The sequence below is a fragment of the Panthera uncia genome, chromosome F2 (assembly GCF_023721935.1).
Source record: "Panthera uncia isolate 11264 chromosome F2, Puncia_PCG_1.0, whole genome shotgun sequence".
Lineage (NCBI taxonomy): Eukaryota > Metazoa > Chordata > Mammalia > Carnivora > Felidae > Panthera > Panthera uncia.
The window spans coordinates 52,237,802-52,309,890 of record NC_064812.1 but is presented as its reverse complement, the minus strand read 5'-3'; positions in this window follow the sequence as shown (position 1 = coordinate 52,309,890).

The following is a 72,089-nucleotide window of genomic DNA, read 5'->3' as shown; positions in this document are numbered from 1 at the left end:
CTGCTAAGGGCCATCACATTTCACTAAACTCAATAAATCTTGGGCAAGGTACATTGATCTGCGTAATCTTGGTAATAAAAAAATCTGGGGCTATAGAGCTGTAGAGAGGAGAATCTTCCTTTTCTTCTTGTTTTTTTTTTTTTTAATTTTATTTTTTAATGTTTGCTTATTTTTGAGAGAGAGGGAGACAGAGTGTGAGCCAGGGAGCAGCAGAGAGAGAGGGAGACACAGAATCTGAAGCAGGCTCCAGGCTCCAAGCTGTCAGCACAGAGCCCGACGTGGGGCTCGAACTCACAAACCATGAGATCACGACCTGAGCCAAAGTCAGACACTTAACCGACTTAACCAACTGAGCCACCTAGGTGCCCTCCTCCTCCTCCTCCTCCTCCTCCTCCTTCTTCTTCTTCTTCTTCTTCTTTTTGGACTTCAAATTTATTTCAGTTGCTCTTACCTGCTAAGATACATGTTTGGGACAGTCAATGCTTTCCTAGGGTAGATCAATTGTAGACTCAATCTCCAACTCTATCCCAGACTATGGTATCGCGGGTTGGTATTGTAGAAAGGTTGGGCTGATCTTGATGACCTCATTATTGAAAGAATAGAAAACTATTATTGAATGCTTATTATGTGCCAGACACTGAGGGCTAGTTACAATCATCCTTTCAATGAATATTTATTTCAAGCTTATGAGAATGTTTTTTAATATTCCCATTTTATAGCAAAAAACCCCCTGAGTATCAGAGAGGTTCCCTAACTATCAGTGATGGAGCCTCAATTTGATATCAACTATTTTTAACTCTGTTCATGATTTTTCATGTTACCATTTTGCTAGTAATGCATTTCCTATTTAATTAGATGTTTATCATCAGTTTATTAATAGACCATTTTATGTTTTTTTTATTATTTGCATTTCTTTCCCTACTATAGTTAAAATTAAGAAAAAATAATATTTTCTTACCTTATATTGTCTCATAACTACTTTTTAAATAATATCACTTGTAATTTACCCACACTTCATTAAATTTGGTCTCCAAAATTGACTTTTAATTATCTTCAACATCTGCTGATTATTTGTAAACTTTAAAAATAATGGCTAACAGGTATATATGGTTTTAACTACATGCCAGAAACAGTTTTCAAGACTTTATATATATCGTTTCATTTAATTACCTGCCAGGCACTATGATGCAGGTATGATTATTATCCCTATTTTACAAATAAGGAAACTGAGGCAATGGAGGTTAATGATTACTAAGTAGAAGAGCCAGAATCAAGCCCAGGTAACCTACTTCCAGAGTGTACATGCTAAACTTCTATGCTATCTTGCTCTTTCCTAATTAGCAGGCTACCTAATCTTACATTTTTTTCTTCAGGAATATTTCAACTTAATGCCAGTTTCCATTTCCCACAAAAAATAATAAGACCAATCAGAGGAACATTGTCAGAGAGGAACTGAATTTAAGTATTTAAATTTTGAAACAAAAACAAATATTTAAATTATCTTTGGTGTTTTGCTTCTTTTGCATATATATTTTGTGAATTATATATATATTCTACTATAGGTATTCAGTAAGCATTCAAATTCAGTTCACATTTACCTAATGTTGACTGAAAGTAATGATAAAACTATTGAGGGATTCTTGGGCTTTGCCAGTGTTTGGTATTTGCATCTTTCTCTGGGTCTCTGATCTTTTCAGATCAAAAGGCGAAACAGAATTTAAGTACTAGAAAGACAGAATCATCAGGCCCAGTCTCTGCCAAGCCTAAACACACCAGTGACCATGATGTGCCAAGAGTCTCATCTAAACTGCTAAGATGTCTTAGGGTTGAAAAGACCAAAAGGGAAGGAATATGGCAGGATATTCTGAGTGGGCAGAGGGTACAGAGGGATTCTTCTCAAGGAGAATCAGGTTGAATTTCCAGTTCTTTTTAAAGACACGTGGACCATATTTGCAGGGATATCTCATGCAGTACGCATTCAGTTGACTAGTTTTGCTTACTTTGAGCCTAGTTCTTCTCTCTGTTCTAATTCTTGTGATATAGTGGACACTCAAAATGTGCATCAGATCAGCTGTATCTTTGAGTAGAGATTTGCCTTGAGCTCCATTGCCTTTAGCATCATAAAATGTAGCTCAAAGTTTATTAAGGCTTTCAGAGGTTGGGCTCCTGGGTGGCTCAGTTGGGTAAGCATACTACTTTGGCTCAGGTCATGATTTCGCTGTGGTTCGCTGGTTTGAGTCCCGCATCTGGCTCTGTGTTGACAGCTCGGAGCCTGGAACCTGCTTTGGATTCTACGTCCCTCTCTGCCCCTGCCCCACTCACGCTGTCTCTCTCTCTCTCAAAAATAAATAAAACATTAAAAACCATTAAAAAAAATAGGCTTTCAGGGGCCTAAGAACTTTGTTTCCAAAGTGTACAGTAAATTACACAGAAAGTGGTCCTTAATTTTTCTGATCTGATTCTGGAAATAATTTCCTGTGTGTTTTCTCCCATTGTTCTGAAAGTATGTGGAAAATGGTGCAGAATTTAACAGATGAAAGGATTTAGTGTATAGTCTATCTCCTCAATGTTTTTGTGCTTTGAAATGTCTTAACATTACATCTACTCCAGATTCTGAAGTGTGATATATAAAATTTTAATTTAAATGTAACAGCCCTCTCATTTGACTTTCTTTCTATTGTGAGTATGTGTTTGAAGAAGGCAAAGGCAAGACAGATTAAAGTATATCTTGTTCTGAAATTTGATTGTCATGTTGATAATGAAAATCAGCCTGGGGTCTTCTGTATTTGTTGGAGAATGGAAGGTCTAATTGCCAATTTGATTTCCCTGATGATTCAAAAGATACTTCAGGTTTAAAACATTTATGCTGATTTGCCCCTGTTTCTGGGGTTCAAGTTGTTCTTTTAGGTTATTTTTTCTATTCATTGAAGTCTCCACTAAACATTTGGAAGTGTATGTACTAGGTAGCTATAATCTCTTCACTTTTATGCATCTTCAGAACAAGATTATACATCAAGCTTAATTAACTGAAAACAGTCAGAAAGCATTCAGTCTGTAGAATGGCTGTAGTACACCAACATTCCACTGAATTCTGAAACTTCAGAATGTCTGTGCAAACAGGCAAACTCATTCCAAAATATAGAATAAATTACTGCATTCTTTCTCTTTTCTTTCCTCCTGAAGACTTCCATATCAATTCTTTGTTTGTTTTGAATCTTAAAATATTTGCCCACTGCACCTTGAAATGATCTAATCCTTTACAGTGACCTGCAAGGCTCTCTGATCTGGCCCATGTCTGCCTCTTAGAACTTACCTCTGTGATTTCCCCAATCACTCACTCTGTTCAACACACCGGCCCACTTTCTGTTCCCTAAATGTGCCGAGCTATTTCCTGACTCAGTGTCTTGGCATTGGTTATTTTTTCTACACAAAATGTTTTTCCTTAGATTTTTTTTAAAAAGTTTATTTATTTAGTTTGAGAGAGACAGAAAGAGCGTGAGCACGGGAGGGACGGAGAGAGAGAGAGAGTGAGAGAGAATCCCAAGCAGGCTCTGTGCTGTCAGCACAGAGCCCAACTCGGGGCTCCATCTTAGGAACTGCGAGATCCTGACCTGAGTCAAAATCAAGGGCACTTAACTGACTGAGCCACCCAGGTGCCCCTTCCCTTAGATCTTTTAATGCCTGAGTCCTTCTTACCAATCATGTTTCAGCTCAAATATTACTTTCTCAGGGGATTATATCTCTACACCCACTTTAAAGTAACTGCCCTCCCTACTACAGATCACTTTGTTATTGAAAATGATCTTGCTTATTTATTCTTCTCCCCTTGCTGTCTTCTCCTCATTATATTAGGTTCCATGAGGTCAAGGTGCTTATAATTTATGTTAATCTTTATGTTTCTAGCTTCTAGAATACTTCCATAGAATAAGTGCTCAGTAAATACTTGAGGGAATGAATGGGTAGAGTAGTCACAACACAATTTACACTTTACAGAGTGACTATGTGGATCAGCTTTGTGTTTGGGCAGGATTTGTGCAAAGGTCATAAAATAGCTTTCATCAACGGAGACAAAAGGAAAAAAATGGCTTTTGAAAGGACTGCATTCGTTATGTGAATGAGGAGCTGACAAGAGTGTTCTTGAAGAAGTAATAATTCACAAAACAGTGAATTTTCAAAGAGCAAAAGGAGACTTAGCATTAGTTATGTGGTAGTGCCTCTGAAAATTAAAGATGAAATGAAATTAGACTAATTGCATGAGGGAGTTTCTTTGTGTGACTGTAATCATTATTTGGAATCACCTATACCCCAAATCTATCTTCCTAGATTTCAGGAAGAGAAAGACAATTACTCGGGCACAAATGCATTTTATTCCTTTCTTACTGCAGAGCTTCAGTGCTTCTAGTTTGATAAATTGCCTAAACTACCTGGCTGGCTTGAAGGGAAAGTTATGTTTTTACATTTATATTAAACAAAAAACTCGTGCTTTAAAAATAAATCATCACATCTGATGGTATTGCCTCTCTTTCATTTGTTTGCTATCAAGTGTGAGTTAAAGGTTACGTGCAGAACAATCCCAAGGGTGCAATTTACACTTCCAGGTAGCAGTAAAGCCCTGTAACCAATAACCATCACAAACAGAGGAGCTGTCAGAGACCAAATTCATTGCTCCTATTCCCAGAGTCCTTTTGTTTTTGGAAGACACTGAAATATGTCCTCTTTTCTTAGCCTACGAGAATTTCAAAGATGTCCTTTGACCTATCTTTTGACACTGTACAATAAATATAGGAAAAACTCCAACACCTCCTTAAGATTACAGTTTGGAGGAAGGGGAGTGGGCATACAGAAATTATACTGCATGACAATAACTTTATTGTCTAAGAGCTTAAAAATTTTGGTGCAGGGCATAGAATAAGGTCATGGGCGACTGGGCATGCTTTTTGGTGACCAACTTCCTCTTGTTACAAGTTTTCCCTGGGAAAATAATATAAACATGATATACATTAGGTTGACATTATCCTGCCTAACACATACTGCTGTTACTGGCTTGGTGCTGGTGGCTCCCAGGGCCCATTATTGCCACATACATTGAAGTTCATGATGAACCTTTCAGCCTTTTCTTCAAACTTTTACTTTTCTAGTCTTTCTAAGTGACTGCAGTAATAAATATTCAACTTTGTAGCTGTGTGACTTTCAAAATTCCTTTAATTTTTCTGTGCCTAAGTATTCTCATTTGTAGAACATTGCCACTGAGGGCATTATCAAGATCTTTCCCAGCTCTAAAATATAAAGACTTTTCCTCATGAACCAGTGCTTTCTGGCAAGATATTGGTAATATAAATATATGTGACCTATATTTTGTCATTTTTATTCAGAAAGAAGTGGATTAACTTTTTTGAAACTTTATATTTCCAGCTTCTAGAATACTTCCATAGAATAAGTGCTCAGTAAATACTTTTAAATTCATAACTTTTATGAATAGTCTTTACTAATTTAAAGAAGGCATTCAGGATAAATGCATTATATTGTAGCAAGGATTCTATCTTGAGCATAAGCTGGCATTTCAATGTGGCAAACAGAAGTGGGGCAAGGGCCAATGTGGGAGACGTCTGATTATATTAATTGAGGAAGTGAAATGAACCTTTGGAAAGAACTGGCCCTGTGGACATGCATCAGGGAAGTAACTTCTCCCAGAAACAAACTATGGCATCAGAGGAAAGAGCTTATTCTGAAGGCAGTTTGCAAATTCTCTTTGATCCCATTCCTGATCCATGGACATATATGTACATGTCTGTGTTAAGAATAAAAAGCACTATAATGATGGGTGGCTCAGTTGGTTAAGCATCCGACTTCGGCTCAGGTCATGATCTCATGGTTCATGGGTTTGATCCCTGTGTCGTGCTCTGTGCTGACAGCTCCGAGCCTGGAGCCTGCTTCAGATTCTGTGTCTCCCTCTCTCTGCTTCTCCCCTGCTTGCTCTCTCTCTCTCTCTATCAAAAATAAACATTTTTTTAAAAGCATTATAATGAAAAATAGACTTGTTTCATGAAAATATGTAGACTATTGTGGCATAGGTCCCCCAAACTGCCCCCACCAAGTATGACAAAGAGGGTGGCTTACTTCCTCCCCTCTATTACCATGGCAGTAAACTTTGAGGGCTTTATAATTTGATCATGTTTTCTACCAAGAGATGGGAGAGAAGAACTAACACCAAGTGAGAATGGATTTCCTCATGAGAATATGGAAAACATCTGGGAATTCTTCAACTACCTCAGGTTGGCTCTGGGAAACTTTTCAATGGGTGGAAGTTCAGCCTTGGCAAATAGTCCTAGAGCCAGTGAAATTTCAGTTATTACAATTAATCTGGCCTCAACAGAACATTGTAGAAGCTCAGAATTCTAATACATACATGAAGCCTGCTTGCCAAAAATGTGGAGCTAGGAATTTAATGTGATCTGGTGTTTGTTCCAAGCTGAGATATACAGATGTTTGAAGAAAATCTTTAGATTCTCATCATTTAAATATTAAGTTTTCAGCCAACAGAAATTGTTGTTCAGTCCTTTTAGCAATAATTGCATAAATGATTGGCCAGAGTAGTATAGCATCTAAAATATATGAAAATTACTTATGAAATATACATTAGAGCAGATGGCTATGAGGAGAGCCAATTGGACAGAATAAAAAAAATACAAATTAAGAAATTCACAGTTAATTAAAGAAGATTAAGGGTACTTACAGGGACCATAAAGACCTAGGGACCTTCTCAAACAAAGGATTAGTATGTTGGTGCTATGCCATGCTCCCCTCTCCAATGTGTTGCTAATGAAAGGACAGTGATGTGTAGAACAGATGAAAAGACTTCATTAGAATGCTATCTTCAATAACCCAAATCCCTTGATTCAACATACAAGGATAGAGTGTCATAAATTCTTGTGTAATTTGGTCTGGGTATTTCCTCTCTTTTATTCTGCTATATGCATTCGGATCCCATTAACTTTTAAAAGGACTTTCATGCACAGACGATAATAGGCACATTTAGTGGGCACAATGACTTAGTGGACTTTATAGTCTTCGACTCTGTGAAGCACTGCTTTGCAGAATGTTAATTCTCAAGGGCTTTGCCCTTAGCAGGCACTCTTCAATCAATATTTATAGAATGAATGAAGGGGGTTGTTCAGGGAGAAAAACAAACTGTTTCTTCCTAGATTTAAAAGTACTTAACACATATTTCAAGGGTCATCTGCTAAATCCTATCCGTTTTTCAAGATTCACCACAGATTAACGTTTATAGTCATCATCTACTCAGTCGTTCAATTATTCATTCATCCATTTATTTATTCATTCAACTAGTCAACATTTATCGAATACCTGTGGGGTGCTAGCTGTTTTGTTTGATGCTGATTAATAAAACATGCTCTTTATCCTTGATGGACTCACTGTTTAGAGAAGCAACTGAACATGTAAATTATTTACATAGTATAATGAGAAAATGGCTATAATAAAAATATGTACAAATTTTAGGTGAGCATAAGAGAAGAAATTCTCTCTACTTGATTGGGGTGAAAGGGAGGGAAGTTTCATGAAAGGTACAGAGATGATAACTTCTAATCTGAATCTGAAATAGGACTTTGCAAGCTATGACCTGCAGACCAAATCTGTTCATGTCTGCTTCTGTAAATAAAGTTTTGTAAGAACACAGCTGTACCCATTCAGTTAACACAGTGTCTTTGCCTACTTTCATGCTACATAACAGCAGAGTTGGGTAGTTGTTATGATAGTTACAGTATGACTGGCAAAGCCAAAAATACTTACTCTCTGGTCCTTTATGGAAAATGTTTGTTGACACCTGGTGTAATAAAGTTTGGCTTTCCAGGGACCAAGGTTAGAAAAGGTGGCATGTCTAGAGGCTTAGGGATATGATAAGAGAACATGGATAATTAGAATAAAGACTAAGTGTTCAGGAGAGAACAAGCAGGTCTCTTTGGTAAGTGTAACAGAGGAATAAAGGTAGAAAGGTAGTTTGAACCAAAAGTATAGAAGATTTTAAATGTTGGTGACACTTCTTTTTTTTTTTTAACTTTTTTTTTTTAACTTTTTAAAATTTATTTTTGAGACAGAGAGAGACAGAGCATGAATGGGGAGGGGCAGAGAGAGAGGGAGACACAGAATTGGAAGCAGGCTCCAGGCTCCGAGCCATCAGCCCAGAGCCTGATGCGGGGCTCGAACTCACAGACCGTGAGATCGTGACCTGAGCCGAAGTCGGACGCCCAACCAACTGAGCCACCCAGGCGCCCCGTGGTGACACTTCTTAAACCATAAGGTGAACACAACACTGACTTCTGGGGAGTGTTTATAGTTCTCCAACTCAGCTTTTATTTTTTTATTTTATTTTATTTTTTTTATTTTTCAATATATGAAGTTTATTGTCAAATTGGTTTCCATATAACACCCAGTGCTCATCCCAAAAGGTGCCCTCCTCAATACCCATCACCCACCCTCCCCTCCCTCCCACCCCCCATCAACCCTCAGTTTGTTCTCAGTTTTTAAGAGTCTCTTATGCTTTGGCTCTCTTCCACTCTAACCTCTTTTTTTTTTTTTTTCCTTCCCCTCCCCCATGGGTTTCTGTTAAGTTTCTCAGGATCCACATAAGAGTGAAACCATATGGTATCTGTCTTTCTCTGTATGGCTTATTTCACTTAGCATCACACTCTCCAGTTCCATCCATGTTGCTACAAAGGGCCATATTTCATTTTTTCTCATTGCCACATAGTACCCCATTGTGTATATAAACCACAATTTCTTTATCCATTCATCATCCAACTCAGCTTTTAAGGGGGAAATGCCCTACTTGAGAGCAGTTTCCAAAAAAAAAAAAAAAAAAAAAAGCTTTCTCTTCAGGAAAAGAGAATATGATAGAGTCATATTCTGTATTCTTTAGCTCACCTTTGGGATTATGCATATTTGGAATGCCTTGCAATAGGTATGGAAAGATAGGCCTAGGATTGTCTGCCAGCATGGGAGGGGTTTCTTGCCAAGGGAAATCCATTTCAGAACCAAAATCTAGCCCAGGTTTAAGGAGGCATCATCTAGGCCACTTAAATTGGTCTAGCCTGGATGAAGTCCTTGCAATTTATTTATTTATTTATTTTTAATTTTTTTAACATTTATTTATTTTTGAGACAGAGAGAGACAGAGCATGAACGGGGGAGGGTCAGAGAGAGGGAGACACAGAATCTGAAACAGGCTCCAGGCTCTGAGCTGTCAGCACAGAGCCCGACGCGGGGCTCGAACTCACAGACCGCGAGATCACGACCTGAGCCGAAGTCGGCCGCTTAACCGACTGAGCCACCCAGGCGCCCCAGTCCTTGCAATTTAAAAGAAAGCCAGCTCAGTTCATCATATGAGGGTTTGGGGCCAAACCTTGAGTAGAAACAAGTTTGAGGATATAGGATTTGGGAGTCCTAGCTTTTACCTATCTGTTACCACTTTTCACTTTAGAGGCATAAATGTAATAGTGACAAGTGACCTGAGGATATGTGCTCGCAGTACCCTCCAAACAAATGGTAGCTGAATCTAGGAGAGTAGATTCAAAACCAGTTAGTATATCAGAATCAACTGGGGGCTTCTTAAAAGTAGGGGCTGTACCCCAGACCTGATTCAGAATTTCTGGGCAGAGACCCCTGAAATCTTTAACTTTTAAAAAAGCCATCATCATCATCATCATCCTCATCATCATCATCATCATCATCATCCAACCATTTTGATACAACATTTGGGAACCACTCATCTCCAAGGCAGTGTCTTTTCAGCATCACTCAGTCAACACTTTTGTCTTGTCACACAACACTAGACTTTTCCTATGTGTATGCTTAACGGCATGACTAATGGATAGTCTAAGGAAATGTGTTTATTTGATAACCACTAACTCTAAGAGTCCCTGGAAGTTTTAATTAGGGAGTGATATGAACTAGGAAGTGATATGTTTTAAGATGGTTATTAATATGGTGAAGTTGCATTGGTGGATTGGTGAGAACAAATGGTTATGCATAAATACAAGCCATAGAGTTGGACTTAATTTGGACATCATTTTAATTTAAAGCTTGTATCCATACAATATTTCTTCCACAGATTTCCTAACTGATGAGTGTTAGAGAAAATCTGAAGTCTTTTAGGAAACCTCACTGCTGCTCGTGGAAGACTCCTAGAAAATGGTGATAGAAATCTTTCTTACACCAAGCCAAAGCATGCCCCTGTATTTTCCACTCAGTGATTGCAATTAAATTAAGTTAAAACAATACTGAAGGAAATCAATGTCTTCTATTTTAATTCACTAATTATACTTGCCAGTCTTTTCTTTTCGAAACTAAAATGGCCTTGTTTTTGCAAATAAACCTCAAAGAACATGGTTTTCAAATTTCTTACTTGATACATGACCTTTTGAAGATACTTTAGATCAGCGTTTCCCAAAGCTCACCCTTCGTGATACTACTTCTGAGAGGTACGTTTTTAAAAGGTATCCCATGGTCATATTCGTCTGTGAAAGGCTGAAAACCATCCCTTCTTAGAGCTTCACTGTACACACTAGCATAGGCATTTCCCAAGGGAACTTGGGTTAAAGAAAACTGTCTTTGAAATGGCAGATGTTGGTATTTTTCAAACTTAATTGATCACAGTAGCCTTATTTTCTGTGACATATTAATATTCCATTGAATGCATTTTGGGAAGTACTGTTGTGCGTTACCAGCATCCCTCTTTAAATGTCAGGTATAGGGAAGAAAATGCAACATTCCAAATGCCAACTTATATGTGCTGGATTCAGACTTTTTTTCTTTCAAAGATGTGAACACTGTGTTCTTCTTTTGAAATAGTCTTTGTAGTATAGCCCATAACCACATCAGCCTTTTTTGGTATTTGCACTGTCCTGCTGATTCATTGAAATTTTGGTCAACTAATGTCATTAAGGCTTCTTACATTGAATGCTGTCAAATTAGTTTGTTCTTAGCCTCCCTACTGCGTGGTTAAAATAATAGTAATAATAATAGGGGCGCCTGGGTGGCTCAGTGGGTTGAGCATCTGACTTCATTCAGCTCAGGTCAGGATCTCGTGGTTCGTGAGTTTGAACCCACATCAGGCTCACTGCTGTCAGTGCAGAGCCCACTTAGGATCCTCTGCCCTCCTCTCTCTCTGCCCCTCCCTCACTCACACTCTCTTAAAAATAAATAAAACAGGGGCGCCTGGGTGGCGTAGTCGGTTAAGCATCCGACTTCAGCCAGGTCACGATCTCGCGGTCCGTGAGTTCGAGCCCCACGTCAGGCTCTGGGCTGATGGCTTGGAGCCTGGAGCCTGTTTCCGATTCTGTGTCTCCCTCTCTCTGCCCCTCCCCCGTTCATGCTCTGTCTCTCTCTGTCCCAAAAATAAAAATAAAAAACGTTGAAAAAAAAAATTAAAAAAATAAATAAAACATAAATTTTTTAAAAAAATAATAAAAATGAGAAAGTGTACACATTCCTATTAAAATTTGATTCACTTTTACCCCAAAATTTCATTTCTGAGAAGTTATTTTAAGTCTTGACATGTTGAGCTGCTCCTTTCAGGTATATTTCATCTGAAAAATTGTTAAGTATGTCTCTTGTATGCTTTAATCCCAATGGAAGTCTAAAGTTGAAGTCATGGTTTATGTTTGGACGTTTGTTTCTCTTAGACACTGATGTGGTTTTCAGCACTCTTTGGATACAGTTGCTCAACTTGTTGCATGTCCACTTAACCACAGATACTTCGTGCTCATTTTTCTAGAGGATTCCCAGTTGATTGCACAAGATGTCAATGTCTGGCTGCAGTTGGTGCATTACATCATATCACTCTTAACTCTAGCCTCTCATGGGAGTGGCTTTTTCTATACTCTAGTTCACGTCACCCCAGCCCTTTGGCCTTCATCCCTTTTTGGTATTCCTGACAGAGATTCCAGAGATTATGTCTGGGCCAATAAAAGGAATTAACATTTGTCTTGCTTTATTACTACTCTATGTTTAGTGTCTGTAATGATGTAAGATGATTATGTGGAGAGAATTTTTCATTTATACTTTTTACATTCAAGTAAGGATGTATGTCGATTTAAAAATTTTTTTAATGTTTATTTTTGAGAGGCGGGGGGGGAGGGGCAGAGAGAGAGGGAGACACAGAATTGAAGCAGGCTCCAGGCTCCAAGCTGTCAGCACAGAGCCCGACATGGGGCTCAAACCCATGAACCATTAGATCATGACCTGAGCTGAAGGTGGACGCTTAACCAACTGAGCCACCTGGACACCCCAATATGTATGTTGATTTAGAAAGAGGCAGCAGGCACAGTGATTGTTGAAACTCTAAGTTGAGTATCTGCTAGTTTTAAATCCATCTTGTGTGAGATATGTGTGCTAAACCACTTTGCAAATGAAAGTCACTATACAATTGTAGACATTACTATATCTTAATTTTAAGTAATTACAGAAGTAATAATTGTTGGGATGAGTACTGGGTGTTATGGGATGAATCACTGGGTTCTACTCCTGAAACCAATGCTACTCTGTATGTTAAGTAACTTAAATTTAAACAAATAAATTTTAAAAAAAGTAATTCAAATTCTCTCTCCTTCTGTCATCAGTAGACACAGGCATAGGAAGGGTAGGGGCTGCAATTTACTTGTGATGAAACCTTTCTCCTGAAGGCATGGTACAAAACAAGAAGCATTATTGGAGTTCTTTCTGATCCCGAGTTTCATACGTGACTCGGAGTGGATATGGAGCTAAGGTGTTAGTTTTCTTTGTATTTACGGGAACTCTTTGATCTCTGGGCCTTAAAGTTGCATGTAGTTGTAGGTGAATGTAACCCCAGACTATTTTACTTAGGGCAAAAATTGCCTTTTAGGGTCACTGCTGACCATTCACTATACCTTGTAAAGATGCCAATGACCCACTCTAAAAAGGTGGAATGTCCGCTGCATTGTCAGATGCAGAAGTTATCTTTCCAGTCTCAGCCATCTTGCATTATTGATGTGTGAATATTATGAGAAGAAAATGCTGATGAAAAAGGTTGTTTAAGTTAAAGAAAAATCTATTTAAACTTCTCTACACAGAAGTAAATTACAGGCTTTCAGGCTGAGGCAGAACCTGTCTATTTATCGGCTTAAACTGTAGTCCATAGGGAAGATGGAAAGACCCTTGAGGACTTCAAGTGAAAGTCATCCTCTCACAAGATGATTTCTTAGAATCTTTTTATTAACTCTGTCCCTTAACATTACTAAGGATTTTTCTTTCAGAAGGAGTAGAATTTTTAAAAAGCTGAATATTACTCTGAGAATCCATATGTATGTATCAGCTGCATTTAAATATTGTTCCTTGAATACAGAACGGGATAGAAGTCTCCATTGTTGGAATAAATGAATGCCGTGTTATTAAATATGGCAGATTTTTAGAGATGGAATTCTGCTAATGTTTTCAGCAGTGTTTTGTGAGATAATTCCCTGATGTGGGTAATTTGTAGCTAGAAGGAAAAGGAACATAAGAGTTGAAAGCCTAGAGAGTAACTGATGCATTGGACTCCCCAGCCTACATGGGAAACTGTGACTCTCAGATGTTAGTGGCACTGGACTCAGTGCTTTCTTTCTTATGCTCCAGACGTATTCATGCTGAGGAATGCATCCATACATCTTTGCCTTTGTGCAACTGGAGTCTAGCCTTGCAGAGCTAAGTATACAAATTAAGAATAATTTATCAGAATATGATTCAGCATTACTGCAACTATAAAGTTGGTCAAAATCATGGATTTTGATGAAAACAGGTAAAGTAATTATAATTATTTCAAGTGATTTTGTCTCAGAGGAGCATGTTTATGGTAGATGAGATGTTGCAGCAAGCAGAGACATTGGCTTGATTTTGAAGATTACATAAGTGACTAATCTGATACTGATTCCTAAAGGAACAGTATCCCATAGTGAGGATGACTTCATTAGGTTGAAATGTTAAATGGATCAATATAAAATATAATCATGGAAACTGTCTTGTTAATTACCAACAAGGAGAATCAGGAAGTAATATCCAGGACAATCTCAAACTGAATGACTTAACTTTTAAAGGTTGAAAACAGATTGTATTACTGGTTATCCATAAATAAACTAAGATAGTAAAGAGCAGAATTTTATTTATTTTATTTTATTTTTTTTAATATATGAAATTTATTGTCAAATTGGTTTCCATACAACACCCAGTGCTCATCCCAAAAGATGCCCTCTTCAATACCCATCACCTACCCTCCTCTCCCTCCCACCTTCCATCAACCCTCAGTTTGTTCTCAGTTTAAAGAGCAGAATTTTAAAAAGGTAGTTTGGGGGAGGCAAGGGAGAAAGGGCAAGGGTGATAGTGTTACAAAAAGGAGCAGTTGGGATCTGTTGTTCTGTTACCATTATACTAGTACCTTCCTTAAACTGGAGATGGTTCTTGAGTCAGAGATGGATGGAATGTTAAGGTGGCTGTCCCATAAATGCTTATCATCCAATGGAAAAAGGGAACTTAAAAGGTCATAGAGACTAGTTTGTGAAGAACAGAAACTTTAAAGTATGTCTAGGAAAAAGAGCCTATCTTTGTTTACATGTTTTCTCGACTTTTTTGTTCTTCACATGGGTATATCCAAATTTAAGTCAATTTTATTTGTAAGTACCTTTCACAAAGAGGAATTTTATTATATACAATAGTAATACAGAGAAAGATTTGGGAGTAAAATGTGTGAATTTTAGAAAGTAAGTTGTTTTCAATTAATTTTGTTTCATGTACTTTAATAAAAATAAAAGAGTATGTTAATGCAAATATGTTAACTTTCATCAACATACACTTTTTTGATTCAGTGGTAATCTCCAGTAACTTCTGGTCTATCTAGCTAATCATGTTGAGGACAGTGATTGTTTTTTTTAAATGATTTTATGTTTTTCAAGATCTGTAGCACAGATTCTAGAGACTACTTACTATTCCTCCAAGACTAGGCATACAGGTGATATCCAATAGATAGTTGAGAGACTGATTCATTAAAAAGGGACCAGTAGAGGGGCACCTGGGTGGGTGAGTCAGGTAAGTGTCTGACTTTGGATTTTGGCTCAGGTAATAATCTCACAGTTCGTGAGTTCAGCCCTGCATCGGGCTCTGTGCTGGAAGTGTGGAGCCTGCTTGGGATTCTCTCTCTTCCTGTATCTGTGCCCCTCCCCTGCTTGTGCTCTCTCTCCCTCTCTTAAGTAAATAAATGAACTTAAAAAAAAAAAAAAAAAAAAAAAACAAGGCTAGTAGTAGAATGCCTCCCTAACATTGCTAGTATTCTATGAATTTGTGTTTATTGTATTAGGCAGTAATAAAATGACTTTTTTTTTTTTACTTTTTAAAAATTGATTTTTTTCAATAATTCATGTTGACTTTCTCCATATTGTATTAGAGTCAATTTGATATTCTCTATCCTTGGGAGAGAAGCAATATGAACACAATTTAGAAAACCATAAAATTTAGAATAGCTCTAATATGAGTTTTAGCTTTCATTTTTGCTTGAGAAGAGGCTACATGCAAACTATTTTCTTTCAATTATTCCTTCATTATTTATTCATTCCATCAGTTATCAGCTATTTATTAGGCACATCTATGTGTCTATGCAGTGAACATGAGGTTCTTCAAGTAATGGGTGAATCAGAACTGCTACAAAAGAATGTGTGCTTTTGTACAGGTGTCTTACTAGACCTAAAATCATAGAGAAGTCTAACACTGGATTGCAGGAGCACGAGGTGAAGACATCGTGTTGAGGTAGGTATCTCATGGTCACGAATGTCACCAAGCTTATGAAGGGAAGCTTGGTCCCTTTCCACATTTTGGACATCACGTTTTCCAGCTTGCAGACCACCATACACAGTTTATTTTGCCTGAAATGCTCATCTTCCCTCTTCTCCTAAATAACTCCGTGTCATACTTGAAGTCTCAATTTAAGTTTCACATCTTCAGGGAGACTTTCCTTGACTCCCTAGCCTGGAGTAAATTAAGTCTTCCTGATATATGGGTATGTCATTATTTGTTTCCCTTTTCTTTTCACTTTTACTATAGATACCCTATTTCTAAATATTTGTGTGATACCTGTTTTTCTTTCTCCACTCTCCTTTTTAAAAAGACTGTTAACCACAATAGTCCAGATAATGTTCTAGTAACAATTTTGAAATCTCGGGTAATTAATACAGCAAAGGTTCATTTCTTGCTTATGCTTTATTTTTAGTGCAGGTCAGCAGTGGGTTCAGGTTTACACAATATTTCAGAGACTCAGAACAATGGAGACGGGCTCTATCATACATTAGAGTGAACCTGCTAGAACACATTTTTTTGGGGGGGAAGTGGGGGGTTAATTTGTTTCTTTTATTTGTTCATTTGTTTGTCTTGGGCTACTTGGTTGGTCCAGGGAAGAGAAATAGGAGAATGACACCAGGTCCTCTCCCTATCCGTTGGCTATACAGTCACATAGTCTTACCCAACTTGAACAGGATTGAGAAATGCAGTTTTCCTTGTGCCCTGACAGGAGAAGAACCTGATATTGGTGGGTGAAGGTAACTGTCTTTGAACTGGAATCCTTAGAAGAAATAATGGTTAGAAGGAAATGATGTCCCAGATTAGGGCCAAAGTTGAGAAAGAGCCTTTAGCTACTCTCATTAGTTTTGGTTCTGTTATGTCACACATTGCTGAAAGGATTTGGCCCTAGGATTGCTAATTCACTTTTACTGGTTATTGATTGATTGTGGGGGTAGAAGAAGGTTAAGGAAAATTGAGAGGGGCGAGCATAATTCTTTTTCTAATAATTTATGGGAAAGGCAGTGTGTAAGTTATAAACCAGTAGAGTGTTGCAGCAGCTGTTTATCGAAAGTTAGGTAAAGCGTGGCCCCCACACAGGCGCTCATCTGCAGACCGTTACTGCTCCGCATGATATGAACAGAAATAGAGTAAGCCTTTAGAAACTTTTGTAGACATTTGCCTGGGAATGTTACATGTAATAATTTTTAAATATTTAAAATTATTAAAATGCAGTTGCATGTTGTATCTTGCTTTTTATGTTATTTCATTTTTCTAGAATGTCATTTTTGTTGTATTTTGTGAAATAGATATTTTGTGAAATGTATTCAGTCCAAGATAGATTATTGGAAATTTAAGAAACAACAGACTGGTCCATTGCCACAGATCATTTGTACAGTACTGGTTTGAGCACTTACTAAAGAAAATGAAGGAAAGTGATCACTGGAAATTAGCATGTGTTGACTTATTGAGATAGCAACTGATATCAGACAGCATATATTTTTTCTTTTTAACAGCTGACTAATCTAGTAGTGTGGGAAAAACACAGTATATTTAGTGTGTATGGATTTTGGCACTGTATAATTTTCTCATGATATGCTTTTTGGAAAAAGGTTTTGAAATCTGGGTTAGGCACTGACTTTAAGTAGGTTGTTGGTAAAACGATTACATACAAGAGCTCCGGTTTATGAGTCTGTCTACCTCTTCAGTTACCCCTCCACTGTTTCTGAGAACTCTACTTCACCTTTGGTAGCTATGACCCAATTTCTCGCTATGTTTGTAATCCCTGGTTTTTCAGTGATACCTTTGCACCACTTCTGAGATGTGGAAAATGGGAAAAATAAAATAATTTTTAACATTTTAAAGGAAAAGGTGGGGGAGGCCTAGGTAAAGCGTATACAATAAAGCATGTATATTTCAGTCGACAGAGTTAACTGTAATTTGGCTATCAAGATAATGAAAGTAATCTTAGATTGCATTACTAGATTTATTGACCTATATATGAATTTATCTTTTTTAATGTTAACTTATTTATTTTGAGAACAAACAAGAGAGAGATTGCAAATGGGAGATGGGCAGAGAGAGAGAGAGAGAGAGAGAGAGAGGGAGAGAGAATCCCAAGTAGTCTCCACGCTGTCAGCAGAGAGCCTGGTTCAGGCTGAATCTCACAAAATGTGAGATCATGACTGGTGCTGAAATGACACTTAAGCGACTGAGCTACCCAGGCACCCTGACCTATCTATGAATTTATATTCCACTTTTCTGTGAAACTGGATTTGAGTCAGTTTACTGTCTATATATCTGTAAAAATAACAATAAACTTGTAGCTGGCTAAGTGCATTTTATTACGTATTACAGTATTGTAAGAGCTAGGTCTAAAATTTGTTTCTGAGCTGTTTAGTGACCAGAGCAAAGCAAGAAGTAAGAATCATGAATAAGATAAAAGTAAAGCTTTTTCCGGGAAAAATCAAACCTTTTCCTGAAAGTGGGGTGCCTGGGCAGTTCCGTTGGTTGAACGTCTGACTTGGCTCAGGTCATCATCTCATGGTTCGTGGGTTCAAGCACCGTGTCAGGCTCTGCACTCACAGTGGGGAGCCTGCTTGGGGTTCTCTCTCTCTCCTTCTCTGTCTGCCCCTCCTCTCTCTCTCTCTTTCAAAATAAATAAATAAACTTCAAAAAAAAAAAAAAACACCTTTTCCTGAAAGTTAGACTTTGTGTGTTCTCACAGAAAGGAAATTGTGTGATATAATGGTCAATGTCCAACTAAAAAGTTTGTAAAATAAATACAACATTGAGCTCATATGTCTTTTTCTTGCTCTAGCTCTTTGGTTGTCTAGCTTGATCAAAATATAATAAGGCATAGGGGTGCCTGGGTGGCTCAGTCGGTTAGGCGATGGACTCTTGGTCTCGGCTCAGGTCATGATCTCATGGTTTCATGGGTTCAAGCCCTGCATCGGACAGCCTGCTTGGGATTCTCTCTCTTCTCCCTCTCTCTGCCCCTCCCCCACTCACGCTGTCTCTGTCTCACTCAAAAATAAACTTCAAAAAATATATAATAAGGCACATTTAATGTGGGTTTTCAAGTTTTAGGTTGCTTAAAGGATTACCTGGGAAGATTCTGACTTAGCAGATTAAGGATGAGGTTCAGGAACCTGTGTTATTGAAAAGCACTGCAGTTGATTCCTGGTGCCCATGGTCCAAAGATCGTAATTTGAGAAACATTGATCTAGAGGAGTAGTTGGCAGTTTTCCATACAGGTGGTTTATCACAGCTGAGCCTTACATAAGAAAGGCTGGTATGTGTGTTTCTGCTATTTGGCAAGAATTTGGATTACATAAATTAAATCTTACTAATTCAGGAGGCAGTCTGTAAAATTTGACCTTAAATGCTTCCTGTTAAATATACTTAAAAAAATTAGTTCTGCCATCCAATGTATTTCTCTTGGCTCTCTGCAATCAATAAATACTGTAAACGTAGGATTCTCAGGAAAGTGAGACAGCCTACACAGAAAAATCCCCATGGAAAACACTGGTATGAAGGATTGCCTGAGGAGTTTCACAGAGAATGGAAGAATTATTTAAAATATTACTTTACAGGTCAAATGAACAAATACCTACTACTTAATCATTTAAAAATTAGCACACTAATTAATGTTTTCTTTTGGATGATTTCTAATATTTAGTTTTCTTTTATTTACTCTGTGTCATGGTTATGTTGTGCAAGAAGTAAATGGGCTAGTGTCTTTTTTAAACTATAGGTCAAAGCAATGTGTTTGATAATAGAAAAATAAGTCATGTGTTTTGAAAGTTTTGGCTCCTTTAGCTGACCTAGCAGCACATGGCAGGGCGTGGGTACTAAATGGCTTAGAATTTGTGTTATTAATCCCCTGAGAGGATGTTTGAATTAATCTCAAAAGCAAATATCAGTCACCTTCTTATAGCTCGGGTAGTATTAAGAATCATTGAATAAGATGAAAAGAATATGCTTTCTGCAAGAGAAAATCTTTTGAAAGAAATTCTGAAAAGCTATATAAAAATGAATAGATTTCCTAGATAGCATAACTTCTCTCAATTTTATATATAAATGTGAAATAAAACAATCCTAAATCCGAGTTAATTTAGATTTATAAGGCTCTTGGACACGAAAGTATTAACTATGCCTTTTCTAAAAGTTGCTTTATTTTAGGAAACACGTTAGGCACAGCACACCAGAATCAATCTCTTAAATATCGGACACATTTTCCCTTACATAAATATGCTGCCTAAATTACGGCGATTCTTGAAGCATTACACATTTTTGACATGCAACCAAAATGAAAATCTTATTTTATAAAGGTAGAGAGTGATAGTTTTTGTACATGAAATCAAAGAATCTTAGAGACAGAGTAAATCGCTTTGTCCTACTTCTCCTTTCCTTGTTAAATACATTTAAACACGCCAACACCACCACCATCAGCCATGCCTTGAGGCACAAATCCTTATGATATTTTTTCAACTTTCATTTACCTTTGATCAGAAATTTTCTAAGATAAAGTTTTACCACTTTATATGAAGTCTACTCTCTTGCTACACATTTCTAATTGTTGAAAAGTTCTGAGGCCAAATTTTGCCTTTCTGTAATTTTCCTCCTTGCCCTTTGGTATGACACATGAATATAGACGTGTCCCTTAAGCCATATTTTCAAGTGTTTGAAGACCTCTCTCATTTTCCCCTAACTCCATCCTCCAGGCAGAGCAGTCCAATTATTTCAGATTTCTCTTGCATTACAGTCTTCACAGATGCACACTGCATATTTGCTTTCCTCCCTATTGGGTCATATGCTCATGTGGACAAGGAGAAGATGATTTTTAATCTTATTATGTCCAGTCCCAGCATAATGTCTAGAACAGATTAGACAATTAAAAGCTTATATCCAGAAGTCTTACTAGAAGAATGAGTGATCAGTCACCACTGAGCTTTCTATATTTTTTTCCCCCAGTTGTCCCTTTAAAAGTAGTGCCCAGGGGCGCCTGGGTGGCTCAGTCGGTTAAGCGTCCGACTTCAGCTCAGGTCACGATCTCACGGTCCGGGAGTTCGAGCCCCGCGTTGGGCTCTGGGCTGATGGCTCAGAGCCTGGAGCCTGCTTCCGATTCTGTGTCTCCCTCTCTCTCTGCCCCTCCCCTGTTCATGCTCTGTCTCTCTCTGTCTCAGAAATAAATAAACGTTAAAAAATAAAATAAAATAAAATAAAATAAAATAAAATAATATACAATAAAAGTAGTGCCCAAATCTAAACATATCCATAAGGTTATCTGGTCAGTGCAGAATACAGTGACTTTTACCTTTCAGAAGTTGGATAATCCTCATTTTATTTTAAAAAAAAAATTTTTTTAACGTTTGTTTATTTTTGAGACAGAGAGAGACAGAGCATGAACAGGGGAGGGCCAGAGAGAGAGGGAGACACAGAATCTGAAACAGGCTCAAGCTCTGAGCGGTCAGCACAGAGCCCGACGCGGGGCTCAAACTCACAGACCGTGAGATCATGACCTGAGCCGAAGTCGGATGCTTAACTGACCCAGCCACCCAGGCGCCCCAGATAATCCTCATTTTAAACAATATTGGATATAGGTTTCTTCAGTATATCACTCTGTGTACTAATATTGAGATTTTAGTCAAATACAGTAAGAATGCTTTTCAGTTGACTAATTAACCGTTGTCTCCCAATCTGTATGTATACAGTTCATTTACTCTAAATCCAGGACCTTAAATGTGTCCTGTTATTTACTTTTTTAATAAAAAAAATTCGTTCTGTCATCAAATTTATTTTTCCTAACTATGCTATGAATAGTATGGTAAATCTGTCTTTAATATATCCTCCAAAATTAATGGGCCACTTTTAATAGATCACTAGAACCTTACTAAAATTTAATCAAATAATCAACATATTTTAGTACTAACGATCATTCCACTTAACTGTGTTATCAACCAGATAGTTCTTTTGTTTTCCATAGGTATTTCAGGGGAGACTTTATCAAAAGATATGTTAAATAAGGATATATCCTTTTAAAAAGTGATATTCTAGATCATTTATCTTATAATACTATCAAAAAAATGGAGATCAGGATATTATAACTAAGGAAATTTTCTTGGTGACTCTGGGCTATTTCTGGAAATAACTGCTTTCTTTTTTTTTTTTTTTTTTTTTAATTTTTTTTTCAACGTTTTTTATTTATTTTTGGGACAGAGAGAGACAGAGCATGAACGGGGGAGGGGCAGAGAGAGAGGGAGACACAGAATCGGAAACAGGCTCCAGGCTCCGAGCCATCAGCCCAGAGCCTGACGCGGGGCTCGAACTCACGGACCGCGAGATCGTGACCTGGCTGAAGTCGGACGCTTAACCGACTGCGCCACCCAGGCGCCCCTGGAAATAACTGCTTTCTAAGAATCTTCTCAAATTCTTCTAGGGATCTACATCATTAGTATATTCATTGGATAATTTTCCCCTCCTTTTTGAAAAATCACTGAATAATATTGGTCCTTAATGTTTGGAATTTCTTATATAAACCAGATTCCTTCCTCATTAATCTCTACCCCTATCCCTCCACACCCTCCCCCTCCCCTGCCACCCAAGACTCCAGTATGGAAGGATTTCTAAATCTTGTTAGTATTTTGGGTATTGTGAAATGTGAAACATGAAATTGTCAACAAGGAAAGTCTAGAATTTACCAGATATTTTGCATTTAGGAAAAAATAACCTTTCCAGATACCATTATACTTGAAGTTCTTTATACGTTCTCTATTTTGTCATCTCTGCAGTTTTGAAATCCCCAACTTTGATATGGCTAAGTACTCTGTAGGCCACATGCCTACTGATGTTGTTTCTTTGACTCTTCCTAATCTTACCTGTTTGTTCCCAATTATGCTTCTGGTCTTAGGTCTGTGGATTTCTCTCCAGGCATTTTTTTCTTTGTCTTTCCTCTTCAGTGACATCTATGTTTTAGATCGATTCCTTTTCTGGGCAGACGTTCTTTCTCCCACCAGATATCTCTCATGAATATTTCACTGATATCCGTGAGATCAACTTACTTCTTTAGGTTACATTTTAAATGTTAATTTGTAGGACATCCTTATTTTTAACTGTTCTAGAGATAGACCATAACCAAACCCATGAGAGACCTTGGTTTTATTGCCAAACTCTTTCCCTGTGAATTATTTAATATCACTTTCATCATTATTCTTTTTATGTCAAATTTATTTTTACTGTTTATACTGTCAGTTCAATCTTTTGATCTGGGCATTTTCTTCCCTCTCTCAGGTCTTAAAAACTTTCTTTATCATAGCAAAAAATATTCATCACAACCTTTTTTAGATTTCCAGCCTTTCCCAATAGTCCATAATGTAGGAGTCTTAAACCTTAGCCTAGAAAACCAAATCATGATCATCATCTTTTATGTCATTAGATGTTTACTTTTTGTGCTGTCTTAAAATTTTACTTCTATAATTATACTTTCACTGATAGAAAACGTAAAACCCCTAGATATGCCTGCGTATCTGTAGTAGTTATCAATTTCTGTATAACAAATTATCCCCAAGCTTAACAGCTTAAAACAACAAGCTTTTATTATCTGACAATTTCTGGGAGATATTAAATTATCCTGTGATAATATATAAATAATTATTCCTGTGATATTCATGAGAATCAGAGAGCAGCTTAGCTGGTGGGTCTGAATCAAGAGATTGCAGCCGAACTGTGGGCTCAAGACTCTCCCAGGGCTGCAGAGTCGCTTTGAAATTGGCTCATGTGGTTGTTGGGAAGCCATGCTCCTTGCTAGTTTTTAATTGGAGACTTCAAGGAGATCTCTCTCTCTCTCTCTCTCTCTCTCTCTCTATCCATCTGTATATCTCAGAGAGAGAGAGAGAGAGAGAGAGAGAGAGAGAGAGAAAAGGAGAGAGAGAGAAAGGGAGAGCACAGGGAGAGCGTGCCCAAGGGGAAAACAGCAGTTATCTGTAACTAATCTCAGAAGTGACAGCCATTATTTCTGCCATATGCTTTTGGTCACACAGCACATCCCTGGCTCAAGGTGGGAGGGGACTCCGTAGGGTGTGCGAAGCAGGAGATGCAGATCACTGGGACCACTTTCAAGAGTAACTACTGGTACAGCGTCTTACAGTTTCTCATCCAAACCTTCACATGGAAGCACTCTAGGTTTCTTCTGAAGGAATTAGTAATTTCTGTGGAAATTAATTAAATAGTGATAGTAAACTGAGAATAGGAGCCTTTTTGGGTCCTCTGGTTAATTTTAGGTAAATTATCACTAAATTAGCATATTGTCATTAGCTTTATCATCTGTTTGGGATGATCTAAACTTTTGAACTATTCATTTGAGATGATTTCATTTTATAGTTTTCAGAGAATCAGGAGAATGAATGCTCTTGTTAAATATAGACAATAACCACCTGGAAGATGAACCCTTTTATATATATATATATATATATATATATATATATATATATATATATGGTCCTTACCACATTTAATTCTAATTCAGAAATTTAACTATTTGCAAATACGTAATGGTGATTTCTGTTACAGTGGAATTAGATAGCACTGTGTGAAGATAATGGAAATGTGAAGGCACAAAGGCCATGATTCATTTTAGTTTTTCAAATTGTACAAAGCAGCCTCCTCAGCAGGGGATATGAGATAATGAGATATTATGCTTACCCTCAAGGAGCTTATAGTAGTTAGTTTTAGAACAGACTTGGGACTTTGGCCATCATTTCATTTTCCCTTACCTGCTGGGTTCAGAATGGATATTCTGTCTGTCAGTTAGGGATGATGTAAAAACTAGTGACATGATTCTTGTAGTGTTGTAATATATCTATTCAAAAAACAGTGTGTTATATAAATGCCTTATTAAAATGTAAAGAGCCTGTCATAGGCACCATAAGGATCAGATGCTATTACACAAAATGGGTACTTTCTCCCCTGTAACGTAGGCATACGAGTTTCTATGTTTTCTTTAACACTCACAACTATTATGAGGCTTTTCTTACAATTGTGAAAGTCAGTGGTAAAATGGAAGTAAAATTGAGCAAAACACTTTCCACGCGTTATTTGGCAAATGAAATCATCCTAGGTTTCTTCTGTGGGAATTAGTATCTCAGGCAAAAGTGATTTTTGGCTTGCAGAGCCTTACATACAACATTTAAAGATATTTAAAACTATTTGGAGTAAAATACTACTACCTTTCTGAGAAATAAAACAAGGAGATTAAAGACCTTCTTAGCGACAGTAATTCTGTGAAAGAATAAAGAATCCAGGTTAGTAGTTTTGTACTGTGTTGTATCCCCTACTAAAATGTCTACTGCCAAACCACATCTTGGAACTGTATGGGGAGAAATCCTCACCCCCAAATGGGCTTTGTCTGTAGTTTTAAAAATAAGATCCTTCTTTAGGGGGTCTTTCATTAGGTCTATGGCTAGATGCAAAAGGCAAGCCACACAAATATATATACACCAATCCAAAATGATATACATTTTGAAGGTTTGAATTAGCACTAAAGGAAAATATTTAATTTAGCTACAATAAAGCTTATTAACCACAAAATTTGATGTATTATTTTCCTCCCTCTGGGGTGCCAAGTTGGCGCATACCATATAGGCAGACCATTGGATTTTTGCTGTGTTAAACTTAACCTGAGAACCTGAATTTCAGGATCTCTATTTTCTGACAGTAGGCCTGATTCACAAATGCTTGTTATTTATAATACAAGAAAAGAAGAGATAATCAGCTTGTAAAAATTCCTTCTTGCAGTGCTGTATCTTTGAATTCTGAATTCTCAAGGAGTAACTTCTGAAAGTGTCTCCTGGCATTTTGTTATTTGCAAATTACGGCTGTATTACTTTAAGAAAATTCAATATCTAAAAATCACTATTTACCAAATACAGGGAGGAGAGAAAATTGTTACTATTTGTACTATAAGAATATTCTGTTTTACAAAATGACACTCTGCATGATTCCTATAAATAAGCAGCTTCTCTAGTGCATTTAAGAATGCGAATTGAATAACAGAAATATGTATGCAGAACTTTCCAGTCACACATTTACCATGGAACAAAAATAGATTCTTTTTCAATATAAAAGTGTTTCTGATTAATTTGTTTTCAAGATGAATTTAAACCATTGAACAAAATCTCAGTCCATCTTTGGGAGTCTGTTGATCTTTTTCACCAGAAATCTTACTGTAGCTTTCGCCAATCAGTGGGATCAAATTTAGCTTTCGGTTCATCTAGGGCTTACTGAATCTTTCTGAATCATATCAGTCAGGATGCTAAATGAGGATATAGAACATCTAGGATCTTCTAATGCATCAGTTGCCATGGAAGCTGCTCTTCTGGCCTGATGTGATCGATTTCTATTCAAGCAAGTAATTTGATAATTCTTTCTAGAGGAGAATGTCATAACGTTCTTGTTACCAAATTGGAAGAGCCAAATTGTTTCTTTTAATTCATAAAGGTCTCCTCCTAATAACCATGATAGTTTGGTCATTTTATTACATTCAGCAGGTACTGAGAGTTGAGTTTATGTATTTTTAAGGGCTTTGTTAAAAAGTCTTTTTACTTTTAATTTCCTTTTGTTATGCTTATCAAAAAGATTATCTTAAAATTCCAAATCTTTTTAGCATAAACATAGTGACATTTTCTTTGAGAAACAATGACTAATTGCATCACGGTTCATGAGACATTTAGGTAAAAGTGCTCACTGCCGGCCAGCACCATCATCAAAAACATCCCTTAAATGCTGCATTTGAACATTAGGTTTATCACATTCTAGAAGATTCTTTATTCAGAATCTTTTGACCACCTAGTCCTGATAATCTGCTTCCCGAAGTGAAATAGAACAGGAATAAAAATTTGCCTTGCTATGAAATGTTATGTACAAGGAGGGACTTTTTTAGTTTTTTTAAACCGATCTCAAACACTAGGCAACACTTTAATTTTATGATAATAGACGTAAGATCGAATGTACATTTGCATACTTAACTTTAATGCTGCATGAAAAATAGGGGCATCATGAAATTAATTAGGACATTTACTTTTAGCTATAAGAAAGAAAACAAGTTATTATCCAGCAATTACCAGCTGTCCTTTAGGTGGCAGTATGTAGCAAGGAGACGCTGGCTGTAATAGTTGCTGGGTAGGCTCTCTCACAACAAAAAGTAAAAAGAAAAAAAATTCAGTTTCTTGTCAGAAATGTCTTCTTGCATCTCCTGCATTTAGTTTCTTTTTCTTCTTCTAATGCCGGTCTCTGGTTTGAATCTCTGAACATACATGCCCTATATCACTGAAATCATTACTGTGCATTTTCTTTGGTTCAGAACAATATCTGTTCTTTAATACGTACCTCCAAGTATCCACGGTAGTGTTATGAGCCCTGTGGGTATTAAGGAATATTTTTTGACCGAATGACTGTCAATACTGATTTGGAAGTAAACATCTCAACTGTTCTATCATTTTACGTTTTTCAAAATTGGAGCACAGAAGTTATCTGAAGAGTGTTGGCCAAGATATGAAGAACAAATATACAGGCATACTGTCTAAAAAATATTCAGAAATCAGTATTTGTTTCTGCAATTCTAGAGAAGAACTCCTGTGAGTTTCTCTCTGTGATGGATATGCTGTTCCATCTGGTTTTGTTGGGGATTAGGCTTTGCCAGATCTGTCCAAATGCTTTGTCATAAATTCAAATATGAAGCCATGTTTATCCCCTTTCATTATAACCGTATATCCATGCTGTACCCACTCTCTCCTTATGCGAATATAATTTTTATAACAAAAATATAAATATAGAATAAGTCCCTAAGAATTTTTTCTGACCACCTTTTCTCTTATCCAAGACGGGAGTTATTGGGTGTTTGGAAATAATGCATGTCTCTAATTACCAGTGATTTGTAAAAGAGACAGTAAAGGAATTAGAGCAGTCCAAACATTGCAGCTCCAAATCTTAATCATAGATTTATTACTTTTTATGTAATTATATTCTGTCCATGTCTGATTCAATTAGAAGTCTTTCCAACAAAGCAGGTTACAGCATCTGGAGCTTTTGATCTTCTTTAAGCCTCTGATGCAATCGGGCAAATGATTACTTCAAAAAGAGAACACAAACCCTCACCACCTATTTCCCAATTTCAAATGATCCTTTTAACCCTCTGTGCTTCCTGCAGCTGTTACCCTAAGTCAACAGCTGGGTTTAGTGGCAAGCTGAAAGCTTAACTATTGCAGAACATTTGAGCAATCTTCTAATGCTATGTTTGTCAACAATGGCTTATTTCCTTTGCCTCCTTTTTAAAAGGGCACTGAGCTTCAGCTGATTAATTCAGTTTATTAAAAAAAGAAAAGCGGGGCGCCTGGGTGGCGCAGTCGGTTAAGCGTCCGACTTCAGCCAGGTCACGATCTCGCGGTCCGTGAGTTCGAGCCCCGCGTCAGGCTCTGGGCTGATGGCTCGGAGCCTGGAGCCTGCTTCCGATTCTGTGTCTCCCTCTCTCTCTGCCCCTCCCCCGTTCATGCTCTGTCTCTCTCTGTCCCAAAAATAAATTAAAAACGTTGAAAAAAAAAATTTAAAAAAAAAAAAAAAAAAAAAGAAAAGCAAAACTCTTGCAAAGAAACTATTTAAGATAACCTTTCCCAGCTATTTGACGTCTGTAGCCCTGCTAAGTTGCAAGGGGTTTTCTGCCTCCCTGGTCTTTTCAGTGTTTTCAAATTCATAGAAACAAGCTCTTTCCTTGACCCTAATTTGCTGCTTTCTGTCTTCAAGCTGTAATGCCCTTCTACTGAGTCTCTTCTGTTTTATCAGATGTCACTTGTTTTTATGCTCTTTATGCTTTATGTACTTTGTGCTTTTGTCCTTTTCAAACTACTGCAGATGATTGTGGGTTTCTGTTCCCTGACACAACTGTCCTAGTCCTTTGTAAACTTCCTCTTGTGGGTAGAACACAGATCAGCTGCTGTTTAATAAAGCAGGCATCTCATTTCATTCCTTCCACATCCATCAAAATGTCTTTTCCTAGAACTGGCATTCTTCCACTGTTATTTGGTTAACTTGCCACATACAAGTGATTTTTCATTTCTTGATTGGAGAAAGAAACTCTCAGGGGTAATGTATTTCTTGTCGAATACCAGTTTTCCTCCTAGACACAGAGAGCTTGCTCCTCTGCCATTTTGATACCTATCCAGCCTCTACCATGTTGTAGCTACTGGCTTTTGTGAAAGTTAGTGATATTTGGAGAAAAATGTCACATATTTAAACTCATGTTGAGTTAAAAAACAAACAAAATACATAGTCTACATTAATGGACTGCTAAAATTAATTACGCTGATGGCAGTTCTGAATGTTTATGTGTATATATTTTTTCTTTATTTGTAAGAATCTCAAATCATAGCATTCATGCATAGATTCCCATTTAATTCCTTCCTACTCTTGTTAAGAAACAAGCAAGAGTTATTTTTCTCATTTTGTGGATGGGCAAAATGGAACAAGGCTAAGTGAGCAGAAATATAGTGACAGAGGAGGGAATAAATGTCTCCTGATTCCAAGCCTGCTGCACCCAGCACTTTGAAGCTGCTGGCTTCTATGAAAGTTAGTGATATTTGGAGGAAAATGTCACCATTAAAGCATACTATAGCTTCTACTGGACCAAAGGGATTCTGTATCTACTGTGAGAATGCAATGCAGTGATGTGTTTTTGAAGAGTCATGTGGATCTGTAACTGCTAAAAAATAAGGACAATTTTCTTTGATTACTCCAAGAGTCTGTTAACTGATTAGAAAGGGTGCTTAGTAATATAGGAGGCCTGAGACTTCTTGTGACCTTCTCCAACTGTACGGTCCATTGGTGGTTTGTTAGTAAAATACTATTAAATATCTAAAATATTCAGGGTCTACGCACAACATCTACTGAAAGGACTTTTTCTCAGGAGGTCAGCACTATATTAAAAAATGTATATTTAACCTTTTTTCATAATTGCAATACATCTTCATAAAGTACAAGTTTAGAATATGCAAAGATGCAAACCCAAATTGTCTGTAATTCTATCACTTTGGTTTAATTATTTTTCAGACTTTTAAGTAAACATACATACAAAGTTTTACAAAAATGGGTTTGTGAGCGTCTCACGGGAAGTCCAACTAATAGCATTCTTTATTCACATTTTTTTGGGAAAAAACCCCAAAGTACTATCAAGGCCAAAAAAAAAAAAAGTTTAATACCAACAGAGGTTAGGCGGAGCAGGTAGCTTTATATCTGTCAGCCAAATAGGCTTGCTAATAGGAAATTCCAGGATTATGCAGATTTCCCCATCTGGCCCCACATTGTTCTGAACTGGGGCTTGCCCATGCAAGAAGCCTGCCCAGGTAAAACTTAACCACATAGAAAAGAGGAAAATTTGTGTTCTCTGCAAGAAAGTTCCTTCTTAGGAGGAAGAGAGGGGAGCTAGGCAGAGCATGTCCAGTCAGTCTTTCCACATTTATCAACTAGTTAACCAGCAGGGCCAAGAGAATGTGCATTACACAAATTAGTTCCCCTTAACTGGAAATACACATCAAATATGGAGACGTATTTCCCATCAGCAGGGTCACACAATACCTGTTGGTTTTTATTTTGTTCCCCCTCCCTCCATTTAACCAGGGAACTTGATTTTCCTCTAGATTCTATGTGAACCTACTGGACTTACATTGAAATGAAATGATTTAGAGGAAAGGATTGGAAACATTCTTAACATCTAGGAAACCATGAAGGCACTCTTGCCTAGATTGTGTGTGTGTGTGTGTGTGTGTGTGTGTGTGTGTTTGCGTGTGTGTGTGTGATGGACTATTACTCAGCCATATAAACAAGGAAATCTTGCTATTTGAAACAACATGAATGAACTTGGAAGGGCATTAAGCTAAGTGCAAATATACAAAGAACCCTTAAAACTCAATAAGAAAACAAACAACTTGATTAAAATTTGGCCAAAGATATGAACAGATCCTTTGCCAAAGATGATAGATCAATGGCAAATATGCATATGAAAAGATGCTCCACATCATTTGTCTTCAGAGTAATGTAAATTAAAGCAACAATCATGGGCGCCTGGGTGGCTCAGTTGGTTAAGCATCTGACTCTTGATTTTGGCTCAGGTCATGATCTCAAGGTTCGGGAGTAAGAACCCTGCATCACGTTCTGTGCTGACGGTGCGGAGCCTGCTTGGGATTCTCTCTCCCTCTCTCTGTCCCTCTCCTGCTTGTGCTCTCTCTCTCTCAAAAATAAATACATAAATTTAAAAATAAACAACAATGAGATACCACTCATTTCACACATATTAGAATGGCTAGAATCTGGAACACTGACAGCACCAAATACTGGTGAGGATGTGGAACAATGGAACCTCATTCACTGCTAGTAGTGCCGCAAAATACTGCAGCCACTTTGGGAGACAGTTCTGTGGTTTCTTACAAAACTAAGCGTATTCTTACCATACAATCCAGTAATCATACTTTTTGGCGTTTACCCAAAGGAATTGAAAACTTTTGTCCACCAGAAACTTGTACACATATGCTTATAGCAGCTTTATTCATAATTGCCCAAATTTGGAAGCAACCAAGATGACCTTTAGTAAGTGAATGAATAAACTGTGTGGTATATCCAGACATTGGAATATCATTCAACACTAAAAAGAAATGAGTTGCCAAGCCATGATGGGAGAACCTTAAATACATTTTACTAAGTAAGAAAAATTAATCTAAGAAGTCTACATATACTCTGTGATTTCAACTATATGACATTCTGGAGGAGGCAAAACTATGGAGACAGTAAAAAAAATATCAGTGGTTGTCAGGAGTTGTGGAAGAGGGAAGGATAAATAGGCGGAACACAAAGGATTTTTAGAGCAGTGCAATTACTGAGTATGATACTATGATGGTAGATACATGTCATTATAAATCTGTCCAAACCCATAGCATATACAATACAAAGAGTGAACTCTAGTGTAAACAATGGAGGCTGGGTGATGATGTATCAGTTTAGTTCTTCAGCTATAACAAATGTACCTCTCTGGTGTGGGAATGTTGACAGTGGGGTGGCTCTGCATGTATAGGGCAGGGACATATGGGAAACCTCTGTACCTTCTGTTCAATTTTGCTCTGAACCTAAAGCTACTCTAAAAAAATAAGGTGTACATCATTCTGTGCTAAATTTGGTTATCAAAACTCTATTCCAAGGAGAAATATATCAATATTGGGTTAAATAATCAGAAAGGACTTAATGGAGGAAGATGGACATTTTTTGACCCCTGAAGGACTGATAAACTTTGGTTGCAGGTCAAAGGGGAAGTAGTATTAACAAAGGTGTAGTAGTATCTGAAGCTCAGAGAACTTAATTATGTTTGTTCTTAAGAGATAGTGACACATCTTAGATTAGAATATCAATCTGGGGACAGCTGGGTGGCTCGGTCAGTAAAGCGTCCGACTTCAGCTCTGGTCATGATCTCATGCTTCCTGGGTGTGAGCCCCCTGTAGGGCTCTGTACTGACAGCTCAGAGCCCAGAGCCTGCTTCAGATTCTGTGTCTCCCTCTTCCCTGCCCCTCCCCACTCACTCTCTGTCTCTGTCTCTCTCTCTCAAAAATAAACGATAAAAAAAAAAAAGAATATCAGTTTGATTCTTGGCTTTCTTCTTAAACTGGCTTTGGAAAGTATATGTTGAGCCTTCAGAGCTGTACTGAGATACAGTTCAGTACCTTCATGATTATAATATTTCTGCCTTTCTCCCTTTGTTCTTTGGACCATCTATGTTTTCCTGATCTTTGGAACAAAACATTGAAAATGGTAAGAACTGGAAAATTGAATAGTACTAGCAACTAGAAGAATTACCTCTGTGGGAACTTAACTTTAAATCTTGTGAAGCAATTATAAATAACCTTAATTAACGTTGGCTTAAACGTATCTGTGGTAACCACTAAGTGATAATTCTGGCCTACTGTTTAGGATTACATTACACAATAAATGGTAGCTACAATTAGCAAGCCAGTTAACAATATAGAGGATGCAGTGAAAATTGCTGAAACCAAGAATGTTAGCATCTAAAAAATTAGCATCTACAAAATGTTGTTCACCAGGGGCTAGTATAAATTCTGTGCTAAACAAGAGGGTCCATTGCTTTTTCACACTTATAATAATTGTTCTGATGAGATGTTGAATCAGCCATAATCATTTATATTTATGAATTGTGATTTATTGGTATTTTGGTAATAACCTGCAACTGTGGAATTCTTCACCATTTGGAACCTGTTTGTGCTATGAATAATGAAAAACTGTTGTATCAAATAGTCTTTGGAGCACGGAAGTGTTTTCTACTGGAATATATTCTAGTAGTAGTTTTCTGATTCATGAATAGATAGGGAGGTGAAATGATTCAGTTAGAATTAGGGTTTTGAATTACGTTAGCTATTATTTTTTTTCTCCCTTTCGGGAAAATCTAAAACCCAAGACAAAGCTCGAATTTAACAACTTCTATCACATAATCAGGTCATTCTTCTTTACATAGTAACTAATCTGAAACCATCAGGGTATGGATTATACTTTTTAAAATGGTTTTTCTCTTTTAAAGCCACTAATATTTAACTTCAAAAAATTCAATTATTATAATCCTGTCTTCTGCCTACACAGCCAATAATATATAAAACCTTTAAAATGTTATTCGTTTCTGCCTATTTACCACCAAATCTTATACATAATATATTCTATATAATATATATGTAAAAAATGTTTCCTTTTGCCTTGTAAAATATTTTGAACCTAACTACATATATATATTTTTATTAAACATATATTTTACCTTCAACTTTCCCACCCATCATGTCTTAGTTGTTGTTTGCTAATGTGACTTTTTCTCTCTGCATTATACCCATTGAATGGGTGCTAATGAAATATTTGACTCAACCTCACTGGATATTTTTTTTGTCTTGCACTCTTGGAGTGTTCTGTTGGCTAATTATCTTTAGAAAGTAAATCCTATCTATTTAAAGTTTTATGTTATGATAACATGATATAATACCTACTATTAAGTAGTTACTTTGACATTAAATAGCCTACTTTAGGATATTTATTTGTAACATCATTATGGATATCATAACCTCACATGATTTTACAAACATGTCTAAAAATTTACATTTTTCCAAAAAGCCTTACCATAAATTCTTTCAGAGAAATGTACAGTTATGTTTTCTAAGAGACACTAACTTCCTATGGGGAAAATTGAACAATCATTTCTAGGAAAATCAAAGTTTGACCTACCTACATAAATTAATGTTGGTTTTCAAACTGGTCCTTGTACACACAGGGTAGGGAGAAACTGAAGAAAGAGGTAGATTCCTCCATATTGATAGGTAGCAGTTTTAATAAGGAAGAGAATTTACAAACAAGAGGCTTGTCTTAGATGGCTGCAAGACACATAGATCTTCACATCCACCCGTCAGAATCTTATAAGTTTATATAAAAATCTCAACTCGGTTCAGTCACAAACCTAGTCCACATAGCCTCGACACCACATTTTTGTCTCAAGGCTATCCTTGGAGCAGCTTCTGGGAGTGGGGAAGGCAAGCAGGACACGTTAGAAGGACAAAAGTTGTGGGGGGGAGGCTCCAGTTGCCCAGGTTCAGCTAGAAGGTCAACTGGTGGTCATGTCTTCTTGATAACCTCCTCCAACAATTAGTCTTAATGAAGATACTGAAGGTGATTGCTCTGCATAGTGGGAGTGTGGTAGGAAAAATGACAATTCTGTCTCTTGTATATGACATCACATTCTTGTGAAAGTTGTTCTTTGGTTTGTTTTTAGTATTATTTTTTTTCATCTTTGATTCATTCATTCAGTTGTTACTCAAAATAGGAAGGGTGAAAATAGTCACATTCCCATTAGGAATAATAGTGTGTGACTGACAGGCGAGTCTGCCATTGTGGTTTAGTAACAATGTTACAACTGTTCCAATCTTTTACAGTTGTGATTCGTTAAGTACCTGCTATGGCTCTGCCATTTCTTTCATTATATGTTAGCTTTTGAGTCAATTTCTGTCATTTTTTTTTCTCTAGCCATGACTAACCCAGTGGGGCTGTATAGAAGCAATCATCCTTTCATAATCGATAGCCCTGCTTTGTTCTAGGACATTAGTTGGTGACCTTTTTTGCAATAAGCATTTTGTTACTCTTGGATCATATTGATGAAGTTTGATTAGAAATCCAGGACCCTGTCAAGTAAAGAAGGGTTTCTATGGGATTGAAATAGAATGTGTTACTCAGGAAGCCTTAAGATACATGTAAACTCTTTAGGAACAGATTAGAGTCACGTGTGAGTTAAAACCATGTGTCATATCAAAGTTTTAAGAAGATAGGAGTGTCTGTTGGAATGAAAAAGTATGCAGACAGTCAGTCTAGTATGTGTATGTGTTACACAAATTCATATCTGTGTCAAACATAAGGTTTTAGAAACCTGATAACAATTCTCCACAGTATACATGTCAGCACTACTACTGCCTGTGAAGAGAAGAGAGAATTGTTTCAATAGGTTTGCCTCAGGTTAGTTACCGAACTCGTAAGTTAGTGATTAAGAAAACATTTTTGACATCTTACTTTTAGGAAGGATGTGTGCTAATTTCCTTTTCTCATAGTATTTTTAGGTACTGCCCAAGACGATTAATTCAGAACTAGAAATTTAACTACATAACTTAAAGTCATAGAGGCAATCACTGGGATAATTCAAATGAATAGTAGGTGGAAGGGAGAAAGGGAGAGGAGAGCAAGGAAGGTACCCAAATTCTTCATCTCTCATGTTGAGGAGACAAGGGAGACTCTCAGGCATTTATGAATAAAGAGGGATATATACATATGTTGTGGTGATAGTAACGAGTTAAAAAACCAAAAATGAAAACGTTGAAATACTTACTTTGGGAGTATAGGGCTGGAAGGTCATATCTGGGGAAAAAAAGGCCTTGCCTTTTTACTCTTAACTTCTGTATCATTTTAATTTATTTTTTCATGTGGATCCTTATCTTTAGAAAAGATACTCCCCTTTGGCATTTCCATTCTCTGTTCTGTCTATATCTTTTATAATCATAAGCAGCTTTACCCAAATCTCACATAGCTTAAATCTCCCCATCTCTCTATAAGAATGAGCCCTCTCATGTGACTTCTAGAGCATTTTCACTGGGTTCATGTGTTCATGTTCACTGATGACCTCTGGGTAGGACTGTCTACTGGGTGCCTACACTGTCATCTTAAGGGTTTATTGTAGCAAAATAGTTGTTACAGAATATGGTTCCAAAGGTTAGAACAAAAATCTATATGCAAACATGGGAATATAGGAAGAGTCGGAGTTGTCAAAGATGGAATGAATAATTTCCAGAGGTACTGAGGACCTGTCACTGGGAGGCTCAGCTTAGGGTAGGTGGCATTAGCATCATTCATGTAGTAGATGGTGAGATGAAATTGTGACTGTATTTCTACCTTACAGAAATGTAGAGTATATGTAGAAAATCTTTCTTTCTTTAGGTGTGTAGAAGAGGCTACATATAGTCCATAGGCCCTAGGGTAGTATTTTTCCATATATGATCTATTGATGCCCTCATGAGAATTAGCTGCAGTGTTTGGAAATTTCTGGACCCCAAAGTATACATGCTGCCTCAGAATCTTTTGAGTCCTGGGAATCTTAACTTTTAATAAGCTCCCCAGGTGGTTCTGGTGCCCACTAAAGTGTGAGAATCTCTGCATGTAAGACAGAAACAAGTACAAAATTTGTGCCAGATGACTCTGTTTCAAGAATGGGCTTTTATGTGACCATGACAGTCTATACAGTGAGTAAGTGTTCAGGGAGAAGATGGCTAGTGCCAGGATTTTTAAAAAATTGTGTTCATTTTGGTTTTGTAGTTTTATCTCCTCTCTTCATTTTATTTTTCTTTCGCTTCGTGCTATAGCAATAGTGATGAATGCTAATGAGGCTATAGTTAATCCAACCCCAGGCACTCATTTTCAGGTAATTATTTGAAACCAGAATAGCACTTAACAGCACTGACTTACCTGTTTGGGAGATTAACTAATTAAAAGCTCAATCAAGACAGACTCCCCCCCCCCCCCACCCTAAACTGGTTAAAAGGAAGGAATGAAAAAAAGAAACATATTTTGCCCTCTAATGTTTTTCTGCCATCATTTTATATTATTAAAATATGGGGTGTATTTTTTATTTCTCTATTCTATAAATAGGATGACAGATTAATATGAAATGGTGGGGGAGACACAACTGAAAAATGAATCAAATGTATTCAGCCAGATTTATTTCAAAAGATGGAGTAGAAGAGGACAGTATTTTAGACAGCTTATCCAAATGATTAAGAGAAAACAAATAAAAGTTTTGAGTTTCATTAACTAGGTATATTTTTTATACCGTCTGAAGCCACTATACTTCATAGATGTAAATTTTAGTCCAGATTATCATTGGCCTAATAAGACAGGTTAATGAGATATATACTACAGTATAAGAAATCACTCCATTGGTTGAGTGTAAACAAATGCCACTATCTTGTCATTGATACAATGAGAGAGGATTTTTTTTTTTTTTGGAGACGACCATCAAATCAAACTTCAATATATTTTCCACAGTCTTACACTTGGCCAGGTCAGTATTGGAAATGTGTCTTCCTGGGAGCCCTTTTTGCACTTGGGTGCCCATTTACTTTTGGAGCTGTGTAGTGATATATCAAAACCATCTTTTTAAAGAAAAATCCATTTCAAATGACAGTGTCCTATCTTTAAAAGTTTCTAGCCATCTAAACATTCTAAGAAAAGATAAAATACCTGCTATGGGCAGCAGGATTTTGGCTAAATTTTACACATTATTAATCTTATGATGTTCACTCACATACTCTGGGTAGTTTGGTTACATTTTTCCTTTTCATATGCACTTTTAAACTGTATAATGTTGCTGCACTTTCTCCTCAGAGGTGACTGTGATATTGTTGTGTGTGAAATGATCCTGTTCATAGTTTGATGTCATCTTGTTAAATCTCAGAAATGATTAGGGGGTCCTTTGGTTTGAGAAACACGTTAAGATATAACTAATGCCATTCATGAATTCAGATTCATCCATGGAGATTATTCCTCCCTTTTTTTCTTTTGAAATGAAAAGATGAGGGATTTTTAAATTATTCTTAAGATGTTACACGCTCTTCAATAGAATCTGAAATGTAACTGAAATAAATATGCATCTAATCTATAGGATTTACACACAGTTTTTATCACCATTTCAATTTCAAGCTTTCATTATCTGCTGCTAGCACTGTCACTTTGGACTAGCTCATTTCTCTCCCCACTCCCACCCCCCCACTTTGATTGGGACAACAAAAGATATAGGCCCTTTTTATATTTCATCACAATGTTTTAGGCTTAGTAAAAAATCTTGTAATATATGCATTCATTCATGCATGCTTATCTCATGGAATAAGGTAGCCCTATCATTTACTTCTGTTCTTTTCCTTTTCTTGTTGAAATTCTGAAGCTCTTCTTTTTTATTTCTAAATTCATTTTTTCTAGTACATCCAGTTTTCTCCAGCACTCCCATGAACTGCTGTGGGTGGTGATGGGTGATGTATTGCGATAGCTCTTCTCCACTCTGCACATCCCCCCTGAGTGGCTTTATAGAATATGGGAAGGTACAGTATAACTGGCAGATGGACTTTCAAATAGCATTCACTGAGGTCTTTCCCTTTCATATTAAGAAACATGAGCTATATACCCTACTTAGTATGCTGACATTTCACAATTGATATCCTCATATATTTTCCCTTTCACTTGATAGGCAGGGATGGGAATTGAGGTGCCCTTTTCAAACACAATATGCTTTCTTTTTTAGCATCTGTGAATGTTGACTACAACAAATCTATCTGACTGAATTCTACTCGTTTTCTAAATTCCTACACCATACACCTAATGCTGTGCCTACCGAGTATTGGAAAAATGCTGAGTGTTTCCCTAAGAGTTCATTACCAGTTTGGCTCAATGATCGCTATATTCCAATGTATATTTAATTAGGAAATTGTTAAGAAAGTAATTTAAAAAAAAATTTTTTTTTTAAACGTTTATTTTTGAGACAGAGAGAGACAGAGCATGAACAGGGGAGGGGCAGAGAGAGAGGGAGACACAGAATCTGAAACAGGCTCCAGGCTCTGAGCTGTCAGCACAGAGCCCGACGCGGGGCTTGAACTCACGGACCGTGAGATCATGACCTGAGCCGAAGTCAGACGCTTAACCGACCGAGCCACCCAGGCGCCCCAAGAAAGTAATTTTTATGCCATCTTTTATTTCTTTTTTCCTCCATTTGTTTGAGTACTTGTATTTTATGGATTTAAAAATGTCACAGATATTGGTGCTAAAAGTACTCTTGAACAGTTTGATGATATCAAATATAGTGTTCAAAAAAAATCTTGACAGTGAGCAGTATCATCTAGTTTAATTTAGGTCCTGTGTTTTGAACTTATTTTTACCTTGTACTCTGGAACAATTAGATGGCCAAGCAATTTTCCCCAATGGGAAAAATGAGTTTTGCCAAAGAGATAGGGAATTGCACCTTACGCCTTAAGCTTCTTTATAAAAGGCAGTTTCAAATATCAAGAACTTTCAGCAGAAATATCACATGCTTGTTCTCAGTCCTGCAGTAAATTTGGTTATGGAAAATTTAATACAGTCTGTGTGGAGAGTCTGGAGATAAGTAAGTGTGTTGTTTCCTCTTGGGTAACTCCAAATTGTTTTCTTTAAACTTGTGATTTAGCAGGTAATCCTCTAGGTGAACCTTGACAATCTGGTTATACTGTAACACCAGGCCCTCCGAAAGTAGCCGGTGATTGGCTGTCTGCCTCACTGCTTTCAGCTCTGGGCCTAGGGGAAAGAGACATGTGTTAATGATGAATTTTAGTGTGAGGTTTATTTGGATTGAAAAGTAGCCATGAATTGTCATAAAAGATGTTTTTCAGGGGTTTAGGACCCATTAGTGAGCAGTGGTTTTTGAAAATTTCATTTGTAGAGTTATAACCCCTGGTACCACCTCTCCTGCTTATTTAGGGGGCAAATCTTGTGAAAGATTTAAGATTAACCTATAGAAGCAGAAAAAAATCGTCTTCTGAGAGTAGAAAAGAATCTGTCATAGGTAAAGTTTCAAAATCAATGACACTGACTATTTTGTGGTAGGACAAAGTAGATTTTGTTAGAAGTGAGTGGGCACGGCGGGGACAAGTTATTATTTATGAAAGTAGCTAACAGTTTTAAAGCCACAGTTATATGTAGATGCTGGGCCAATTGCTTCTTTTGTATAATCACATTTTATCCTTATAACCCTATAAGGTAGGAAGTATTATTTCTCCTGTTACAAAAGTGAGAGAATTGAGACTCAAGAAGATAATTAGGGAAGACAGAATACACCTACATTGAATCTCTGGAACCTGTGTATGTATTATCTTACCATGCAAATGAGATTTTTCAGATGGGATTGAGATTAAAGATCTTGGGACTGGGTTTTGGTTATCCTGGCTTATTGGGGTGGCTCCATCCTCATCACATCAGTCTTTAAAAGGAGGAGCATTTTTCCTGGCTGTGGTTAAAGATACAAATGTGATGATGGAAGAAGGGTCAAAGAAATTTGAAATTATGGCTTTGAAGATAGAAGAAGGGGGCTGTGAGCTGAAAAGTAGGTACCCTCTAGAAAGTGGAAAATACAAGGAAACAGACTCTCTTCTAGAAGGTTCAGAAAGTGTTTTAGTTTGTTTAGGTTGCTAAGACAAAACACTTATAAATGACAGAAATGTATTTCTCACAGTTCTGGAGGATGAAAGACTAAGATCAGGATACCAGCATGATCAAGTGAGGGCCATAGACTTCTTGTTATAACCTCATATGGCAGAAGGGCCTACAGAGCTCTGTAGGGTTCCTTTCATAAGAGCACTAGTCCTATTCATGAGGGCTCTACCTTCATGACCTAAGCACCTCCAAAAAGCTCCACTTCCAAATTGCATCACATTAGGATTTCAACATAGAAATTTTTGGAGGACACAAACATTCAGAAAGGAACAGAGCATTGCAAACATTTTGATTTTACTTCTCTGAGAGCTATGTCAGACTTCTGAACCTCCTAGAATTGTAAGATAATAAATGTGTTGTTTTGAGTCACTACATTTGTGGTAATTTGTTACAACATTAGAAAATTAAGACAGTAATACTATTTATATCTGTAGAAGACCTGAGAAAGCCTCAGAATCCCTAGCAGGACTGACAAAAGGTATTTCTCTCCCAGACCAGTCAGTGAAGATTGGAGGAGGTAGATGCTACCTCAAACGTGAAGACAGCAGCTCAAGACTTCAAGGAACATGAAAAATCAAGGAAATGACACTGCAAAAGGATCACAACAATTTGCCAGTAACTAACCCCAAGGACATAAATATCTGCAATTTATCTGATAAAAATAGCTGTTTTAAGGAAGCTCAATATACTACAAAAAAAAAAAAAAAGACACACAGACAATGAAACAAAATTAGGGAAACAATAGATGAGCAAAATGAGAAGTTTAACAGAGATATAGAAATAACGAAAAGGAACCAAACAGAAATTCTGGAGTCGAAGACTATAATACATGAAATGATAAATTCAGTAGAGGGCATCAGTAACAGAACGCATCAAATGTAAAAAGAATGTGCAAAGTAGAAGACAAGAACTTTGAAGTCATGAGAGAACAAAGGGAAAGGAGTGAAAAAGAGTGAAGATAGCCATGTGAACTATGGACAGCATCAAGAGAGGCAATCTGAATTATTGGAGTCCCAGGAAAAGAGAGAAGGGGACAGAAAACTTACTTAAAAAAATAATGGCTGAGGCCTTCCCAAATCTGGGGATAGATATGGACATCCAAGTTCATGAGGTTTACTGATCCCCGAACTCAACTTAAAGAGATCTTCTCCAAGACACATTACAATAAAACTGGTGAAAATCAAAGACAAAGAATCATAAAAGCAGCAAGAGAAAAGAAGCTTGTCACTTACATTGGAATCTGCATAAGGCTATCAGTGAGTTTCTCAGCAGAAACCTTAAGCTAGGCCATGAGAGAGTGGGAAGATATATTCAAAATGCTGAAGGAGAAAAACTGCCAGAAAGGAATACTTTATCTGTCAAAGTGGTCCTTCAGAAATGAAGGAGAGATAGAGATCCTCCCTGACAAAAAAAGCTAAGGGAGTTCATTACCACTAGACCTGTCTTGTAAGAAATGCTGAAAGGAGTTCTTCAAGTTAACATGAAAGAATGCTAATTAGTAACATGAAGGCAAAATATACAACATATTGAGAAAGGTGAGTATATATTTAAATTCAGAATACTCTACTACTGTAATATGGTGATGTGTTAACCACATAACTCTAGTAAAAAGGTTAAAGGATAAAAGTATTAAAAATAACTATCAGAGGGGCACCTGGGTGGCTCAGTCAGTTGAGCGTCCGACTTTGGCTCAGGTCATGATCTCGCGGTTTGTGAGTTCAAGCCCCACGTCGGGCTCTGTGCTGACAGCTCAGAGCCTGGAGCCTGCTTCAGATTCTGTGTCCCCTTCTCTTTCTGCCCCACCCCTGTTTGTGCTCTGTCTCCCTCTGTCTTTCAAAAATGAATAAACATAAAAAAAAAAATAAAAAAAAAATAACTATCAGGGCACCTGGGTGGCTCAGGCAGTTGAGTGTCCAACTCTTGATTTCGACTGAGGTCATGGTCTTACAGTTCGTGGGATGGAGCCCTGCATCAGGCTCTGCACTGTTAGTGCGGAGCCTGCTGGGGATTCTCTCCCTCCTCCTTCACTCTCTCTCCCTCTTTCTCTGCCCCTACCTAGCTCATGCTCTCTCTCTCTCTCAAAATAAATAAATACACATTAAAAATAACTATAACTACAATAATTTGTTAAAGCACACCAATATAAAATAGGTAAAGTATGACATTAAAAACATAAAAAGGGGGATAGCAGAGTAGAATTTTTGTGTGTGATCAAAGTTGTTAAAAGCATAAAATAGACTGTTAACATCTAATAAGGTGTTTTATGTAAGCATCATGGTAAATACAAAGCAAAACTACAGTAGATACACAAAAGATAAAGAGGATCAAAGCATACCACTATGGAAAATTGTCAGTTCACAAAGGAAGACAGCAAGAGAAGAAGAAAAGAACAAGGAAACTACAAAACTGCCAAAACCCAATATAGTGGCTTTGGTAAGTCCTCATCTATCAATAATTGCTCTAAGTATAAGTGGATTGAATCATCCAATCAAAAGTCACAGGGCAGCTGGATGGATAAAAAATAAGACCCAACTATACGCTGCCAATAACAGACTAACTTCAGAATTAAGGACACACATAGGCTCAAAGTGAAGGGAAGGAAAAAGATATTCCATGCAGGTGGCAACCAAAAGAGAGCAGGGGTAACTATAGACATCAGACATAACATCAGACAAAATAGACTTTAAGACAAAGACAGTAGTAGTAAGAGTGAAAAAGGTCATTTTATGATGATAAATGGGCCAAATTATCAAGAGTCTATAACAATTGTAAATATATACACCCAACATTGAAACATCTAAACGTATTAAGCAAATAATAACAGATCTGAAAGGGGAAATAGACAACACTACAGTAATACTAAGGGATTTTAATACCCCACCCTCAATAATGGATAGATCATTCAGAGAGAAAATCAGTATGGAAATGTTGGACTTGAACTATACTTTCGATCAAATGGACCAAACAGACATATACAGAACATTCCTTCCCATAGCATCTGAATACACATTCTTTTTTTAAAAAAAATTTTTAACATTTTATTTATTTTTGAGAGAGACAGAGACAGAGTGTGAGCGGGGGAGGGGCAGAGAGAGAGGGAGACACAAAATCTGAAGCAGGCTCCAGGCTCCAGGCTGTCAGCACAGAGCCCGATGCAGGGCTCAAACTCTTGAACTGTGAGATCATGACCTGAGCTGAAGTCGAGCGCTTAACCAAAGGAGCCACCCAGGCGCCCCTGAATACACATTCTTTTAAAGAACGAACCGTCTCCAGGGTAAGGTCATATGTTAGGTAACAAAACAAGTATTATCATTTAAAAAGATTGAATTTATACCAAGTACTTTTTCTGGCCACAGAGATATGAAATCAGAATTCAATACCTGGAAAAACAGTGTAAAATTCACAAATATGTGGAGATTAAATAATACACTCCTCAACAACCAGTGAGTCAAAGTTGATATGAAAAATACTGAAACAAACAAAAATGGGAAAATAATAATACCTGAACTAATAGGATGCAACAAAAGCACTTCTAACAGGGAAGTTCATAGGGATGAATAGAAATCTCTCAAATAAACAACCTAGAGAGTAGACTCAAGATAAGGTTAAAATCATGAGCCAGATCAGTCAAGGCTTTTATAGGCCAGGCTTATGAGTTTGTATTTTATTCTAGCCACTATAAGTAGCTATAAAAGAGTTTGTAAAGCGAGGGAATTACCTGACTTGATTTATGCCTTACAAAAATTTGATATGTGGAGAATGAATTGTGGGGGACAAAAGTCGAGGCAGGGAGGCAAAGAGGTCTATAATCCATGACATACACAGTAATGATACCCACTGCTTCTTTTCAGTCTTGCACAAGTTTAGTGCATGTCTTCTCCTAAAAGAGATTATACGTGATTATTGTCTCTAGAAAAAGGTAGAGGGGGCTGCCTTACAAGGCGTTACCTTTCAGTCAAGATTTCAACTGCCCAAATAGGAGCTCCCTAAATGACTGGACATAAATCGCAAAGATTTCTGTCAGCCTTGATGTCATACTAAAATTTACCCCATCTGCATAGACATTTGTATTTTATTCCCCCAAATTTGGGGAAAATTTGGTAGGTGTGATTTGGGAGCAAATATTAACCTAATCTGTGAGTTGGAAAGCTGACATATGAAGAAATAACTTCTTTAGTATCACAGCTTACATAAGAGTCATTTTAAATATCTTCTTCCGACTCTTGGTACCATTTATAAAATTCAGGATAAATAGCCAAGTTTATTGGTTATAAAATCATGTCTTATATGGATCTAATATCTCTACATATTCTTGTTACCTCTGAGGATGAACTCACCTTCATATAAGAAGCTTATTTTGCTCTAAAGACATTACGTGGAATTTAAAAGATGGCAAAAATAGAAGTGAATGCAACTTGTAATTTCATTTTGAATTAAAAAACCATCACTAGGGCAAAATTCGACAATCATGACAAGCTAAGGTTTTGTACAGAAGAAAAAATACTTTAAGACATTCAAAAGCTAATCATCTTACAACAATAAACACTTATCCACATTGTTTCTACGTAGTATTCCGCTTGTTAAAGAGATTTTAAGAGTCTGCATTAGTGTGTAGAGTTAGTGCCATGTTGGTGAATTAGAGTTGCTAACTACTTGAATTGTCAACTGTGCATTTTGGTTAGATTTTTGCCTTGAATGCTAATGTGGTGTTTTAAGTATCATTTTGATGAATTTTATTGTTACACTAGACACACTCTGGTTTTTCCAATCAGTCATGTCCACTTCATCACTGTCGATGTGCTAATCATCATAACATTAAATATGACCAGAGGTAAACATTATTGAAAGCTTCGCCCGTTAGTGCAGTTTTACAGTAGCGTCATTTTGTTTTTATTTCCTTTGATTTTATGCTGATATGGGTTTCCGCCGTATTTGCCTGCAGCCTCTTTCAACTTTTCCTTTTAATTAAAAAGCCTAATTGGGAGTAATAAAAACTTCCAATTAAGCCTTTTAAATAAAAACTGAAAGCTGAAAGTGGCTGTGGTTGCAGATACAGGCCGGCACTGACACTTTCATTATGGCAAGATTCTATTACTGCAGAACAATTTGTGGTTTCCAGGTTTCACTCAAGACCTGTGAGTTAGGAGAAGTGGACCTTGGAAGGGATACCCAACCAGATAATTATACAGTTAAACATCCATGTTTTTTGAGGGGGCTTTACTTTTGAGGCAAAGAAGGGTACTGAAGGGGCGCTTAAATCAATCTTTATCGTGGAGTGTTCATTAGATTAAGATTTCAGTAATATTGCACTTTTTAAAATAAAAATAAGATTTTAGTATTTGAATAAAAAGATAAAATATTCTAGCTTATTTGTTGTTTCCATTTAGTTATAAAACAGTATAAAGGTTTTTGAGTTGCTTTATTTTCTTTCATTTCCCACACTGGGGAAATATGCTTAGAAAAAGCCTGCAGTGAGCCCTAGGATTATACAATCTATAATTGGACAGATTGGTGCATAATTTGCTGATTTGTGTATACTAATTGAATAATAAAAGGCTAAAACAGACTTTTTATACTATTTGAAATGTGTAAATATGTAACTTTTTGGAGTTTTCCTCTAAATATATATTTCATAAATTTAATTCCTCTTAGCTTATAGCATCATATGTCTGGGAGCAGGAGGGGAGAGTCTGATGAGAATTGGATGGGGGGGGTATTTTTAGCTTTGGTTATGATTGGCTGTTAGTTGATTTCATATGCTTTGCAAATGTTAAAGAGGGAAACTTTCTATGTCTGAATGACTCAGTTAAGTGAAATATTATTTTACTTTTTTTAATTTAAGGTTTATTTATTTTAGAGAGAGAGAGAGAGAGCATGAGCTGGAGCCAGAGAGGGGCAGAGAAAGAGAGAGAGAGAATCCCAAGCAGGCCCCACGATGTCAGCGTAGAGCCTAATGCAAGGTTTGAACTCACAAGCCATGAGATCATGATCTGAGCTGAATTAAGAGTCAGAGGCTTAACTGACTGAGTCACCCAGGAACCCCATAAAATATATTTTTAAAACACATTTTTACCTTTTTATATCTATGGTCACCATTTATCCCTATTTTTAACATTCAGCCTTATTGTTTATTTTTAATACAAATACTACCTGTTGCTTACTAAAAACTTGGAATGTATTTTAAAAAGCTCAAAATTAAGTATAATCTTACCTCAAACCACAGTTAACATGTTTGATGTAGTTCTGTCCAATTTTTTTTTTTTTTTGAGAGAGAGAGAGTGAGTGAATGTGGGGGAGGGGCAGAGGGAGAGAAAGAGAGAATCTCAAGTAGTCTCCATACCCAGTGCCCGGCCCTCTGAGGGGCCCATCTCACGACCCTGAGATCATGACCTGAGACAAAATCAAGAGCCGATCGCTTAACCTACAGAGCTACCCAGGCATCCTTGTCCAATATTTTCTAATGTGTCCTTTCTTCATACAAACATACAAATGGGCAAAAATAATAAAATTGTGATTATATTGTTTATAATGTTGTACTTGTTTCTTTTTCATTTAACATTATAAGCATTTTCCATATTTCAAAGACATATATGTTCATCCTTATTCGACCTGTCTCTAATTTTGGGGATTGAGGTCCCCATCATAGCAGGTCAGAGTGTGGGTTTTAGAGTCATGGATTTAATTCTTGGTTCCAAAATCTACTAGCTATGTGATCTTGAACAATTCCCTTTTATGAGTTTTCATTTCCTGCTGCATAAAATGCAGAAAAGTATTATATGCACCTCTGTGACAGAGATGAAGATTATGTGGGTTATATATGTAAAAGTGCCGAGACACAAAGTAAGCACTACATAATACTGTTATTATTTTCAGTTATTTTCCATTTTCAATAATCTGTGAGTTTCAAATAATCTAATATTTCTACTTGGATAAGATTTGGCAAAATTAGCTCATTCCCTGTTATTTTTAGTCCCATTAGATGCCTCTAGAATGATTTTATTTAGATTTATTCTCAGTAACGTTTGGGAGCTTTCGATGGGGCCACATATTTATTGTTAGCATTATTCTTAGATATTTTATGCAGTTTTTGGTAGCTTTTTTATATGCTTTGGTAGTTCATTATAAATGAAATCATTTTTCTTTATTGCATTTTTAAACCTTTATTTATTTTGAGAGAGAGAGAGAGCACGAGCACACCAGCAGGGGAGGGCAAGAGAGAAGGAGAGAGAGAGAAGCCCATGCAGGGCTCATTCCCGCTAACTGCAAGATCATGACCTGAGCTGAAATCAAGAGTAGGCTGCTTAACTGACTAAGCCGCCCAGGTGCCCTGAAAAAAAATTTTTTTTGCATTCTGTATGTCAACTGTATTAGTTCTCTTTTTTAAATGTGAGGTATACGTAGCATACAGTGCTATATTAGTTTCAGGTGTAAAATATAATGATTTGACAATTCCGTATATTACTCAGTTCTCATCACAGTAAGTGTACTCTTAATCCTCTATTTTGTCCACCTCCCCATCCACCTTCTCTCTGGAAACCACCAGTTTGTTCTCTGTATTTAAAGGTCTGCATTTTTTTTTTCTTTGCTCATCTGTTTTGTTTCTTAAATTCCACATCTGAGTGAAATCATGTGTTTGTCTTTGTCTGACTTATTTCACTTACCATTATACTCTGTAGGTCCATCCATGTTTTTTCAAATGGCAAGATCTCATTCTTTTTTATGGCTGAGTAATATTTGTGTGTATGTATGTGTGTGTAATATGCCACATCTTTATGCATTCATGTATTGATGGACTTTTGATGGACACTTCGGTTGCTTTTATACTTTTTTTCCCAGAAAATTATCTACTTCATGAATTTCTTTTCAAATATATTAACATACAATTTTGCATTTAATATACTGGTAATTTGAAAGAACAATCCTTTTACTTATCAGACAAACTTTTCCATGTTTAATTTTATTTACCTTTTATTTTTGACTAGAATTTCTAGAGATTTATTAACAATATTATTTTTTAAAGAAAATATAAGCTCTTGGATTCATTTTATTTTCATTTTGCTTCAAATTTACTTTTACTCTTATTTTTAAAAATATTTTTTATTTATTTTTGAGAGAGAGAGAGAGACAGAGTGTGAGTGTGGGAGGAGTAGAGAGAAAGGGAGACATAGAATCCAAAGCAGGCTCCAGGCTCTGAGCTGTCAGCACAGAGCCCAATGTGGGGCTCAAACCTACAAACCATGAGATCATGACCTATCTGAGGAAGTTTAACTGACTGAGCCACCCAAGTGCCCCTTTACTCTTATTTTTTTAACTTAATTATTTTTATAATTTCCCCAGGTCAATGATTACCTTATTTTTAAAAAGCTAGATTATGTATTTATAATAAATTTTCTTCTGAGTGTACCTTTGCTTATATTTGGTGTATTGCCTTACATTTTTCTTTTTTTTCTCATTTTCTTATGTGCTCTTAAATTTTAGAAAAGTGTTTTTTGACCCTAATATTATCTAAATTGTTGTTTTATCATTTTATCATCATTTCTTCTCTTGGCTATTGGTTATTGTGGCAGTTTCCTTTATCTGTAAGTCTCCCTATTACACCATGCTCCAGACTGCTAAAAGCAATATGCTGTCCTCAATAGATGTTGCTGAAGGGTACAAACTTGTGACTAGCAGATAAATAAGTATTAAAGATCTAATGTACAGCATAATGACTATAGTCAACAATGCTGTATTATAAACTTCAAAGAAGCTAGGTTGCTAAGAGACTAGATCTTAATTGTTCTCACCACAAAAAAGAAATGATAATTATGTGATATGATAAGGCTGTTAAATTTAGCCAGCACTAAGGTGGTAATCATATTACAATACATGAATGTATGAAATTAACACCTTGTGCACCTTAAATGTATAGTGTTATATGTCAATTATTTCTCAATTTAAATATTTTCCCACCGACTCTCTATTTTATATAATGTAAAGTCAAAATGCATACAAGACATACTAGCTGAACCTTCATCTGTCATCCCCATCCAACATTTTGTCACCATCACCTGCTGAAAATCCTCTCATCATTATATGACTCCCTTTGTTTGGTTACTTGTGCTCTTTCTTACTGAACTTCTCTGGCCACGTGCTTTATTATGCATTCTCTGTGTAACTTCTTTTTTTTTTTTTTTTTTCCAACGTTTTTTTATTTATTTGTGGGACAGAGAGAGACAGAGCATGAACGGGGGAGGGACAGAGAGAGAGGGAGACACAGAATCGGAAACAGGCTCCAGGCTCTGAGCCATCAGCCCAGAGCCTGACGCGGGGCTCGAACTCACGGACCGTGAGATCATGACCTGGCTGAAGTCGGACGCTTAACCGACTGCGCCACCCAGGCACCCCATGTGTAACTTCTTTATCCCCAGTGAAAAATTCAGCCATCTTTCTTGGGTACTTTTAGAGAGTTTTGAAGTCATTTATATGCAGCACTCACCATATTCTATAGGCATTATTTGCCTCAGTGCTTGTTCCCTAGCAAGCTTCCTGACTTTTATATTGCAGTTACATTTAATTGTTAAAATATTTCTGTGAATTAGATGTTATCTTTTACTGAAGATGGAGAAATTGAGATTCTGAGTTTAATATTTCCAAAGTCACAGAACTGGTCAATAACATAGATAGGGCTTTAATCCAACTTTGCATCAACTGCATTAATGTTTCACATGCTTTGACAAAAATATCTCCTCATAGTCAAAGATATGTAAGGGTAGAGAACGACATCTGGAGATTTTGCCTGAAGTAACGCAATATAAGCACATATTCATTTGAAGCACTTTTTTTTTTACTTTATTTATTTTTAATTTTTTAAATTTACATCCAAATTAGTTAGCATATAGTGCAACAATGATTTCAGGAGTAGATTCTTTAATGCCCCTTACCCATTTAGTCCATCCGCCCTCCCACAAGCCCTCCCGTAACCCTCAGTTTGTTCTCCATATTTATGAGTCTCTTCTGTTTTGTCCCCCTCCCTATTTTTATATTATTTTTGCTTTCCTTTCCTTAGGTTCATCTGTTTTGTCTCTTAAAGTCCTTATATGAGTGAAGTCATATGATTTTTGTCTTTCTCTGACTAATTTCACTTAGCATAATACCCTCCAGTTCCATCCACATAGTTGCAAATGGCAAGATTTCATTCTTTTTGCTTGCCAAGTAATACTCCATTGTATATATATACCACATCTTCTTTATCCATTCATCCATCGATGGACATTTGGGCTCTTCCCATACTTTGTCTATTGTTGATAGTACTGCTACAAACATGGGGGTGCATGGGTCCCTTCAAAACAGCACACCTGTATCCCATAGATAAATGTCTAGTAGTGCAATTGCTGGGTCGTAGGGTAGTTCTATTTTTAGTTTTTCGAGGAATCTCCATACTGTTTTCCAGAGTGGCTGCACCAGCTTGCATTCCCATGAAGCACTTCCTTTCACAGTAAGTCTCATTAGTTTGGTTCTACTCAAAAATATATTTAAATGTGTTTCAACATAAAGCAATATTTTATTGTTCTCCATTAGGAAAAATAATGATCTTTTACCTGCATTTGATAGTTCACTGTGGATGCTACTCTATGGCGAGTCTATCACATTATGATTGTTAGGCTGGATTATAAAGAAATGAAACCACATCTAAAATTCACCCCTGAGGTAATTTTTTCACCTTATTCCAGACTCCCATAAAAATACAGATACAGATAATAGATTCACCACTTCAGTCACTGAAGACAGCTACCCAGAATGGTATAATGCAAAGTTTTAAAGCTGTTCTTCGTGGAAATTTTTCTATCTTTATCATCTTATTGAGACATCAGACCCACTTTTTATATGGTGAATTGAAAGGTTATTTGAGCTCTGGCTCTTTTATTGATTCAGGACAATAATTGTCAAAGGACTTTTTTTAGTGAGAATAAGATTCTTAGGGGCCCCTGGGTGGCTCAGTCCATTGAGCATCTGACTTCGGCTCAGGTCATGATCTCATGGTTCGGTTCCTGAGTTTGAGCCCCACATCAGGCTCACTGATAATCAGCACAGATCTCACTTTAAAATCTCTGTTCCCTCCCTCTTTGCCCCTCCCCCACTTGCCTGCGCGCTCTCTCTCAAAAATGAACATTAAAAAAAAGGAAAATTAGATTCTTAATTACTCACTTAATTTTTAATACTGACTCAAGTAGCTCTCTATGTCCAATTCTCAAACTTCATTTTCACCCTAACAATCATCTGTTTTGCAGTAAAAAATATTAATACTTTTGCATGCCATTGGTTCGGCAATTGGGAGAATTCAGTCTTGGGAGAATATTTGCTTGATACACTAGGTTTATGAATTACTCTATTTTTTTATGTTTTTATTTTAATTCCAGCTAGTTAACATATAATATGAATTACTCCATTAGTCAGGTTACTAACAAATTATCAACTTTGTCATTTTAGTTTTGTTTTCTCCACAGAAAATATAATGCACTTCAGCAGTAAATTAGAAGCCTCTAACCAATGCCTTCCTGAACCCTAGGAAAAATCTTTATAGTAAAACAATCTTTTGTGTTCAACTTGCATGTTTTGATATGGATGAACCTTTATAAATTATTTAAATCAGTCTCTATTCCCATATTTGCCATCTCTACCACCTTATTGAATATACTGAGATGGTCTAGAAGCAAATTATTTGAGTTAAATTGTTCATAGTTCTCAGGATATGACATCATAGCTGCTGGGAGCCTGATGAATTTGATGCAAGCTAGCTTTCCTGTGGCTGTGACTCTCAGAAATTTGGCTCCATCCATATTCACCCTTTTTTTTTCTATTGAAAAGTATTCCTTCTTGTAAAAATCATCAGATAGATTGTTGAAAAGCTGTTAAACCATTATTTCACTGTTAATCTCTTTAAATTTCTACGTACTTTTACAGACATCATCACTAGATATAGTATACCATGATCTACATATATATATATATAACATGTATATGTATATGTATATACATATGTATATGTATATAATCAGTGCAGAGCCCTGATATATGTATACATATATATATATATATACATATTATATATATATATATATATATAAAATCATTCTGTATTCTTGCCTAACACATTGTTTCTTTTATGTAGTAAGCATATAAACAGACCTGGAACATGTGATAAGGTATCAGATTGGCTGTTTCTCATCTGAGATCTTTACCCACTTTCTCCTACTATATGAGTTTTACTCTCCAAGATAACTTTGAAGTTGACTTTGAAGGAAACTTTAAGCAATTTTAATTTACTCACTTGATTGTAATTTCCATTTATGTTATTCCAAACCCCTCCCCTGCTTAGCTCTTGGCAAAGCATTCTGGTGATTTGATTGCAAACTTTCCTTCATGTTGGATTGTAGATGTTGTGAGATGGCCCACTGCACTTATGGTGCAGAGCTTTCATGTAAAAGATACAGGGTTTAGACTCATTGGATTTTCCCTGGTAACAAAAACCAATGTGATAAACAAGCATGTAAAGATGTCTTACTGGATTTAAATTCACCAACTCAAATTTACAAATTGTGGTAGGGCGAGGACTATCGTCTCCTTTGCCATTGAGTTCATTTGATGGAGCTACAGGGATAAACCTAGAGAATTATTTCATTTCTCTCATTCTCATGAATATCTCCAAGTTCCAGACTTGCCCTCTGATTACTATTTCTAGTGTTGCATCTTTCTATTTGCAAATAATTAACAAAGTTGTTAACGTTTGAAATGTAAATGAAAAAGTAACACAGAAATATCCAAAATCAGAGTTTTAGAACTTAAGTGTCAACAGGGAAGTGAAGGCAATAAAAAATAAAGTTATATCTTGTATTTTGTAAATCGCATTTTTATCTAGGTCAGTTTCATCAGAAAATTAAACTGAATTATACAAACCAATGAGTGTGTGTGCATATAGGTGTGTGTGTGAATTCAAACCTTTACAAACTCTGTAGTTGATAAGGTGACAGCCGCATTGAAAAAAAAGAAAAAATAGCATACACTGCAACATGTATCCACAAATATACCTAATCACCAGACAGTAAACTCATCTCCCCTAGTGAACCAGTGGCATTACAATAATGTTTCTCCAAGCTATGTCTCCTCTTCTTTTATTTTTTATTTATTTTTTTTAGTTTATTTTTTGAGAGAGAGAGAAAGGGAGAGTGAGCACAGGGGAGGGACAGAGAGAAAGGGAGAGTGAGAATCCCAAGCAGGCTCCACACTGTCAGTGCAAATTCGATTGCGGGGCTTGAAGCCACGAACCGTGAGATCATGACCTGAGCCTAAATCAGGAGTCAGATGCTTAACTGACTGAACCACCCAGGTGCCCTCCTTTCATTTAAAAAAAAAAAAAATCTTTATTTTATTTTTAAGAGAGAGAGAGCAGGAGTGGAGGAAAGACAGAAAGAGAGGAAGACACAGAATCTGAAGCTGTCAGCACAGAGTCCTATGCGGGGCTTGAACCCACAAGCCGTGGGGTCATGACCAGAGCTGAAGTCAGATGCTTAACTGACTGAGCCACCAAGGTGCCCCTCTTTCACTTTTGAATGTACCTTAAATATTAATTGGTACCTTTGATTTTCTCCTAAGAGAAATTTACCAAAATTTATAATCATTCATTACCCTTGTAAATATTTTACTGTTAATGTGTTTTCATGGAAAAACATGGATTATCTTGTATGGACAAATAGAATTCTGATGTTTTTGCACAGATATGACAAAACCTTATGTCATTTAATTTCCGGCCTCCTCCACCAATCCCTCCTCCCTTACTCCCAAACTTCCACAGGTCACTTTGCTTTAGTATTTATTGGGAAGTAGGGGTTTTGTTTCGTCTTCACTTCGGAAAGTCATTCCTGTCGAAGCTACTTCTCTAGAGTCCTTCCTAGAACTGCCTTGGGCTGTTTGTTGCCAGGTGTTTATGGATGTAGTTCCCTCAACAGGACGGCCCCTGCTTTTTCAGCAGAGCCAACACAGAGGTAACAATGAGGTGATGAAGTTCCTTATACTTCTTTCTCCCTTTATTTTCCTCTACCACTGTCGATAAATTAGTGCACGTTTATCAGATTTGACTGAAGTGTTGAGTGTAGTTTGTCAAACACTTTTCATTTATTATAATGAGAAGGCAAATACTTTCAGCTGTAGCTTCCTATGACTGCTATATTGATGCAAAGGAAAACACCTAATGGGGTGCCCTAAATCTATCTGTAGGTCCTATCTTTGTTCTCCACACTTCTGACTATTTTAGAATACCTCCTTCTTTAAATGTCCTTGACATAAGTATTTTAAAAGAACATCAACGAGGCAGGGGCACCTGGGTGGCTCGGTTGGTTAAGCGTCTAACTCTTGATTTTGGCTCAGTCATGATTTCACTGTTCATGAGTTCGAGCCCCACATCAGTCTCTGTACTGGCAGCATAGAGCCTGCTTAGGATTCTCTCTCTCCCTCTTTTTCTTTCCCTCCCCCACTCATTCTCTCTCTCTCTCTCTCTCTCTGTCTCTCTCTCTGTCTCTCTCTCTGTCTCTCTCAAAATAAATAAATAAGCTTAAAAAAAGAGAGAAAGAAAACTTATGAGGCAAATGCTCCACAGTAGAATATAACCCAAATATTTGCTATTTATTCTATATTAACCTGAATAATGCTTTCAGTAGAGAGCCTCCATTATAGATTTTGGCATTCCAAACTCAAGAAAACTGGAGCCTAATAAATTAAAACATGACATGTCAAATGTTGATATTTTTTCTCATGGTAAGAAATGTTTGCTAGCATAATACAAGTTTTGGTAAATCATGTTTTAAATATGCTAGGGATCTAGTTTGATATTTGAAGGAATAATATGGAATTATTTTGTAAGACAAATCAATTGGTAATCAAGCTTACTGAATAGTCTTGATTTACACATATCGTCTTAAAGTTGGCACATATATGTGTACAGTTGTCTGGCTTGTAATTTGTCAAACAGTAGGTATATGGAGCTACTGCCAAATTGTATAAGATATTAAGGCAAAGTCAGAGTTATTCCAACTTTGTGAAATCATTCTATACAGATGTGTTACCAGAGCTCTTAAACCCATGTATCTAGGTAGAAGCCAGATCTGTGGTGAGGACTATTCTGTGTCTAAGAAGAGATGAGCTGTTCTGAGTGAGCTGGAGCCGTTGGGAGAGGTAGTTATAGATGCCACTCTGGGCTGTGGGCAGGAGGACTTTGTGGAAACAACATTGTTTCTGTGTTCCTCTCATTCTCTGATCTTTTACTTTTTCCTTCCACTAGCCAAACCCAGGTAGAAGTCAGTTGGCAAGGGTGTCTAGGTAATTTAGGGGATTAGTTATCTCGGTATGCAGAACAGAGCAATAAAAAGGCTGAGAATGGAGCTGAGAAGAAGCAGAATGGCCAAGACATGTGGTGTTGACATTTTTATTTCTTCTTGGAAATCAAATATCATAGAGATGTGGATGCCTTGTTTGGTTAAGAAAAAAAAAAAAAGGTAGGGGTCCTTGGGTGGCTCAGTTGGTTAAGTGTTCCACTCTTTATTTCAGCTCTGTTCATGATCTCATGGTTCGGAGTTCGAGCCCTGCGGTCAGCTCCATGCTGACATTGCAGAGCCTGTTTGGGATTCTCTCTCTCCCTCTCTTCTGCCTCTCTCTCTCAAGTAAATAAACTTAAGAAAAGGGCGGTGGGGGGGGAGGTCGTAAGAGAACATATGGATGTGAGGACAGCCAAACTTCTCCAGAGAGTGTATCTAGAAAATGAGTGGGCTTAAGCCCAAATCACTGAAGCAGGGTAAATCCTAGTGAAGCTATGGGGAAAAAAAATTCTGGACTGAGAATAAAATGGAGACTATAGAGTTGTTTCAGTGTTACCCTAGCTATCTGTTCTTGAACAAGTCCTTACCATTGTGAACATCAGTACCCTTCCTGCCTCCCCCGCCCCGCCCCGCCCCTCCCTTCCTTTCTTCCTTGAGTGGTAAGTTTGAGGATTGGACAGGATGCTCCTGAGATTCCTTTTATGTTCAACATTTCGTGCGTGTTGGTGAGCAGAGTTCTATCAATAAAATATGCTTTTTCCAAGATTCTATCTGTATGCCCCTGCATTGTGGTCTGACATTCAGAAAAGTATTCTGGCCAATAGGAGTTCTGCCTATCAGGTTTTTACTTTTGTTATTCTTTTTAGGACCTGGGGTTCCTGAGGTGAAGGATGGTGGGTCTCAGTATGTTTTAATGGCGAAATCCCTTGAAAGTGCTTTTTCTTGTTAAAAGTTCAGTGTTTCTGTCTTCCTCCCTTGGATTCTTCCTCTTTTTTTCTTTTTCCTTACTAATATGCATTTAAGGTCTAATATGTATAAGCTACACAAAATTAAATAAAATGTCCTCTAAAATGTTTCATGGAAGAGTTACCTAATTATCAGAAAGTGAATATGCATAAAATGAAATCACTGATAAGATTTATACACAATTTGCTACTGAAAATTTGATTTGAAGATGTAATGATTAGGTTAAAAAGGTAGTAACTGTGACTATACTTGCTTTTCAAAAAACCCAGCTGCTAATTAATAATCACCTTCTCTGAAATTTTATCCTAGGGCTTCATTCTAACCTATCGATTTTTATCGTCAATGAAATGTAAGTGCCATCCGATGCCGTATTCCACCAGAGCTGATCAGGTACATTTTTAGTTCATTTGGGCAGTACATACTCTAGGGAGAATGGAGTGGGGCACCTAACTGGAAAGACAGAAGAGAAATAAAGCATTAAACAGGAGCCCTGGGAACTGAAGGGAAATCTTTGCCTATTTCAAAATATACTTTAAAGGCTAAACTGGGAAGCCAGGCGAAGGAAGGTTTTAGTTTGTGTGAGGGAGATTGAAGGCAGCTGTCTTTGCTTTCTCTTCTGTCTTTCAGCTGACTCTCCACATGTTTTGCCTCTAGCCCCAACAAACTCAAATGCTTGGATGAGCTACTAAGTAGAAATAAAAATGATAATTCCCTTTTATTTCTTCTTTTTCTATGCAGTCATAATAGGTGGATTTTCATTAAACATGGGAAGATAAAAAATGGGAAACGCACTTTCCCTGAACTCTCTCAATGTTCTATAAAATGTTCAATTAACCGTACTTGCCACTGTCCATATTTCTTTCCATACTCTCTAAATTGCATGAGGTCTCTCTAGTGCTTCAGTTAACATTAAAAAAGGAGAGTCAATCTATTATTTTTCACTGAACTCAGAATAGCTGGGTGAATAAATACCGCTACCAATAATTTCGTTTGCTTCGACCTATTGTTTAAACTTTTGAGGAACCATAACACAGTAGGAACTAAAACCGTCTTAAAAGAAAAAGTCTGCTAGTAGATAATAGGAAGAAAACTTGATTTTCTCCATGTCTTTGTGCACAATCTCCAGCCACCATCCTTACTTTGGGCTATCAAATCATGTAACAGCCTGCAAGTAATTCTATCCATGTATCATATAGAGAATTATTAATAAGAAAAATTATGAAGGAGAATAGGCATTATACATAGAGAAATTAGGGTATGAACCCCAGCTCTGCAGTGGAATAGCCATGTGATCTGTGCCAAGTTATTTACTCTATCAAAGCATCTGCTCATTTGTAAAATGGGGATTATAATACTTAACTCACAGGTTATTGTAAAGATTGAGACACTGAATGAAAAACACCAAGAACAGTGAGTGCAGGGTAATGGCTCAGTAGTTCAATAATGCTATTATCAGTGGAAATGAAACAAGAAACTTTTTGTCATTGTTTTAATTGACTATTTTGCTACGAGAATGCAGAGGTCAAAACAGTGATTTTTCTTTTTATTTCAGAAAATAAAAATTTCTGTCCATTTCTATTAGTAGGGAAGTGTGTGTGTGTGTGTGTGTGTGTGTGTGTGTGTGTTTGTGAAAAGATAGAGAATACACTGGCACAATGGGTGTGATGTTCCTTCCTGGGTGTGCTTAAATTGATTGCTTTAAAACATTATTTTGTGGCAATGTAGGGGAAAGAGCACTTGAGTTGGAATAAGAAAAATTAGGTTTATGTCCTAGCGCTGCCAAATATTGATTGTATTAAAAATTTGATTCGGGTAGGTACCTTAAAAATGTTAGATTTAAAAACAAATGAGTTTTTAGCCCCTGAACATCAGGGTTGGGTATAATTTCAGTAGACTACACTATTTTTTTTTTTTTTAAGATCTTGAAAGAGTGATGGGAACTTGAAAACAAACTTAGCTTGAGCAGGTGTTCCTGTTGTGGAAAAGACTCAAGCTGCTAGAAATGTCACCTCCTCCAAAATGTTTTCTTTACTGACCTAGAGCCACTAACAGGGACTTCATCATTACTGAATGATGTGTGTAGTTCAGTGATTCTCAAACTTTTTTGTCTCAGGACATTGTCATACTTTTAAAAATGACTGGGCACCCTGGAAAGTTCTTGTTTTTGTGAGTTAAATTTATTGATATTGCTGTATTAAAATTTAGAACAAATTTAAAATATAAGACCATCATATGTTAACATAAATAATATTTCCATGAAAAAGAATTCCATTTTCCAAAATTAAAAAAAAATTCTGAGAAGAATGGCCTCCTCTCCTGCCTCATTTTTGCAAATCTTATCAATGCCTATCTTCATAGAAGACAGCTAGATTTTCTTATCTGCTTCTGCATTCATTTGTTGAGATAGTAACTATCATGTAGCTTCTGGAAAACTCCACTATACACTTGTAAAATAATGACAGTAAAAAAATCAATGAATATCTTAGATATGTTATAAAATAAATCTTGACCTCATAGGTCACTTTAAAAGATCTAAGGGACTCTCATGTGTTCCTAGCCCACACTTTGAATACCACTGTTATTGATTAATCATTGTTTCTTTTAGCTGTCTTCTTGTAAATTCAAAGACTCTTGGAAAGGGTACAAAATTACTCAACACTGCAAGGTGAATTGATTAAACTCTTGAGTCCTGAATGGGAGAGAGGAAAAGAATGAGAATAACATAGACTTGAAGGGAATGTGGCCTTGAAAAAAGTGGGAGATGGGAGGCAGTGAATCCTAATATCAGTTATATTTTGGAGTTTGTAAATGAGCTCCATCACTTCATAGTGGCTTACATTTGCTAGTTACCTAATTCTTCTAAGTCTTGGGTTATCCATATGTAATATAAGGGTAATAATATTTAATTCATGGTGTTGTGATGATGATTAAATCAAATGATGTTTGTAAAACACTTAATGTCTGACACATAGTAAGTGGCCCATTATTAAGCCATTATTTTTATTGTTATTTTATCCAGGATTTGACCTGCTCGTAAACATATGTAGACTCTTTCTTCAGAGTTACACTATGTGCAGCAATAAATATCTTATTCTGAGGGCTCTATTTTATCCTGTTTTAAAATCCTGGTAGGGAATTAAAGCAAGAATGAGGGTAGTATGGAAGATATAAGGGAGGCACATTAGACTGGGGTTGAAATTCCAGGTTATACATCACGAGACAGGCTTTCAACTAGAACTCTGGTAGTAGGAATGTGGAAGAGGGCTTCAGATGGTGTTACTCACTAAAATGTGTTCCTTCCCAAATTCATATGTTGAAGTCCTAAACCCTGGTGTCTCAGAATGTGACAGTATTTGGAGATGGGGTGTTTAAAGAGGTAATTAAGATTAAAAGAGATCATTGGGTCCAATAGACAAATTATGGAAGCAACCAAGTGTTCATTGACTGATGAATGGATAAAGATGTTGTGTGTACACACACACACACACACACACACACACAGGAATATTACTCAGAGATGAAGAAGAAATGAAATCTTGACATTTGCAATGATGTGGATGGGTCTAGAGAGTAATATGCTAAACAAAATGAGTCAGTCAGAAAGAGACAAATACCATATTTCACTCATGTGTAGTTTTTTAAGATACAAAAAAAATGAGCAAAGGGGGAAAATGATAGAGACAAAGTAAGAAACGGGCTTTTTAAAAAAGTGTTTATTTATTTTTGAACTAGAGAGAGCATGAATGGGGAAGGGACAGAGAGAAAGAGACAGAAGATCTGAAGTGAGCTCTGTCCTGACAGCAGAGAGCCTGATGTGGGGCTCAAACTCACAAACTGTGAGATCATGACCTGGGCCGAAGTCAGATACTTAACTGACTGAGCTATCCAGGCACCTCAACAGATGTTTAACTATAGAGAACAGACTGATGGTTACCAGAGGGGAGAAGGAGATGAACTAGGTGATGGGGATTAAGGAGGGCACTTGTGATGAGCACCAGGTGTTGTATGTAAGTGCTGCATCACTAAATTGTATACCTGAAGCTAATATTACACTGTATGTTAACTGGAATTTAAATTTAAGAAAACTTCAAAAAACAGAGGTCATTGGTATAGGCTTGATCCAACATGACCAGTATCTTGTTTTAAAAAAATTTTTAATGTTTATTTATTTTTGACAAAGAGAGACAGAGAGAGAGAAAGAGAGAGAGAGACAGAGGATGAGCAGGGGAGGGACAGAGAGAGAGGGAGACACAGAATCGGAAGCAGGCTCCAGGCTCCTAGCTGTCAGCACAGAGCCCAATGCAGGGCTCGAACCCACAAACCGAGAGATCATGACCTGAGCCGAAGTTGGACGCTTAACTGACTGAGCCACCCAGGCGCCCCACAACATGACCAGTATCTTTATAAGAAGAGGAGATAAGGATGCAGACGCACAGAGAGGGCAGACCTTGTGAAGATGTTGAAAGATGGCCATCTACAAGAGTGTGGTTAAGCCCCTTATAGGGAGAAACCAGGAGAGGGGTTTTGCCTGCTCCCTCTGCACTGAGCCCTTGGGGAATAGCCACTGGGAGTGCTTGCTTGCACTTTAGCAACTGTTCCTTTATTTGCTGTGGAACACGTAATGCTCTCCTAAAGCAGCTCTAAAAGTTGGGGCTTTAGATATGTGAGCAAGCTACTTCCAGGGGGATGCTGGCGACTAGGTATTACTGTTACAGTGAGCTGCAGGGAGAAGACAGGATGTGCCCATCCGCTCCCCCAGTATTGCAGTCAGCCATGGTGCTTGCTAATTGGAAGTCAGACCTTCAGGCAGCAGCTTGTAAAGTGTGCAGTCTTCCAGGGAGACACTGAGAGTTATGGATTTTTACCTGTTTTCTCTGTGTCGAGCCCTGTGGAGACAGCCTCAGTGAGTGCTTGTTGGCTGCAGTCCACTGGGACTTGTGAATGTCTCTTTGGTTTTCAGAGGTGGAGGGGGGGGGATTAATCCCTCAGATGGGGCAGCTGGTGTTGGGGCACTAGATGTGCAGTCCAGACTCTTCTCTACTCAGGGAGAATCTGGGAGTTGGGCTTCCATCCCAATTGTATGTGGCTGTGCTGGGGGTGGGGTTTATGGCAAGAGATTGTGTCAGCCTTTCTAACTCATTTCAATATGCATGTTTTCTTTTTTGCCCCCTGTGACTCCCATCCCTCAGCTAGTTTCTGGATTTCTCTTAGAGATAACTGCTTCATGTGTAGCTTGTACATTTGATGTGTAATGGGAAGAGGGAAGTTCGGGATCCTCTTATGTCACCATCTTGGTCCAGAGTCTAGTCAATGTTCTTTTGAGTGACCTCTGACTCAGTTTTCTGGTTGACTGACTGGATGTATGATAATACTGCCAAACATATAATAGGGCCTCTCTTCGAGCGTGTAGTTGTTGGCATAAGGCATGGATTTAATTCATTCTTTCATAAGAATGTTTCCTTAATTAGTTCTTTTGTGTTTATTTGTATTTTTTAATGTTTATTTATTTTTGAGAGAGAGAGAGAGAGCGAGCAGGGGAGGGGCAGAGAGAGAGGGAGACACAGAATCTGAAGGAGGCTCCAGCCTCTGAGCTGTCAGCACAGAGCCTGACATGGAGCCCGACATGGAGCCCGACATGGAGCAGGGCCCAGCAGGGCTTGAACTCATGAGCTGTGAGATCGGTGACCTGAGCTGAAGTTGGATGCTTAACTGACTGAGCCACCGAGGCACCCCTCCTTAACTAGTAGTTTATAACACTTGCTCATTCTTACAAGCATCAAAATTTTTTCTTGTCATCTATTTTACAAATGACCTTTAATTTGCCTTTTAAAAATTTTAAATTAACAACTAAAAATTCTTCTTACAGGACAACCTTTGCCTTGTTAGCTTTTTTCTGGTAAACTCTTTTTTGCAAGAGTTGCAAGATGATTTGGAATAAACTTAAACTTCCTTAATTGAGTAAGCTTTTATTAAAGTTATAGAACTATGGATAATTAAGTCATGAACAGTAAACTACATGAGAGTCTGGTGGAAAAAAAAATCAATGCATGCAAAACTGATTGTTGTTTTTCCTAGAGATACTAAATTAGGGACTGTGAAGACTATATTGTGTATACTAAATTTGGAGCTTCTCTTAGCTGGTCTACGTTAGCAGAGAGACCATAAACAAAATTAATTTAGGTGATGCTTCAGTGCAACAATGTTTTTCCTTGCTTTTCTGACTTTCTGAATACCGATAATAGATTCTCAAGTATTTTTTTTAAAGGACACTGCTATTTATATCAGTAGTTTCTTTTTTTTGTCAAATCAAGTTAAGTAGAAAATACTTAATGGTGATTTGGAATTCAGCAGAAATGAAACAGCAAATACTACTTTTTTGAAAAAGTCTTTAAAAAGGTTTTTTTTGGAAATAATTATTTTATACTGCCTACTCCATGATTTATTAGTTGATTACTAAAAGCTTTCTCCTTTTTGAGCTATTTTAGAAGTGAAGTTGGTAGAATATCTTTATTTCTACAGGAATCACTGGAAAATGTGTAGAAGAACATTTATTCAAAAAAGGCCATAAATCCTTTTAATAAGTTGAAGTTTTCTTGCCTTTTTTTCCCACTATCTGGGTCAAGTATGTAGGATATGGTTTGTGTAAAGGATAATAGAGAAATTTAAGTGTAAAGGTAGAGAATCTAATCCTAGGAACATACAATATTAGAAATGGCAGCTATGTAACTGCAACTTCACATGAGCTCATGATTCACTTGTATATGTAAATCATATGCATTTTATATCCTAAATATATCTCAGTCTCAGCTCTTTACCTCTCTGGCTCAGGCTCTCCCTTCCTCTCTCCATTTTAGCCTACAGGTTTGTTTCCTTGTGTCAATTCAGGTGAACCATTCATGCTGCAATCTCTGTGACTGTAGCTCTCTAGAGTTATGCTGTGCTCAATCTTTTTTTAAATTTTATTTTAGAGACAGCAAGAGAGGGAGAGGGGCAAAGTGAGGGAGAGGGGCAGACGGAGAGAGAGAGGAAGAATTGTAAGCAGGCTCCGTGCTCAGCACAGAGCCCAACGTGGGGCTTGATCACATGACTCTGGGGTCATGATCTGAGCCGTAATCAAGAGTTGGACATTCAGCCAAAGCAGCCACCCAGGCGCCTCTAGACTCAACCTCTATGACCTCACATAGCACTCCCATGAATTTAAGATATAGTCATTTCTTACTTAATTTCTACAATAGTTCCATAACTGAGCACTATGAGTTTTGTTTACTCCATTAACTACCTAGAACCCAAGTAGAAGAAACAAACATTTAAGTTATGAAGTGGCACTTGCTTGATGTGAGGTGCTTTCAAACAGTAAAATGCTCCTTGGGAAATATGTCTATAGAGTATATTCAGCTTTCTGTATTAATTGCACTACCAACCCATTTCACTCATCTGTTTTTTGAAGTATTTAAAATTCTTTTAAAGAGATCTTTCAGTATCTAAAACAATCCATGGGTACTTAATATTCAGTGTTTATTGGATAGGGCATCAAGAATTTTTGTGGCTCTTTGCTTTCTCTGCAAGATGCAAGTTGTGGAACAAAATCAGAGCTTTTCAAACTCAGAATAACATGGGACATTTGTCAAAAATATAGATTCTAGGGGTGCCTGCGTGGCTTATTCAGTTAAGCATACTACTCTTGATTTCTCCTCAGGTCATGATCTCACAGTTGTGAGATCAAGCCCTGTGTTGGGCTCTGCACTCACAGCACAGAGCCTGCTTGGGATTCTCTGTCTCCTTTTTCTGCCCCTCCCCCACATTCTCTGTCTGTCCCTCCCTCCCTCCCTCTCTCTCAAAATAAATAAATAAACTTAAAAAAAATTCTAGGGCTCCACTCTAAGCTTTTGAGATATGAATATGAGTGGCTTGGACCTTAGACTGTGTATTTCCTAGGTAGTTCTGATTTGGAAACCATTGGAACAGACATTATGATACTTGTACAAGTACCAACTGCTCATGATTTTTTTTTTGTTTATAGTTGAGTTTTTGTAATATCTTTTCCCTTCTTCTCTTCCTTTTCCTCTCTCCTCTCCTTCATTATTTTGCATTTAGCCTGCTATTCATTCTGTTTGCTAATTTATTTTGAGCCATGAACACAGTGTTGCTGTGCTGTTAGCATGTGTTGTCCCTAGAACTGTTTTACCATATGTCTGCTTGCCACATTCAAAATGCCATTACTCTTTTGAGTTACTGTTTATTAATTTCTGAGCTTAAATCATTGGCTCTATCTACTTTGATCTTCAGTGACTACAGATGGCTTTTCCTTAACAAGAGTCAAATGGATTTCCTGAACATATATAGAACAGAAAATAATAAAGTGGTAACAAGAATGAGTCTATTGTCACTTGGCTAACTCTGACAATAGGAGATATTGTGATAGAACACTAGAAGCCAAAACTACCTCTGAATTTTGCATATTTATAGGAGATTGTAGGATGAGAAGAAAAGAAGGATCTGCTGCTAAAAACTAACGAGGATCATTGATTAAGTCAACAATTATTTGGGGGGCATTTATATCAGTCTGTTCTGATGAGAGAGGTAAACAAAAGAGGACAGGTCTTTGCTCGTCTCGATTAGATTCATACTGATGGGAAGAGAGAGAATGATGAATAATTAACAAAGAAATAATAAATAAATACTACTAATAAAATAATGATAAGTGTTACAAAGAGATATTTAGTAGGAAGATATGATAGACAATGTCTGTCGGGTCACTGGGTCTTAGGAGGTTAGGAAATGTCTCTCTGAAAAGGTAACATTTAAGCGTGCAATTGATTGACCAGAAGGCAGCTATGCAAAGATCAGGGGAAGGAAGAAAATTGTGAGAAAAGGGAACAGTTCAGTGCAAAGACCCTAAGTCTGAGGATGAGCTTGGTCATTTGATGAATCAAAAAAAGGTCAGTGTTGTCAGGAGATTAGTATTATAATAGGTGAGAGGACATGGAAATGATAAAAGCAGGGTCTAAACTGTGAAGGTTTTTGCAAGTATTACTTGTAAACCCAAGTAAGTTTGTAGGTAAGGAGTGGTGTTATTTTATTTAATTTCTATTTTTTGACTGCTATGCAAAGAATGTACTAGAATAATTTTAGGATGCCCAGTTAGGGGTCTGTTGCATTGGCCAAGCAAGAGATGGTTATGCCTTGGACGGGAGTGATGGTTAGTGGGCACAGAGTAAAGTATGGGGTTTGAAATGTGATTTCAAGGTAGACTAGACAAGATTTGCTGATAGATTGATAAAGCTATTGAGGGAAAGAGTAGCATAAAGAATGTACATCTTGAGCAGCAGGCAGATTGGTGATGCTGTTTACCCAGATGTAGGTGCCTGGCAATGACCTGTCACATACCCATTCTTCCTTTATAACTCTCTCAGGCATTTTGATATGTGATCTTATAATCAGTCTTGTGTAGTGAAGAGTTGATATTGAAACATTTAAGCTCTGCCCTTCAACACCTTTGAGCAGTGGGAAATATACATAGATTTTGTGACCTCAAGTTTCTAATTTGTGAATGAAGCATTAGAGATTATGAATGTACGTGGCGGAGGATCTGTATGTAATAAGAGCACAGTTCCTCAAATATACATGAGTTCAGACCTTCCTCAGCTATATTCTGGCCATTACCATAGGACTTAATTCTTATGATTTAGATGCCACTAAATCAAGGTTGTCACTCATGCTCAGTTTAGTAGATTTTATCTGAAATGATGGAGGACTCTGAAGATTTTTATAACATCTATGTGAAGATAAGCCTGTCTTGAACTGTGATGGCCATTTGAATTTACTTCTTAAGAACAAACGTTTCTCGGGGCGCCTGGGTGGCGCAGTCGGTTAAGCGTCCGACTTCAGCCAGGTCATGATCTCGCGGTCCGTGAGTTCGAGCCCCGCGTCGGGCTCTGGGCTGATGGCTCGGAGCCTGGAGCCTGTTTCCGATTCTGTGTCTCCCTCTCTCTCTGCCCCTCCCCCGTTCATGCTCTGTCTCTCTCTGTCCCAAAAATAAATAAAAACGTTGAAAAAAAAATTTTTTAAAAAAATAAAAAAAAAAAGAACAAACGTTTCTCTAGTTTATCAACTCACAGCTTACAACATCACCAACATGTTCTTCCAACCTGGCCAGGTTATGTGTCTTCCTTTTTCCCCTCAGCTCTATTGAGACATAATTGGCATAACTTTATGTAAGCATAAGGTATATAATGCAATGATTTGAAACATGTGTATTATATGAAATATTTATTACAATAAGATTGGTTAATACATCATTTGCATCACATAATTACCATTTTGTTGTTGTTGTTGTTGTTGTTGTTGTTGTTGTTGTTATGATGAGAACATTAAAGCTTTACTCTCATAGCAACTTTCAGGTCTATCATACAGTATTGTTAACCGTAGTTACCGTGCTGTACATTAGATCCCCACACCTTATTCATCCCTTAAGTGAATGTTAGTACCATGTGAGCAACATTTCTTTATTTCCCTCACCCTGCAGCTCCTGGCAACCACCATTCTACTGTTTGGATGAAATTGATGTTTTTAGAATCCGCATATAAGTGCGGTCATGCAGTATTTTTCTTTCTCTGTTTGACTTAGTTCACTTATCATAATACATCAAGGTCCATCCTTGAGGATGGCAGGATTTCCTTTTTTATAGCTGAATAATATTCCACTGTGTGTGTGTGTGTGTGTGTGTGTGTGTGTGTGTATGTGTGTGTGTATCACATTTTAAAATTCATTAAAATCCATTCACCCATCAGAGGACACTTAAGTTGTTTCCATGTCTTGTCTATTGTGAATAATGCTGCACTGAACATGGGAATCCAGATAATGCTTTGAGGTAGTGATTTCATCATCTTCAGATATATACCCAGAATGGGGGTCTGGATCATATGGTAGTTCTAGTTTTAATTTTCTGAGGAACTTCCATACTGTTTTTCCTAGTGGCTGCATCAGTTTACATTCCCACAAACAGTGCACCTGGCTGGCCGTGTGCAGTGCTGTGGCCGCTGGGTCTTGCTCTGCTCACAGGGCAGTGGAGGCCAGGGGCGGCTGCTGTGCCATCCATTGCCTTCTTCACTGGCAAAAGCAGCTGGGTTTGTCTCCAGAGCAGGCCAATGGGAAGCCCAGTTTCTCCAGCGGTGTGGTTGCTATTGATAGCCCTGGTTTGTCTTCCTTGTTCTTGGTCATTTCTATGTAACTCAGCTTTGTAGGTCTCTGGGTGAGTGAAACAGAAGAGGGATTTTCATGCAGTGCCCTGAAAGGCTGGGGAAGCTAGACACTCTCTCTTCTCCTCCTTTCCCAGGAGGGAATTTTTCTAGCTCAGGAGTTCCATCTTGGTGCTGAGCAGTACTGGCGAGGGAGATGGGATGGTACAGGCAAAAGGCAGCTGTCTTCCTTTGCTCTTTGTGTGGTTATTCTCACATGTTTTGTTCCAGTGTGTTGCCAATATTTCTTAAGTGGTCTCTAGAACTTTTGCAGAGATAGTCTTGTTCATGGATAGCTGTTTAATTCTTGATCTTTGTTGGGGGAATAGAGGCTGTGGTCTCCTATTCCTTCTACTTGTTTCACTTTGTAATGCCCTCAAGGTCTGTCCACATTGTCAGATACAGCAGAGTTTCCTTCTTTTTTATGGCTGAATAATACTCCGGTGTGTGTCTGTGTGTGTGTGTGTACATATAAACCACATTTCAAAATCCATTCATCCATCAAAGGACATTCATCCCTCTTGGTGATGTCCCTTGTAAATTCTGTCTTTTGAGTATACTAAACGAAAGTCATCACTAGAGGCAAAATATACTATGATGAACTCAGCAAAATGTGACCACTGGTCATTTGGATAAACTGATGAAAACTCTGCTGTGACTCACACTCCAGGTTTATATGTATGTTTACTTGAATCGTGTTAATACAAAGCAATGAATGAGCATAAGAGATATATTAAAAATCTGGATGCTGCTAAAAGTACTGTTTCATATTTTGTTTTTTCTTAGCAAAAGAGCGTAAGCATTTTCCCACCCTTGTATATACTGTGGTTTGTAATAGAACTATGGTATTGTATCATTTAGGTGAGTTATGTGCTATTTAATATATTCTCTACCAGCAGAACTCTGATTTCACTACCAGCATCATGATTTTATGCTCTTTAACAAAATAGGATTGGGTGTTTAAGAAGGTTGTAGGCTCACTTGTTTGTGGATTTACTTTGCTTTTGCTGCTAATGGAGAGTTCTAATCAGCTATATCCCAGTGGATATGCTCCATATTTTGAGTATATATTCTTTGAGGTCTGGAATTTTGATATGCTCAGTCGTAGCTTTGGGCTTATACATTTTTTTTTTCCATGGATGGTGGACAAATTGAATTATTTTTTAAAGGGCAGTAAATGGTATGCTTTAAGAAGTCTGTATAACTTACCTTTAGCTCCTTTTCTACATTTAAATATATTTTAGAGGGAAAAAAAATCACAGTACCTAAGACTTTTCAAGCTAGAATTAAAGTGCATTAAGGCTGTCTTGAATCTTGTTATCTGTCATTTTAAATCCTCTTGAAGTAAGGTATAAAGAATAATAGATATATATTCAGTCAGGATACTGAAGATTTTTCCTGGCTTTTGGATTAGAAGATTTTCAACTATCAGTGTTTAAGCCTCAACTTGCTGTCAGTTAGTCTTGACAAGGCCAAAATAAGATTCTAATAGTTGTGATTGTAGAGAGGGTGTTTTTTCATTAGGTGAGGCAAAGTGCCAATTAAAAGGGTATTGAGATAAAGAAATTGAAACTAGATTAAGTTTATACTTTTTCATGGATGAAAAGAAAATCCATTTTCGAGTTACATTTCATTGAGGATATACTATCAGGGGCAAAGCTGGAATATCCTGGACATTTAAAAGACTGCCTTTAGTTCTCAAAAGACTTATTAACTGCCTAATAATCATATCAAAAGAGTTTTGTATATATAAAACAAGCATATTTTAAATAAAATGAATGCCAAGGCCACATAATGGCAGTTACTTTTAAAGAAGCTACAATTAGCAATCCCATTTCCCCCCATAGTCTTTAATAGTAGCTCCCTATCATTTAAATACCGAGCAGCCTTTCATTGCGGTTTCTAATCTTATAAGGAAGTCTGAAAACTCTATTTGATATGTATCCACAAAAAGAAATACTGTGTACATTTCTAGCATGACTATCCCTTTTCAGAGGCAGTGCATGGTGAGACTAAACTTAGGATTTTAGTACGACATAGGAAATTGAGCGTGCATCTGTGAAATGCATGAAACACCAAGCTAGCATTGCTATCCTGACTGATCTATACAAATAAAATTAAGTTTCTCTCTGATGCCTACTGCATATAGTGAAAATGTTTGGATAGATTTTCTGAAATTTAGAAAGCCTTCTTAGGATTTATTATGTAGGCTATGTATTAAATAAGAAATTCACTTAGAGAAGACCCAGGAGACTCCTCAAAGAAATGCCTCCAGTGGAACTTCAGGCATTGATTTGCACAGAGCTGTTTCTCACATTTTGCAGCTTGATCTAATTTGCTTCTAGGTGAGTAGCACCAGACATTTATCTGTATATCCAGTGATAGCTAATGATTCTTCCTATTTGTTGCAGAGAAAGCATAATATTGAAATTTAGCTACTTCCTTCTGATCTGTAGAGTTTCATATGAGAGAGACCATTGTCATTAGTTTGAGTATTCTCCTGTAAGTAATGCATCACTTCTCTGACTGCCCTCAAGGTTTTCATTTTGTGTTAATTTTCAGAAACTTAATTATGATGGGTCTTGCCAAGGATTTCTTTGTGTTTTTTTTTAAGTTTATTTGAAAGAGAGGGAGAGAGAGAGGACATGTACACACACATGCACACACACGCAAGCAAGGGAGGGGCAGAGAAAGGGAGAGACAGAATCCCAAGCAGGCTCAGTGCTGTCAGGGCAGAGCCAGACTTGTGGTCTGAAATCATGAACTGTGAGATCATGATCTGAGCTGAGATCAAGATTCCGATGCTTAACCTACTGAGTCATCCAGGTGCCCCAGGGTTTTTACAGTTCACTTAGTTTCTTGGATCTGTAGGTTTGTGTCTTTTGCTAAATTTGGGATGCTTTCACTCATTATTTCTGTGAATAACCTTTTCAGTCCCACTCTCATTCTCCTTGCCTTCTGGGGCTCTGATGACATGAATGTTGGAACTTTTTGTTATATACCTACAGTCTCTGTTAATTTTTTTTCCAGGTGATTTTCTCTCTCTCTCTCTCTCTCTTTTTTTATACTGAGTAAATTCTATTGATCTTTCCTTAAGTTCACTGATTCAGTTCTCTGTTATCTCCGCTACTATTGGGAACATCCATCAGGTTTATTTTTCCTATGACATTTTTCAGTTCTATGATTTCCATTTAGTTAATTTTTATTATTTCCATTTCTTTTCTGAAATTGTCTATTTTTTCCATTTGTTTGAAGACAATTTGTCATTTATTATTGAAGCATTTTTATAATGACTGCCTTAAAATCCTTTTCAGTAATTTCGTTACCTGAACCATCTTGTCAACATCAGTTGATTGTTCTTTCTCATGCAAGTTGTTATTTCTTTATCCTTGGCATGAGGAGTGATCTTTCTTATATAATCCTGGACATTCCATCTATTATGAGAGGAGAGTCTGGATGTTATTTGAATCTTATATTTAACAAACTGATACCTGATGTTTAGTACCTAGGTCCTGGCTTATAGTTTTGGGCTGTAGTTTAATTTTCAGAGTATTTGCAGTGTTATTTTGGTCCATTTGGTTTATTAGGAACTGATGTGGTTGTTATTGGTCCTTGTCGGTGCTGCCTAAGTGAGGCAAAAGCCATTTCCCAAGGTTGGGAAGCAGATGTCTCTGGGTGGGGGTGGGAGAGTCTCAGCCCATAGGGACTTAGGATTCCTGGGCCAGGTGGGGTTGTGGCAGGATCCCTCTTGCCAGTGTTGCTTAGCTGCACCGTGTCTCTTGGTAAGCGTCTTAGGTTGTGCAAGGAAGTAGAGCACTTCCCTTGGCAGCTTTTTGTTAGTGAGATTCCCTGTCCACCCTCCCTTACAA